The following is a 54,945-nucleotide window of genomic DNA, read 5'->3' as shown; positions in this document are numbered from 1 at the left end:
AGTACCAAAGATTTGCATCCAGATTATTGTTCATTATCTATCTAGGTGGCAAGTAATACTCTAATATCTACAGTTCCTTTTCTTTTCCTTTAAATAACAGCGATAGGATGGGCTTTCTTAGGATTTTAAGTTCACTATATAAACATTTTATGGAGTGTTCTCAAAAGAAAAAAAGAAACAACAACAACCACCACCGACAACAAAAAACCTGTACCTGCAAGCTGTACTGGCTGTCATTCATTCCTTACTTCACCTACGGGGAAGATATTATATGATTTGGCTGAGCAGAGCAGCTCACGGGTTAAAAATGGGATGTTACCAGCTATTTGCCTTTTACTTTTCACATGAAAAGAGAATGATTAGGAGATAACTGTGCTCAAGACCTGAGCTGTGGAGCTGTGGCTTTCTTGTTTTTTTGTGTGTCCCTCTGGCATGCTGGAAAGGGCCCTGGTCTGGAATGTTGGCCCAATGTTCTTGGAAGATCAGAATTGCAGTTTAAAGAAAACTGAGGACATGTACATACAAATGTGGAACGTCTGAGGTGCTTTGGAAGTTTAAGAGCCAGCTAACTAAACTGTTGTGTCAACACTGCCTACAAAATTAACCTGTCCCTCTGACAAGTTTGTCTGCTCTCTGCTCCAATCATTTGGTTTATGTGCTGAAGAACAGAAGTTAATTTCCCTACTACTGCGTTTTCTTATGTTTTTGTGCATGTATTTGTATAAAATCAGTAAGTTCTTTTGCTCTTTATGATACTTTTGTCTGAGGTTCTATAGATTAATTGAATACCAAGTGAAATAGTATGTATTCACTTATTTATGGTTTACTAAATGTCTTGGGTTTTTTTTTTTTTTTTTTTTTTTGTTATTCTTACTGTTGGTTTTAGGTTTGGGTTTTGTTTTATTTTGTTTTCAAAGAGTAATGTTCCTTGTTCGTAGGATTCTCTCCTTTATCTTACAGGCGCTCTCTTTATTCCTGGATTTGGTTAACTTAATTGTGACTTCCTCTCCTCCCTCAGCTATGGGGAGAATGTATGCTTCTTAGTGCTGGAGTCTCTTACAATTCATTGCATAGCTACATAAATGCAGCATTATAATTGACTTGCATAAAGGGAGCCAGTTCCCACATTAGATAAACTCAGTTTTCAAGTATTTTGCATCTTCTGGTAGAAGAGGAACAATTTACATTGTATTTTAATATTTCAATAAATTAAAATTGTGAGAAGACTATTCAAGAGTAATAAAAACAACTACATATATAGCCAGGTTCTCAATTCTTTTTGTAATTTGAAAAAAAAAAGAAAAAAGAAAAAAAAAGAATATTATTCTACAGATAAAGCTATTTCATTTTACCTCTGCTGAGAAAAATATTTATTTGAATATTAATTGTTCACCAGGAAATGTTACACTGATTTGATTTTTATGCCAAGTATGCCTTGAACTTCTGTTAGGGACTGAAAAAATTTCCCTGTCCTTTTTATATGAGAAAGTCTCCTCTTCATGGTACATGCAACCTGAGAAAACAAAAGGAAAGACTTCTACAGGCTTAATGTGTTTGGGCTTATATTCATAATGCCAAAAGCAGTCTACTTAAAATCTGCCCTGGAAGCAAGATGAGAAATCTGAAAGTTTAATTTCTGCTTCCTTATTTTTATGTTACTTGGATGATTACTGAAACAAGGCTTTTTAAGAGTCCTTCTCTTTGTAGTCACAGCTCAGAGAATTTAGAGACTTGGGACTGAACTGAAAATATGTGGGGCATTCCCAGCACTGCTAGTAATAGGTAACCAATGGAATAGGCCTTTGCTTTGTTTTCTACAGTCTGCTTAAATATCTTGACTGAGGGAGGAAAGGGGAATTTTAGAAGGAAAAAAGAAAAAAAAAGGCCTTCTTCAGATAAGTCCTCAGTCTGGTCGAGTACTATCCAATCATTCTTCCCCACCCCTCCACCATCATCACGTCAGTTAATAATTCAGTACCTTATTATGTTGCACATTTGGTCAGCCACACAATGAATTTGCTCTATAATATGTGGAAGAAAAAAGCAAACTGAAAGGAATAAATAAATAAATAAATAAAAGATGATACAGATAGAAAGATAAGAATTTACATCTAATATGTACCTGCTAAAATAACTGTACAAAGTAGAGGACTAGAATGCGCTGTGCTGGGGGCTTCCTGTTCCAGGCCTCTCACCTACCGGCATCAGCCTTTGCGGTGCAATGGTTCCTCCTTCCCGAGCTCTGCTCTAAATGAAATTGAAGAAAGGGAGTGAAGGGGAAAAAAGAACAAAAAAAAAAAAAAAAAGTTGTTTTCCTCCTGAAACTTTACTACAAATCCCTCGTTCCCAGAGGGTTCCAGCAGACAGGAACTGTAGCATGCATTAATTTCCCTTTTGGCAAAGCCAGCTCAAAATAATAACAAGAAAGAACCTTCAACATTCAAGTACGAACTGAACCTTTCGTGCTGCTGCCTTGCTTGTTCTCTGCTAGGCCACGCTTACCAGGTTATCGGAGGCCCCATTAGCCACGAAAAGGTTTGCAAAGTTTTTCATGCATATAGATACTTTACTTCAAAATGTAGGGAGAGCAGAGGGGCCACATAGGTCTAACTTTATCCCTTCATCTTCCTATTACTTGTCCAACACCTTGTAAAGAGGTACTGCTCCTTGATCTGAAAGGCACGTTATTATGTACTGAGAACTGGTGTGGCAACTGTTGCCAGCCCTTCATTAACGCTGGTGTTTAGCCGAACGACTTGACCTGAAGTGGCTGGAGCCTCCCGGGGAAAGTTTTCAATCCTTTTGTTGTGTGTTTTTGCAGAGTTCCCCACCGGAGCAAAACCCCTTCTCTCACATTTGCTGGCTGGTGCCCGGGGGCGATGAGGCTGAAAGTTTAGAGAGCTCTGTGCATAACTTCACATCACAACAGCAAGTGCGTGTTCCCTTGTCCCCCCCGCTTTCCCCCCCGCCTTCTCCCTCCCCTTTTTTCTTTTTCTGCTCCTAAAACGCCTCCTTTAAGACTGCAGCTGGGCAGGACTCCAAAGGTGCAGCAGCAGCAACAAGCCGGAGTTCAAAGTTAGCAGTAAATTGCACAACTTCCAGCTCATCGCTACGCTCGGTGACTATTAACAAGCTGGAAGGCGCTCAGGGAAAAATATAGGGGAGAAGGGAACACCCTCGAATTGTTTGGGGATCGCTGATGTTATGCTTCTGCCGCTGGGATCATGGCTCCCTTTGGAAGGAATTTATTAAAAACTCGGCATAAAAACAGGTAAAAAAGCTTGCATGCACGGAGGAAAAGGGAGGGGGATACGGGATGGAGCTCTTTTGCTTTTTTGTTTTTTAGTTCTGTGGGACGGATGTGTTGCTCCGGTCCCACGCAGCGCCGGGAGCTGTGACTTCGGGGCTCACCTGCGGCCGGGAGCCCGGCCGGAGGCAGCAGGGTGGCGAGCGCGGGGGAAGGGGCGCTCCGTCCCACTCCCCCATCGGTCTCTCTCCTCTCGGGTCTGGCACGTTTGAGTCCCGAAAAGCATTTTCAGCAAAGGGAACGTAAGTTTTTCTGACTTTGAACCCACGCCAGCACGAACATTTGAAGTTCCCCCGTGATAACAAGGTGAGGCTGGGCCGGGTCTGAGAAGCGACGCTGGCGACCCCCAGTGAGGGTCCTGAGAGCGGCGGGAGGTCGGGGAGACCTGGAGCCTTTCGCCTGTGCCGGAAAAAAACTCTCTGAGTTTCTTGCGGGAGAGCCGAGCCGAGCCGCGTTGCGCCGGGCCCTCCGCATCGCCTTTCCCCAGGCGGGGGGAGAGCCGCTGAGGATCAGCCCCGTCCCTTCACCCATGTTCTAGCTCTAACTCTGGAAGGCAGGAGAGCTTGATCTTCCAGCGTTGGCAAGGGGGGAGCTTTTTAGCTAACCTTTAAACTGGGCCGGACTTGAACAACTTTCTTTTTTCCATTTTTTTTTTTTCTCCTTTAGAAAAATGTGCCAGGTGACAGTTGTGGTCCTTGGGTTGGCTCCTGCGGAGTTTTTTTTTTTTATTTATTTTTTAATTTTTTTTTTTTTTTTGCAAGGGACTTTGCCCCTCTGTGCATGCTTCCACATGCCACACACGCAAACTATTGAAAGAAAAAAAAAAAAAAAAGAAATAGCCCCGTGCGGAATTATGTAATCATTTTAAGTGTAAGGATGCCACTGAAGTTTTTAAGAGTAACTTTGCTTGGAGTGAACATGCTACTTTGAACCCCGTGGAATTTAGAGTGGCTAAACCCATCCTAGCTAAGGTTGAACAGGAACAACAGCGAAATTGTTTTTCACTTTGGCTCAGTGAGAAACTCAAAAATCATTTTTAATCTCTTCCTGGTTTGACTGGTGTTCTCCACTAAAATTTGGCTCTTGTTTAGGGGTCGGCAAGGGAAAATCTTTTCCCGAGGGAATGTGATCTGGCCTTAAAAAGTGGCATCAGAATGCATTGTTTTTTATTCCAAGGGCAGGTTTTGGCTTTTAGATTTCCCATTTGATAAACTGAAAGTTATTCTCATAGTGGGGTTGTGTGAAAATATTCAAGTATTGTATGTAGTATAAATCAGAAAGACTGTAAACAGCTGAGGTTTCAAAAGTAAGACACTGTTTTGGAGTTATTGATATCATGTGTTACTTCTTATCTTATTTTGCTGGGAGTTCAGGAGCAGAAATACTTTTTATACGACTATTCAATGTTCATATATTTCAGAAAGATCTACTTGAACTTCTACATGAAATTGCTTTTACATAGAGCTATAAATTTATTGCCATTTAAGTAGAAGTTTTTCCAGTGACATCTATTACCTGAATAACTGTGTTAAATCACAAAGCACAGTTTCCCACTGTTAAACAATGAATCTGTTTCTCTTTTGGACTTGTGAAATATCTTTAGACTATTTGCATCAATCTCACTGCGTTTGCTGATGTGATATGATGTGATATTCTATTCCTCAGGAAAAGAAACTCATAATCCGAAATTTTTTAAGAGCCAACAAAAATTCAAATACCAAAGGAACCATTACAGTACAGAATATCTAGCATTTTCTTCTCATTTCCCATTTTCCTTTGCCCCCCCCCCCCCCCCAAAAAAAAAAAAAAAAAAAAAAAAGGCGATAAAAGAAATGAATGCCTTTATGAGCAAACAGTTGCTGTGGCAATAAGAATGAGCTGAAACTTTGAAAATCTTGTGGCCGCAGAAGAGGCAGTGGTGGGAAGTTAAGAGGGAAATAAATCAAGAAAAAAAGTAAAATACATAATTCTGAAACTTGCTATTGTCTTTTCAAATATTCAAATTTTGATGTATTTAATGCTAACTTCTGATACTGACTTTTGAGAATTAAACTTTATTTATCCAACTAGTAAATGGATCTTGTAGTATGATTATTGAAATAATTCTGAAGAAATACTGAAATAATTCTTTTTTTCATTTGATAGCCTCTTTACCAACTCATTTGAAACCATGAAAAAGAAGTCAATTGATCTTAAAATCAAGCAGTAGCTGGGACTCAGAATTTGTGGCCCATGACCTTGCCTTAGTTTGCCTACCTGTAAAGGGGGATTGAAAAGAGATAGGCATATATATGCATATTTAATGCACTGCTTTGACTAATAGGTCTGGTGCTTGTCAATGTCTTCAAAAAAGCTGTTGCAAGAGAAAAGTTACCAAGGGGGAATACAAGAATAGCAAACTCTATCCTCTCTCCCCTCCTTCCACTTTGAATTTTCTCTAAAAGTATGTAATGAACATTAATTACATGCAAATATAGCACCTGGAGATAAACAAATGAGAAGCAAATTCTGTTTGCAGTAGGAGGAGATAAAGCTAAGTTAAATGGCTTAGTGAAGGCAGCAAAGGTAGTTGGAACAAGAGCCAGAAGGAAAATGAAGGAGTTGCAGTCATTTGCTCAGATAACAAGATGACACCTCTGTAATTAGTGCTTGTCTTGCAGCGTTGCCTAGAGGTTCCAGTACAGGTTCAGAACTCTGTTTTGCAGTAGACTCTTCACATCCAGGTCATAAAATGTCAGTCTCTAATTCAAAGAGTTTAAAAAAAGGTTTACTCTAATTTTATCTGTGTGTATGAGGAATTTCATCAGGAAGCAAGGGGATGTTGGCTGTGATGCCATAAGTCTTTAAAGAAAGAAACTGATATTAAATTTCAGGAAGACAAAACCTGTATTGAACTGCTTCTAGCATTTGGAAGATCTGTGGGCGTTACTCTCTTGTGCTGAAATCTACCTCAGTAAAGAGACAACAGAAGGCCTTGGTTACCATTCAGCCCTTATTTGATTTGATTTCAGAGGAGCAGCCACTAGGAATGTAACCCTAGCATACTTTTCTTGGCCAGAGGGTGATATCTTGATATCTTTTCCAAGACTTGCAAGGAGTTTTTATACTGTTCTTCAATCTCCGATGACATCAAGAATAATTATAGTCCCTAGAGCGTGTATGTACTTGTTGACATTGTCCCCTGGAGAACAATACACCCAAAAGGTAGCAAGGCCATGCCCCACCCATCTATGAATTCCAACTCTGTTCAGTAGGGAGAGACCATATCCTCTAAGACAATAAAGAAAAAGGGGCAGTTTCCTGAAGGACTAAACTTCAGCAACATGAATAAACTCAAGAAGATAATTTTTTATGCAGATATCTTAAAGACACTATGCTTCGGAAGTGTGTGATGTGATGAAATGCTTAGCCAAAAACTGAGGTACATAAAGTATTAGTTCTTTGCAGATAAGGTCTGGTATTGAACTAACACATTAGACTGCACAGAGACAAAACAGCTCTCTATCCAAATATGAGCAATGAATACAAAGTGTACTGTGTTTATGTACCAGTGTTTCACATTGTATGCAGTTTCCTGGTTGCTAAGTAGAAGATGAATCTGTGCCCCACGGATTTTCTTAGGATTAGGATTTCTTTATCCTCAGGTGCTAGATTTGGTCAGTCTTACATTCATCAGTCATATAAATATTTCAAACTTTATCCGTCTTCTCAAGGATATCTGGATCTATCATTGTCTTACCTGCCCTATGATCTCATAACAATAACTGACCCCATTGCTATTTTTCTTTTATTATACCACTTCATTGAGTTTTTCACATAGATCTTACTCAAACTTGCTGAAGCCCTACTCCATGCAAGCTGTTGACCAGGGTAGTAGACATCCAAAAGGGAGAGCACACAGAGAGTCTTTCTTCTTTGTATGGATGTCCTAGATGATGCAGGGCTATTCTGTTAGGCACAGGTGGCTTGAGAAACACTTCTGCCAGCATAATTCAGGCTGATCCTGAGTTTACCACAACTATTAATATGCTCTGTTGACATACAATGCATCTGAACCCACAGTACTGTTTGATGATGAAACAATTGTATTATAAATCTATTATTACTTAAATGTATTTATTGCTTTTGTGGTTCCTTCCTGATTTTTTTTTTTCACCTTTTGCCATCAAGGTCTCGTTTCCACAGCCGTTAGCATAGTGTTTCTGTTTAGTAGGCAATCATTTACTTTGTCTACTTTTTTTGTTTTCCTCTCTTTAACCATCTAATCTGTGATTCAGATGTAGAAAGAATGACCATATGTATCCATTCATTCATATAGATATAGATAGAATTCCTCCTGTCCTGAAAGTCAGAGGCCCCTCCCCAGCGAGAGTAACATTCAATTGTTCCCTGAGGATTTCTATTGCAATGTAAGACAATGAATTAGATTAGAGACTTCATCTATGGGGTACTGACCTACCATTACCATGTTCCCTCCCTTCCTCCCTCCCTCCAGTAATTTTGCATCATACCTAGTTAGTGCGGTATTATTCTGAACCTTTCTATTGCTTTACACTTCAGTACTCTGCTGTACATTTGTCTAAGACTTGATGAAGAAAAACTGGTTTTGGTCAGCATTTTGGCTTGGACAGAACATGATATTGGAGATCAACTACTTATCTGAATGAACTGTTTGTGACCCACACTGTAAGTCTTACTGTACCATGTGAGGTGTCTAATACTTAACTTCTTGGATGAGCATTTCTCCAGAAAAGTCCACGTGAAGCTATAAATGTGCTTTTTGATCCAAAACTACTGGACATTTGGTATGTATGTTTGAGTGAGGGGGAAGGGAAAGGGGGACAGTAGGATGAGCATATAAAGGCTTATTTAGAATCAATTGCGTTATCCGTTTTAAATTTTAAGCTTGAAAAGATGGTGCTTGCTTGGTAGTGATGGAAAATAAGCTTCTCCTTGTTTTTACTTTTACTTAAGAAAGAAATGTATTAGTGAGCCATCAAACAAATTATTTTTTTAGCCAGAGTTCATATATTATAATTACTTTTTTACCTCTGGCTTGTCAGCTTTGTCTCAGGGGTCAAAATGATTGCATACATTTTCTAGTGATATTCATACATATTTTTGTTCACTTTCAGGAAAAGCTTTTTGTCTAGCAAAAGACTAATCTTATTTCTGAAGAGTTAATTATCTACTATTCCAGGAGGGCAGACAGCAATTTCATACCAGTGGAGTAAATAAAATGACTAATAGAAGTATGTAATACTACACCATCTAAGGAAAGAGCTTTATATAGGTTAAGTTGGAGCTAATTTGAAACACTAATACTATGTGCAGTCTGAGAAAGCACACACATACAATGTATGGGCTGAGAAGGCACACTTCAGACAAAGAAACATGTTTTTAGTAATACAGAAGAAAATCTTTCTAGGCAGTGGTAATTTCATATTTTACTAATGAAAAATGAGTATTTGCCATGCAAGAAAAAGACTAATTTGATAAATGTGGTGATTTCAGTAGAGAAATATGTTTCTAGAGATGGGAAATTACTTTTTAATATTCTTATATCTATTAAAAGTCAGTGATAGTCACGTAATAGAATATTATAATTTGTAAGTTTTAATATAACAAATGATGTACAAATGTGAGTTAGTTCCTCCAATTTCTGTATTTAATACATAGGTAAAAAATAATGGTAATAAAAATATGGTGCAAGATACATATTTTACTTAAGACCACACACACATCAAACGAAATATTAGAATGAACTTTGGACATGTTGGTACCCATTTGTGTACATAGATGACTGAGCTATCAGCACTTATACTATTTCTCTTACATGTTATGTTACTCTACAGACTGACTTTCTGTCTTCTTCCCCAGTGTTATCGTGCTAGCAGTTCCACAAGTATCACATAGAGCACAACAAAGTAAAATGGGTTCAGGATGATGAACAGAAGGAAAGAATGACCAACAAAATGAAATTAAAAGGAAAAATATTTGGCTAAGTTTATTTGTTAAACAAATATCAGAATCATCCTCCTCAGATAATAAACAACTGCAGTTCATTGTAATTCTCGGGTAGGTAAGATGGCATTTTACAGGCAATTATCATGCTGAATTCTCTGAAAGTTTCTGTCAGATCAATTTGTGTCTGATCTACTTTGCATCATCTATTTCATGCCTATGTCTCATTAACAAAAATTACATAGAATTGGGTGTAGGATAGTTGGCATACAAATGATGGTGATGGCTTTTTACCTCCAGGACTGTACATTTTCCATGGAACTCCCAAATTCTTGCAATAAGAAATGAGAAATTTTCATACATGATTTCTCATGCATGTATGTTACACATACATATAAAAGCCAAAAACTAGTTTTTAATTGAGAATGTTGCAGATTTTGGAGACTCTTACTATAAATACAATTCGTTTTTAAAAGTACTGAGCACTTTTCTGGATCTCACCTCAAGGAATTACCAAAATTACTCACTGGTCACCTTTTCCTGTCTTGGCCTATCCAGAAATGCACTTAAGGAGCACGTGTTGTAATAGCTATAATGATACAAGCTTGTTTATGACCTCAGACAACTGATAAGCATACCTAGTTTTCCTCAGCTGTAATTTAGGACCTAATGCTTGCGTGCCTCAGGAGAATATGTAGGACATGACTAGACAGTGAAAAATTCTGTGGAAATGCAGGGTATTAAAGCAAGGCAGTGGGAGAGGTATGAATAAAATCTGGGAGTTCCTTATTTCTAATCCTTGTACAGTCCACTAGACCTGTCTGTCACACAAAGAAATAAGAATGCATAGTGGATTAGTTAGATTTCATTTCACGTTTCATGACTCACTTAGGAATTTTTAAGGGTCTAAAATTTTTCATAATATTAATATGTCCTGTGGGGAGTGATGTGGTTTTGTGGGGTGAAGAAAAAGCAAATAACCTTTGAAACCAAAACTAAGAATGGAAGGTCTTCAGTAGTAATGATAACAAAGTTGTCATGTAATCATTCTTTTATAGCTACAAAACTTAAAGCTTGATCGCATGAAGAGAGAAAGAAAAGATACTGCAACTGAAAGAAATTTTTCCACAGAAAGTTTGGCAGATCTCTCAAATGCCTATTATATAAAGATATGTTTCTATTTCACTAAGTTTTTCACTCATTTTTCTGCCTGAGCATGTTTACATCTGTCAGATTGAACCATCTCATTTTTTGTGTATTAGTGTTAGAAGTAAGAAGCCAGGCTATCGATCCATGTTGTAAACCTGCAGGTGATGTAAATCTCATTTTCCTAGTATTTTTTTTTTCTTCACTTTTTTATTCTACTTTTGTTAGCTGCTTAGAAGTGATAGGAGGAAGATAATAATTATTATATTGTACAGATTATACAGAGGTATTTGCTATAAAGGAAATGCATAAATACCAGCTTTCTTTTTTGAAGGTAGATTGTGTCAGTTTGGTTAATCTGTTTTCTTTATTCTCCACTTAATATAGGGAATTTTGAGTTAGGAATTTCCTATTATACTGGAAAAAAATCATCTCTCCAGACAAGATATTTATTTTGCTCTCATTTTAATAATACAAAAGTAATAAGGCTTAGATTAAAAATGGAAATGCATAACATTCAGGGGCTAAATCAGGTTTATAAAAGTGTAATAATAATATATTGCAAAAATTTTGTTTTGGTCAGATATGTTTACCTTAATTTAACTTGTAAGGATGCATGACATCAATGGAATCATGTGGTTGAGTGAAGACTACTAATTTTTAAGGCAATCTGTTCTTTTGTCTTGACCCTGCAATTTACTCTGTGTTCAAAGACTTCTTCGTTCATGTTACCTTGTTTTCCCCAACCTTTTCCAAATTCAAAATAACATTAAGTCTCATTGAAGTTGGTTTCCATTGTTAAAACACTTTATATGACAAAAAACTTAAGAGAAAAAGTCAGGGCACTGTTTTGATAGCATATATTGTGCCTAATTTGCCATAGGAAGGTATCAAATTCAGATTCAGATTACTGAGCAAAGTCTGACTTAGTGAAATTTATAAATGAAGAATCATATCATGGTCCATCCAATGGATAGTCAGGAGTTTGCCACATTGAAAAATAAGCTGTGCCTGAGAGAATATGGATCAGTTCAGAATACAGGAATTAAAAAAAAAAAAACTGTGCTGTATCTAGCTGGATTGGGTTAGTCTGTTAGTGTCAGTGAAATTTTCAGCTGCTCTTGTTTTTGTTGGCTTTATAATCAGCAAATTGGTTTGCTAAAATGTTTTTTCACTTGGACATTACCTGTTGACAGACTTCTTCTGTACTGACTGCTAAAGCACTAAGTGTACTTGTTCAACTTGATTATTGTCTGTATCTCTCAGGGCCACTTTGCTGTCAGTATCCTGTTTTAACATATCCAGTCTCCTAACAAAAAATTTAGATTTGCTATGGACTTTCTTGCACTTGCCTAGAGTTTTAGTGCTTTAAGGTCTTGGTAGATAACTAAACACATTTGTTTACTCACAAAGGCCATTGCATGTATCAGACAAAGATGTAGTTATTTTTGGAAGTGCAAGCGTGTCACTGCATGCATGTGGATGGTCACAGTACTGGTTACTGACACTCAGACTGTCCATTAGATTCAAGTGCACAGTAAAGCAAAAAGGTGAATTTCAACTTAGTCAACTTTAGCCATTGAACATTTACGCATCTATTAATCTCAGCACTCTTTGTAGTTAATGTATATTTTAGATGTATACACTTCCAGAGGGCAATTCATTCAGACATCTATTTTAGTACAGGATTAATCACCCCTGTGGAGGTGCCTATCTTATGCTGCTGATTAAAGAGGAAGGTCAGAAAATTGTCTTTGACTACACATCTACATTTTACATAGCTAAAGTGAGACGAGCTGAGCTCCACCTCAATCACTTTCAAAGGAAAAGACTTCATGAAGCATGCGCAGACCTTATAGCACATCTATTTAATTGTCTTTTGTACCTTTCATTTTAGTAATTAAAAAGGGAATAGTAAATAGAGAGATGAATTACAGATGGGTAATGTATGATTAAGGGATAACCATCCTAATAGCATGGATGCTATTCCTTACTCCTGCCACAAAATTTCGATGTGATTCTGGGCAAGTCACGTTAACCGCAGCTTACAGAAGTGGTTACTCACTGCATGTTCCTCATTTTATAATTCCATACCCTGTAATATGTTTTGCACAAGAGCTGAGCAGAGGAAGCTTAGGGATATCATGCTTTGGACATCTCTATAGATATCAGTTCAGTTAACTGGACTGGGAGCTAAAATGAATGAATAGTTTGGCTTAACTCTTTTTGAGTTTTGGACCCTTCTGTCCCTAGGAGAGAATGAGAAGATAAATTAAGTAATGTGTCAGTTTATGAAACAGTTGAATATCTAGTGATAGAAGGCATAGTAAAAAATTAATTTCATTAATTAATTACTTTTAAATTAAAATAAAATTAATTAAATTTTAATTAAATTAAAATTAAAGCCATCTTTTGCAAATGGTAGTATCATACATAGGACAGAAGACATAGAATAGACAGATACTGAACAATAGTAAGTAATAAGGGTTAGATTTATGACAGATGCTTTGATACTTAGATCTCATTGTAATCACCTAAGACTAGCATTAAATCTTCTGATATTCATTAAATTATTATTATTAAAACCCACACTAGTAACATTTTGATTGACAGAATTTTCCAGTCACTTGTGCTATCATTATGTCTCACACCAGAGTGGAAAATTCTGGTTATAAAACTCCCTCACACTCTTCCACAATTAAGAAAAAAACAGCCTTTCATCTTTCTGAGCTATGAATTCATATTCAGCAGTACTGTCCAGAGCACACAAGGTGCAGTCAGGTTCCCTAATGACCTGAACACACCTCTGAGATACCCGCTCTGGTGGCCTCAATATGTATTTGTGAGGGAAATTCTGACAATTTTTTTTCTAAACTGAATTTTTCTTTTCTAAATTCTCTCAGTGTTTCCTTTTGACACCATTCCATTTTGTCTCAGTTTGCACAAATTACTTACATAACTCAAATACAAAGAATTGTGTTGAAGGGAGAAGGGGATCAGGCTCTTGATTGTCATTCTAATTAATACTACAATGTGTTATGCGGTGGACATCTAACAGTACTAACAGTAAATACTTAAGTCCTGCCCTTTTCTTTATGCTTCTGCCTATTTTATGTAAGTTTTTCCTGACCTTGCAGTTTCAACAAATCCTGTTAGGAGTTAAACTCTTCCATGGCACTTTTTGTGGAAGTCTAGGTGTCCAAGAGGCGATTATGAATTTCAGAAGCAGGGAAAGCATGTGAAAGTGTCTGCAAAGCCTCAGTGCTTTCTATGACTGGAAAGCTGGAGTACTGTCATGCATTCAGTGAGATGGGGGCCAACATAAGTAAGAGAAGGCACCTTGCTGTGGGTATGCTGAATTGAATTTGTCTTGGTTGAACGAAGTAGCATGGAAAACTTCAATAGCGCTTCCAAAAGTTTGAGTATATATTGAGCATATTTCTTTTCATGAAAGTGTTTGTGCATGACAGGCCCATATTTAGTATATAAATGCATATATGGTAGTTCGTGCTCTGTGTATCGTGTAATTCATATCTATAGCTAAAAAAATAGACTGTCATACACCTTATTACTGGATTAACTTGTATCAACTGCATCTAAAGATCAATAAAATATATTGTCTATCCCATCATTATAAATAATATCTACAGAAAGACATTTCTGCAGATTGCATAAATGTGCATCAACATATTACAAATCTTGGTGCCTACAAGAGTTCTTTTAAAGTCAGAAGTGACAAATAGAATGTGAGCATGCCATGTAAGAGTTCTATTCATGTATATTTCTCTAAACAAACATCACAGAGTTGTTTTCATGGCAGAAGGAAGTATGCCTTCAGTTATTTATCACTGTTTTATCCATTCAGGTTCTGCCATGTACAGTCAGAATTAAACTTGTCCTTTTCAATCTATAAAGTCATCTACATTGCTCATGTGTTGAAAACATCCCAAGCTGCAAAGATGTTTGGATATGTGAAATAAAGAAACATTAGGTTAATTTGAATGTTGACTCAGTTTGACTTTCCATGAGTTGAAGACAACATATACTTTGCGGTGTCTTTTTGGTGTCATCGACTTCTTGGGATAATGAGTATTCTGCCACAGAAACATCTTGCAAAACTAGCCCCATAATGTCTTGGATCTGCCATAGTCTTTGGCCACAGACACTTCTGTGTGTGATATCCCTTCAGCTGCATGAACTTTTTGAATGTTTTTTTTTATTAAAGTGTTTGGTCACTTTCAGGTGGGTTATCTCAGACAATTTAACAAGGCCCTTATCTTTATGACCCAATTCATCTGATGTGAGTGAAGTGTTTAGAGTGAAGTGGACCCATCTGGATACCAGAGAATATTTATGTGAGGATTCATAAATGAGTTTTTCTTAAATTTAACTAAGGACAAGAAAAATTGAACTTACGACAAAAGTTTTTAAAGCAGTTCAGGAAAAAATAAAAAAATTCTTGTACTCACCATTTCGGTTTCCTGATGTTTTGGAAGAAACTTCAGGCTTACATCATGACCAGTCAAATATTTTAGGATTTACATGTCTTTTTTTATCTGAATCATGGGACATTCTTCCACTGGAGCCAACTTCCTTTATCTTTTCACTGCTAAAATGTTTTGTGTGCTATCAGACACCACTCTTTGGTATTCTTCACCTACTCTTTATTCTTCACATTAGAGGAGACAATTTCCTCTTGATCTTTATGATCTAGCATTGACCTTGCTTCCAGACAGCAGTTCCTCCCTTTTTGCCTTTCCCTTCTCTTGCTCAACGGTCTAGAACTAGTTTTGCAAGCCCCTTTGCCATCTTTAGCATATCCATCACTAGGGCACCTACTAAGGTTAACAATTTATTTGATCAGTAGCCTCTTCAGAGAGGATGAAGAGCTTTTTCAGAGGCCCTATCAGCCCTTCCCAGGGGCTACATATTGAAGCATTCATTGATAGGTAATTTTAGGAAATTACTTGAAAGCATAAGCTGCAAAATCTCCCAGATTGTAAATGGGAATTAAATGCTACAGTTTTATTTTCAAAAATCCAAGTCCACTCTTCTTGTTAGTATAATTATGTATTTAGTACTGAATTTAGCCCTTTTAATATTGAGTCCACTTTGTCAGCTCATCTTTTTACCTTTCATCCATTCAAACACTGTAAGTAATGGAACACATTTTGTAATCAAACTAACTTTCAAAAAGCTCAAGAAATTAATTTGGGAAAAAGAAACAACAACAAAAACTGATTGTAAATGAGTTTCTGGTAGAATCCCTTTTGTGGCAACATTTTCAGTACACTTTAATGAAATCAAGCCAAATGGAGAAAATCATACAGTATAATTTGAAAATGGTTTAAAGTCTGTAAAATATACTGCAATTAATACAAAAGAAAATTGAAACCCATTCTTACTCCTGGCAAACTGTAAATATATGCATATATATACAATAAATAGATAGTTGGATTAAGTTATATTACGATGGCTGCTCCAGAATTAATTCTTTCTATATTATTATGTTGTCCCACAATGTCAGAGGCAGATGGTGGTGGTATGACCGCAGAGGTTGAATCTTCCCACCAATATTCCATTACATTTTGTTGCTGTGCAACAGATGGCAGCAGAGGGGCAAAATGGACAAAAGGATGCGCACCGTCCTTTGGGGTAGGAAACTTCTGGATTTGGGATAGAAAACTTTTGTTTTTCCTGGAACCCTAACAAACTATCAATTCTGACCACTGCATCACAACTCTGACAAAACTGAAGGCTCAAGCTTACAGTCAGGCCAGAAAAGAAGACAAGCTTTCTCTAGAAGCATGAGAATGTCAGGAGCCATATCAGTTTGAAGACCACAGAGCACATCACTAATCTCGACTAGACTGTCCTACCACACCCTCTCTATTGATGTTTTCTGACTTCCATCTGTTGGAGTCAATAAAAAATGGACTGAGTGGGTAACATTATCCAACTGCCATAATGGCTGTTGCCTCCACTGGTGCAGATTTTTGCAAGTGAAGCATGCAGGCTTTTGTACACTGCTGGTGAAAACGGTAGTGCTAATGTTGAAAAATAGTGTTTTCTAGCTGAGAATTTGCTCTACCAAACACTGTTATTGTGTTCTTTGCATCTCTTGTAGTTTCCATGGAAATAAACAGGAAGCATTGCTTTCAGAGTAAGCTATGTGTATATATGTGTATATATACATAAATTGTTTTGAAAGATTTTTAGATGTGCAAAGTTAAGAAAGCAAATAGAAAATATCAGATTTCTGGCTGCTGATATGATTGGACTTTGGGTTTTTCTGGGTAAAAATATATATATGGGTACTATAATTTTATAATACACAGTAGTTTAGATTTTAAATAACCAAACATGATGTTTGATAAGATGGTTGAGCAGGTCCATAGGCTTGCTGTGGCAGAAGAGGCATTCCTAAAGCCCACATACCATGCTACTTGACATACTCAGCAATCTTTGCATTGACACCCATTATCACCTGACACCATATGACTTAACTCAAGGATCAATGCTCAAATGTATGTATGTATATATACATATATATATATATGCATATACATTTCACAGGTAGTCATCAGATTACCTACCACTTCATGAAATTCTAAGTTTTGCAGTTGCTAACCTAAAAAATTGAACTTTGCAGTAAAATAGTATTTAGGATCATCACTTGTCTCAAATAGTTGTAAGCATTTTTGTATACTTTAAGGATGGGCTTAAGGTGTTAAAAAAATCAATAAATAAAATAATACTGATTCGTATGATGTTTCTTTTCAAAAGCATGAACATAATGTCCATGCTCTGAAATTCACCATAGGCTGCTATGGAGCAGCCACAGCAGTAATTAAAGTCATTATCTTTAAAGAAAAGACTGTAAGGAACAGAAACATTTCTTTGCTGAGACTCTGTTCATCTTGAGGACTTGGTGAAAATAAACCAAGTCCATCTGGACTTTGTTTTCTTTCACTGTGAATGAGGTTAGCATATGTTCCCACGTGCTGCCACTGAGAGTGGAATTATTTGAGCCGTACTCTATGTTTAAGGGTTCATAAGATGGTAACCATTATAGTCTCCTTTAGCCCAGGGAGTATCAGAAAGGCGGCGTGAAATCTTATCATTTACTTGTCTGCATCTTGTTCCTTTATTCAACTTACTTTATTATCACTGGTGTGTGTATAGTGCACTTTGTTCTTGTTCTGGCATTCCAAGCCCTGCCTCAGAATGCTTTGTGTATTTTTTCACTGAGAAAGATGTCAACAAACCCCAGGGGGGGATATAGTATACGTTAGCTTTTCAATGAGAGCTGAACACAATTTCATACAACAACAATAACAAAACTAGTGCCTACAGCTCCTGGAATTCCCCTCGTTTCTTTTAATGTCAAAAGCTTGTAAACAGCCAAGGTGATTCTAAAAGACGGTTTAAAAAAATTCTAGTGGGAGAATTCAGATAATCTAAATTTCTACTGTAATAGCAGCTCTTAACTTTGTCGTCTTGAAGCTTTTGTTTTAAATTAACTATACATATTTCTTGTTCTTCTGTAAAGTGACGAAATTTTAGACACATTCTGCACATTTTTAATAGGAACCTCTTAAAGATCCTACCGTTTAACTGGTGCTTCAGTATACACAAACATGTAAATTTGATATATACAGAGAGTCATTTTGGCAATATAGCGAAATTTTCATGGTAGCTAAAAAAAACCCTAGCATCTGCACTTATCAAGTAGTAAGAGCAACCCACTGCTCAAAATCAAAATACAACATTTACTGTATTGGTGTTCCTAAAGTTTGCATGTTGTTTACTAACATTGAGGAATTTGAAAATGTCTGACTTCCTGTTCCCCCCATCATGGTGTAACAAATGGTTTCCAATGGATATGTCAGTGTTTGTTTTGGCTATGGAGCTCCTTGTGGATCTGCCATTCCTGTATGACACCTGTTTCCTCAGTGGCATTGCAATAGACACATCAAAGCATGTTTTCTCAGTAAAGCAAATTGTTAATACTTTTGTTGTTCATCTTGGAAAATATTTTGGTATACAACTAGCTCTGTTCTCTTCTCAAGCCTCCACTGTGTCAGGCCATCACAAATACGGACCCAATACGATAAGCACATTACCTGCTGTGACAATTTGTGTACAAGTAAAGTTACTCACTGAAATTCCAAACATTTTTTGAATAATATCCACTTACCAGTCTTATGACTTTGAATATACAATGCAGAAAGGATGATTTGTCTGACAGGAAGGAAATTTAAAGCATAGTTTATAGGAATGTGTACCCTCGGGGAGATAAATGCTTTCTGAAATAAGACTGAAGAAAAAGACAGCAGCAGATGAAGTCTTCATCTGAATGGAGACTGCAGCCATTGCACTTGACTCTAGCTTAAGTTATTGCAAAGTAAACAGGGTAAGGGGTGGTGCTAATAAGTAAAAGGAAGTATACAGAGCTTTTGGTTAACTCTGATGAAAATATGCCCTTGGAATTTGCAAAGCAGATTTTGCAAAGTATTATCTGTCAGAGTTACTGGTGTTACTGTGTCATTATTAAACCTTTTTTTTCTCCCAAAATATCATCTGCCATAATTTTTGCAAGGTGGATTTTCAGTCCTTGTTGGTTCTTTTTGTGGGATGCTTTTATCTCTTTTATATAAGTTTTAGGCAGTATGAGTTGATGTGTTTTTTTTCTCTGTAATTTTTCGCAAATATTGGTCCCCATTTATGTTCCTTTGTCCCAAGCAGTGCAGTTATTAGAAGGAAGAACAGTTTCTCTTGAGATTTTTGCCAAAGTTTGAGGCTTAAATTCAGCAAGAATTCTCTTGTGAATGACTTACTTACAGTGAGACAATTAAGTTGAAGAACTTTATATTTTAAACTATCATAATTTTTTTTTGTTATGTAACTATAGCAGAACAGTACTATCTCATACAAATTCAGTTACTTAACTGAAAATTGTCATACAGCACTAATACAGTGTAAAATGTTTGGATGAGCAGAAATTTCTACCGTAAATCATTGATGAATTATAATGTGTGTAATTTTGTACAAAAGCAAAATGAGGTGATAACATTCCTCTGAAGAAGGGAGTAAGGAAATAGTTATAGTTTTAATTGCAAAAATGATAATTTTGATAGAACAAAATTCTCAGCAGCTGTTGATAATTATAGTGTTTCATAAAGGCTTCCTGATTCTGGAAATCTTACTGAGTTAAAAATTTACACATTTAAAAAGGAATTGCAAAATGCACGTGAACTGGTAGTGAAAGAAGCATGTGGTACAAAGCTGGTTTGAATAGCCTCTATTTAAATCATTTTCTTGTTTAAAATATCTGAAATATTATGATTAGAGCATCCAAGCTATCATGTATATGCATATGTTTGAAAAAAGTCACATGAATATCTAGAAACCTAATTTCCTCATTTGTTTTTAATAAATGCCTTTGTGCATTTCTGTAAAGGAGTAAGCTATATCATAAGACAGCATTAATAGATATAGAAACAGATGGTAAAGAGAAATTTAAATTATCTATTTTCAAATAATTACTTTGCTTTCACAAGTTCTGTCGTGTTCTTTTTGAGCATTCCTGTAGTATTAGGATTACACTAACTACCTATAATGAGTTTTTCTAACTGTTATTATCATTGTTAAAGAGCTCCTTGCCAATATACCTTTTAACTAGATACTGCCATTGCATTAGTGTCATGCAAAAGAGAAGAAGGAGCAAGATTCTGGCGCCTCATACTAGAAATTTTTATCCCCTACATGAAACGGATATAACTGTGCAACATTAAATTAATATTTCTGAATTTTTATTTATTTATTTATTTATTTAGGAATCGATGAAGGGGAATGGCAGTGTTGTTAGTAAATAGGCTGTCTTGAATCCCTAAGGCTTTGGAGTAATTCCAGCTTCCCTGCGTGGTGAGAGGAGATACTTCCTCATTGCTGCCCTTAGGAAAATCAGAAGCATGTAACAAGCTACTTAGATGAGAGGTATACTGAGTGTAGGGAGGGTTTGGCCTTTATTTCTTTCTGATTAACTCTTCAGTAGGTGATAGAAAGCTGAGCAAAAAGGTGGACTAAATTTGGATGGTCTGCATAAAATTTGTGTGAACTTTCAGTATTTGTTTCCCATTGCTTTCATTTGTTTCCCAAAGGTTGAAAGTCTGACTTCAGTTTCCACATGGTCTGTGGAACCTATTCTCAATTGACTCAGTGTTTAAAGTCACTTTGTTAAAAATCCTTATTGATCAAATTAAGTTAGATATGCAATACATGGCACCAATATGTCCATTTGTCACAAATCTCATCGGTAAATATAAACATAGCCTAAATAGATATACATATATTCAGAATTATTGTCCATTGCTTCATATATGTTTTCTACGTATACATTAATCTATTGAGATTTTGATAAAGAATAAGAAGAGCAATTTCATTGTCACTTCTAAACATCATGTAGAGGCTGATAAACTACTTAGTTCTTATATACCTGCACGCACAAGTGTTATGAAAAGCTCTGAGATGACAAGTATAGTGTGTGTCCCGTGCAGGTTGTTTGTATCAGAGTTGTGTTTATAATACTGGCCTCTTCTTACTTCCAACAAGTAAATATAATTAAAAGCTATCATACTGTTTTGTAGTTATGGCTTAGATCTGAGGCACAGAGATAAAAATCTTTATTAGCAAGTGCCCAAATAAGGGATGTACTTTCTGCCTCCTTACACTCTGAGGAAGCACTTAAGGGTGCCAAGGAAAGAGAAGACCATAGCACACTTGTCAGAATCCAGATGGGCAAATTTGTCACCTCAGCAGCATGCTCAAAGGCCCTTTGAAACACCAGGTTATTAAATGCTCTTGTGGCCACTGTCTCTTGTTTTCTCAGGATACACCAATTGTGTCACGTCCTTTTCAAAAGAGAGCAACTGTCTTGGTGACTGAGCCTGCTTGGCCAAAAGATCCACATTGCCCAAAGCGGCAGGCAATAGATAAGACACAGAAGGTCTTTGACAAAGAGCTAAAGCACACAGATAGAGAGGGGGAAGGGAGAGCCTGCTGAGAGAGGTGGCAGGATAGCCCTGCCTGGGCCTGTCTAACACTGGCACTTCCTGCTTCTTAGAGAGCTCCACAGATCTTTCTGGACTCCAGAAAAGCATTGAGGCGGCAGGACTGCAAGGACTGGTCTTTAAGTACCTGGTAGACAGCAAGAGAGTTGTTTCTTAAGATTATTATTTGTATTCTGTTACATTGTTGCTTTTGATTTGCCCATTGAAAAAGTGAATTGTTCTAGGTGGCATCATGACTAAATGCAGAGTTTTGTTTCACAGAAGTGTCTAAATCATGACTCTTTAGAGGTCATGACGGATGCATACCTACCAGAGAGCACAGGCCATCTGAGGACGCTGTTAGAGCAGCCAGTCAATGATAAACTATCATCTGATTTGCTGCAGGTTAGACTGCATATGCAGGTGCACTGTTTAGGTGATTTATACTGTTTGTATGAGACTGTTCATAACCTACAGTTCTGTTGGTTTGTTTGTTGTTTGTTTTTGCATTGCAAATTATAGCTGGGTTGTGTTGTTTAGCTTTCTGGGTGTAATGTATGTTGAAATGCATTCATAGAAGCATAGCATGAAAAAGGAAAAAAACAGACACATCATGGCATCTGATTAACAGTACTCAAACTCACACATGATAGGTAAAAGCTCTTTTATAGCTGAAAATTAAGATTATAAAATATGATTGCACTAATAAATAGCTGAAAAAATAAAACTGGGCTATTTCACACAACTTTCCAGAATGTAATCTTTGATAGTAAATTTATAAATTATTACCAATTTTATGCATTTTTCAGCCAAAAATTAATATATTGTTTTGTGTATAACTTATGTTCACTGGCAGATTTTGTATTGTATTGTAAGTGAATTCAGTGACTGAGAGGATCCACCTACTACCATTTTTGATCGTGACCGTAATCAAATTTTACTAAGAAAAAAAATTTGTCTAGGAAACTTGTCATATTGGTTTAAAATTATTGAAGCATTAAGCAGTAGTGCTAGTAAGGGGATCACAGAAATGTATTGGCTTTGAAATTTCTAGCCATTACCTAATACTTTTAAGTTACTCAGTTAGTTTAGTTCCTTGGGACAAGTAGATAAAAAATAGAAATATTCTGAAAGGAATTCCATTTTATTTTGATGTGAAAGTATGCAAAAAATTTATTGTAGTGAAGGAAGAGAATAATTTTATCTGTGGGTTAATTTTTCTCAATGAAAAAAAAACCCAAGCTATTTAAATGTCAATTGTATTTTAGAAACAATGTATTAAGCTTTTATCAATGTAATGCATAACCAATCTAGACCCAATATAAAATTTATTGAAATTAGTAAGGACAAATGAGTATGTAGGCATAAGGATGTAATTCTAAAAAGAGTAAGTTTGATTGTCTTGACTGCTTGTAAAGCTATATATTCCATATATTAGGGTGCTAACATTTCCAAGAAAGGAATGGATTACATTTTTATTATGTGTGGTTCTTTTATGTCAGTCATCTCTTCAGTGAATATAAAAAGTGCTGAAGTTATTTAATATTTTGACTCTGTGCAACATAAGTATGTGTTTTTGTTTTGTCTGTACACTGCTGGAATGTATTACTTTTCTTCCCCTAGGCCTGAATATTAAATTAATGAAGTGTATATCTGACATGCAACAGTCAAAAAGCAGGAGGCATAAAACTAAAAATGAAAGCAAACAAAATATAATCGAAATTTACTTTTCACCATTCTAAAGTTTAAATTCTCACCTGTTTCTGTGCAATAAGTGACTCTGCTGGGGGAAAAAAAAAAAAAAGATCTGCATATTGCCACTATCATCAAGGCCTTAAAATTATGGATTATAGATAGTTAGACAGTACATTTCAATGGCCACTTCAAAGATACAGATTTCAAATGCTTTAAAGTCTGTACAGCAACAGCAGTAAATGTTTTTGTTTTTTTTTTAATGAATGAGTTGCCCAGATGGTTTTGAAGAAGCTCTTACTGGAACTGTTATTCAAGAAAGCCAAGAAAGCCAAACATTTTAACTAGATAAACAGCTGCTGATGAGTAATTAAAAAATGACAGTTCCTTTGCTTCCTTTACAAAACTGCAGGATGCAAAGGTTAAGGAATCAGTAAATATGATAAGCTTTCCTCTTTTTTTAAATGACACTCTAAAAGCAGATCTCATTGCTGAATATTGTTATTTTTAATATTAAATTTCAGGGGAAAAAAAAAAGAATCATTTTACATTTCTGTTACATTTCTCTTGAACAATGAACCATAATGTGATTGGATTACTTTCACATGTATTTAGCTGCCTGAAAATGAGATATTTAGTTGAAGGTGATCATATGGATCTCTTGTAGTTAACAAAACAGAGAAAGTTTCATTTGAAGTTTCATACCAAAGATCATAGATGGTTTAGATTGTGGAGGTCTTCTCTTCTTTCATGACAAGGAGGAGCTTTGGTAGCAAATTTATACTAACTTAAGCTCTGGATTTCTAAGTGAGATGAAATGTACTTGATATATGCAGAATCTGCCCTCTATTTTCTATAAAGAAAGCATACTTAATAAAAGATGATTCCTAGTACTAGCATCTTCTTGCATCCGAAAACAACTCCTTCATAATTGCTATGCTGTGACAGACAAGCTGAAGTTTCATTTTGGGGAGTGGGAGGGCATAAATTGGGTTGTGTTGATTAAAGAATTACAGAATTAATTTTACTTAAAAGGACCATGGTGTGCCACATCTGTTTACTACTTTATAGTGGAAGATAATAAAGAACACCTTTGATTTTTTTAAAATATATTAGAATTCCATAGTACTGTAAGAGTATAAATGACATATTAGTTCATTTTGGATTAAAAAGCATAATTAAAAATATAGTAATGCTGCTGAATAAAAATGAGGATAATATACATTGTGACAAACATGGAAAAAATAATGACAAATTTGCACTTTACAGACCTATTTTGATCCTATAATTAAAACAGTGTTCAGATTTTTTTCTTCTTTTCTGCAAAAGGTGAGAGTATAATTACAAATATATGTTATACGCATTGTATGCACATGTATGGAAGTATATATATGTGTGTATAAGCTACTTGAGTCCTCTGTGCACCAGTATGTGGATAAATTTTCCATTCTTGTGGTGCTACTATTAGTTAGACTTCAGTATTTTAAATATGTAAATATGTATACTTTTCTATGAACAATTAAAGAAAAATCCTTCCAAAGAAAGCTCAGCATAGAGTCTGGCTGGACAAGTGTGCTGTAACTGAAAAAATATTGTGGATGGGGGGAGGAGGATGAGCAGCTAGAAAATTAGAAAATTTTCTACGTATTTTATATCTGTATTTGGGTAAAGTTTGCAAAGATCTTGTAGAAATTGCTTTCCAATAAATGTATCTTTCCATCAGAAGCATGCTGAACCCCTGCTGAAGTCAGCAACAAGTCCATATCAAAAATGTGTATAACATAAGTATTTATCAGTACACAAATGCAGTGAGGTTATCTGTGGGTTTTTAAGTTTTTTCTGAACATTTACTTATATCACAGAGAGAAAATGTCTTCATATACAAACTTTAAATGAACCAGAAGGAAAAGAGAAAGTAAACTTCTTTGTAACTCAGATAATCTCTTACACACTGAAAAAAAAAAACAAGAGAGAGACAATATATCAATCAGTGAAAAAGAAGAATGAGAAAAAATAGGAAGAATTTCCATGTGTGAACAGATTGTGTCAAGACTCTCAGAAGAACGGTAAAAGACCAATATGACATTCATACCCTAAAATGTATTTATTGATTATGAAAAGCAACAGGGAAAACATGTTCTGAACTTACTGCTTCAATGTTTCAGTCTAATATTTCTGAAATTTTTAACACCCATTGCATTTTTTAATTTTTCTGTCAGTACTTTTTCAAGCTGAAATTCAGTGACTGGTAGTACAGTTTTATTTTTATGTCAGTTACTTGTATGGTAGTAGGAAACATTGTTTGAGACACTATTTTTGACAATTCGTTTTGCCATTTTCTGTGTCTGCCATAAATTCTTCCATGTTTTCTTAAATAGTCTAGGAAAAATGCATTTTTCTTCTGAATACTAGTTTTAAAAAATAATTGCAATAAAATCCTGAAGTAAGAGGGAATTATTGAAATGAGAAAATGAAGTTATCATTCTAACAAAACACAGATTTTACAGAAGAATATTCTAAGACTTGAAGCAACACAGTTTGATAGAGTTGTCCTGTATCATGATACTAATAAAATTGCTCTGGTAGGTTTTTTCAGTATTCATTTCCAGTCTCCTGTCTCTGGAGGGTTATTGCCTTCTGGTCAGAGTGGCACCTATAGCTGAGTCAATCACAGTTCAATTTAATGGACTGTAGTTTTTCTCCTCTGTTGTATAATACTTAAGAAAAATGAAATAAGCTATATTGCTTTAATAATTATAGGTTGTAACCTATTAACACAATTAACCTAAGTAAAACTCCATTCCTAGTAAATCTCAAAAAAGAAAAATCAACTAGAAATGTCCTATAAATGAGTAGTTCTAGATAGGAAAGAAAAAAAAAAAAAAGGTGTGGTATTGAATCCTTAGAATACCATGGATATTGTCATTATCATTTTCAGGGTTCCTTGTCAGACTTGATTAAACCGGAAGCGATACCAGAAAATCCAAAAAAATGTGGATTACCTCAGAGAACTTGTTATTTTTATCATTTTAGGCAAGAGGCCTAATCACCAATTCCAAGCAAGTGTGTGGAGGCTAGAGGATAGGAAAATTCTGGACATCACATCCTCCGCTCCTTTTAGCCGTATTTTCTCCATTTACCATGGCCCCTGATGGTATAGAACTGAGAAGGAGACAAATTTAAAAGTTAGCTCTAAAACAGGCACATCCAACCCATGACTATTGGCTGCATGAAGCCTTGGACATCTAGTAACATGGCTCCAGATTTTAAGCTTCTAACTTGGAGTGATATTTTGAATGAGTCAGTTTGCATAACTCAAGTACAGACTACGTGGGCAACAGTAAAACATGTGGAGGGAAGGGCACAGTGCAGGACTAACTCCTCCTCTTGTGCCCACCACACATACTTGAATTGAAACTCATGTGTATTATAATTATATTATATTTATAATTATATTTTATTATATTATATTATAATTATATTATTATATCCCATAAAATCCTTCTTTCCAAATTGGAAATACATGAATGTGATGGGTGGACTATTCAGTGGATGATGAACTGCTCGTAAAATCGTAGCCAAGGAGTAGTGGTCAATGGCACGCTGTGTGGGTGGAGATCAGTGACAAGTGGTGTCCCTCAGGAGTCAGGACTGGAACTGATATTAATATCTTCATCAGTGACATTAACAGTGGGATCAAGTGCATCCTCAGCAAGTTTGCAAATAACACCAAGGTATGGAGTGCAGTCAACATGCCTGAGCAATAGATCTTTTTTACCGTCAGATTCTTTTAAAATAGTGTTCTATTATCTTTTTCTCATTTTCAACCCTGTTTTGCTGTGTAGTTAGAAGCAAAATTCTTCACTTTAGAAGTCTGGATGATAATAAGAGATTACAGAATATTTATGTGATTAGAACAGATATGCAGATCTGAAAGTTATGTTAGCTTAGGATAGCTTGGAAATTGTCTTGCTTATTATTAATGAACACATGTTAAGTCCACAAAAAACAGATGTCACATTTCTGTGGGAATTAACAGCTGGACAAGTAGTAACGTTAGAGCAGTAGTAGAAATTGCTGTGTTTTTCTGTTACTAATTCCAAACGTATTTTTTAATGTAATTTAAACAAGTATATTGTATGGTACAAGAATATGGGATTTTTTCAGTGTATTGGTTATATCAGAATACTGGTGGTGTTCATAAAGTCTCTGCCATTTAAATATAATTTAAATTTGGTCTCTTTTTTTCTTTTTTTTTTTCCCTAGATCTCCCAGCAAAGACATGGCTTCAAATGAACGAGAGATTGTGGTGTGGGTTTGCCAAGAAGAGAAGATTGTATGTGGCCTGACAAAGCGCACAACATGCGCAGAAGTGATTCAGGCTCTGCTTGAGGAACATCAAGCAACATTTGGGGAGAAAAAAGTCCTCTTTGGAAAACCTAGTGATTACTGTATTGTAGAAAAATGGAGAGGCTCCGAGCGAGTCCTTCCTCCTTTGACAAAGATTCTGAGACTTTGGAAAGCTTGGGGAGAAGAGCAGCCCAATTTGCACTTCGTGTTGGTAAAATCCGATGCTTTCCTTTCATTTCCATTGTGGAAAACAGCTGAAGCTAAGGTAGTACAAAATATAGAAAAGCAGTGGGAACTCAGCCCAGCAAATTACATGAAGATGTTGCCAATTGACAAGCAAAAGAAAATTGTTAGGAAGACATTCCGGAAACTTGCCAAACTTAAACAGGACAGTGTTCAGCAAGACAGAGATAATATGGAGACACTGATTCATTTAATCATATCTCAAGATCATACCATTCATCAGCAAGTCCTTAGAATGAAGGAACTTGATATGGAAATCGAAAAATGTGAAGCAAAATTCCACTTAGACCGTGTTGCCAACGATGGAGAAAATTATGTGCAGGACTCATATTTAATGATCAATCCAAGTGAGGCTGAGCAGCAAGGGAGTAGGGCAGATGATCAAAAAGAGATGCATGATTATTTCAGCAAAAGTGAGGGAATTTTACAGGTTGAAGAGAGACTAAAACATCACAAACAATTAATAGAGAAGCTGTGTGCTGAAATAGAAAAAGAGGTACATGGTATATGCTCAGAAAAAGATGAAGATGTTGTTCATACAGAAGGAGCGACTAATGCTCAGCTGGAAAACTCAGATTTGGACAATGTAAAGTATGAGCTGGAAAAAAGTATGAAAGATGGTCTCAGAATCAATTCATACCTGAGCTGCATTCAGAAAGAACTTACCTACAGGGACTCGCTGCTTCAAAAGAAGGAAAAAGAATATGAACTTCTTACAGAAGAATTTAATTTACTACATGTTAAAGACAACATTGAAGTGAGGCTTCCATCAAACGAGGAGCCGCCTAAGGGCAGTGGCATCTCCAGTAACAGCACTGCAGTTCCTGATTTTGTTCATAGAGTGACTAATTTGGACATAAACGACACTGACTCTGACACTGGAATTAGCTCTACACACAGTCAGGACTCCGAAATAACTTCTGGGGACATGGTACTGTTATCAACATAGTTGAAAGCAGTCATGAATTTCTGAGAAGTGGTTTTTTGGAGGACATTTATAAGAATAGACGAGACTTGTCTTGGAAGTTCATCCCTTCAATATGTTAAAAATGTAGCACAGCTCTAGAAAAGTAAACAGTGTCTATGTGCTTAAAAGTGCACTTGTTTTTAAAAGCACAGGTAGACTGGATTAGCTGTGAATGCATTCATAGCTAATACATGCAAGGCTGTAGGCTTTGCTAAATCCAGACAGACTGTTTAGTCTTTGTAATATTGATACTCAGAGAACAGGGGCATTCTGACTTGTTTGGACCAAAAGCTTGTAGATTTGACAACTGTTAATCTTTGAGTTCACCTCTACATCTCTCTTAAATTTTTTGAAAAGTGAGCTAGACATTATATGGAGAGCTTGATTTTCCTTGGCATGAAGCTGCTGTAAAGGAATATATAATCAAGCATATAGACTCTTAAAAATTAATATTTATGATGCTATAAAACAAAAAAGCAATTTTGTTTGTGTAATTTATAACCCAGTTTTGAGTTATTAGGAAGATAATTTCAGAAACACTTAAGTCCCACTTTAGAAATGACCATACTCACATGGATTGTTAATTTCCATTTTCTTTCAGCAGCATCCAACTGCTGGTAAAATTCTTGAAACTCCCACTCTTCTGCTCTTACTCTGCAGTTGCCGTGGTGATGCTATGTGGACACAATTTCTGCCAGCGGGCATGTCAGAACTGCCTGCCTCCTGCTTCTGTGAGCTGATAAATCCCAAACTCACACCTAGCCCCAGGGGCATTTTCAGGAAGGCTCTCTCCTGCTTATCTCAACAGTAGGATCTAGTGACTTGGGTCTCCTTAGATCATGACTGTGAAATCAAACATAACATGAGAGACAGGCAGGAACCAGACATTTTTTACTATCTGTTCCCAATGGCCAGGTACTTAAGCTTATCAGACAGCAGACAGATATTTGGAGCAGGGATACAGACATGTATTTGCTATGTCCTTAATAGAAGGACTTTAGGATAGAGCTAAAGCTGGTCCATTCTATATATCTAATTAAATATTGGGTAACAAAGGGAACAAAAAAGAATAGGAAACGAGATTTTTATAACTATGTGGTTAAGTCAAATGATTTCACTTAGGATGTAGTCATTAATCTCAAATCCTTCTCCGATGAATGCTGCAAGTTCAAAATTAGGTATAGAAGTCTTAGTTACTGAACAAGGTTTCTAACTCTGAGCTAGAAACTGCTGACAGAAAGAACACTGAATAATTTCTGGGTTGCACACTGAGGGTTGCTATGTTTGTATTTTGTAGATCAATTTGTTTAATGCTTTTGAAAATATAATGTAATTCTGATTAAGTGAATTGAATGGAGAAATAGTTACTAAATGAAGTTGAACTCCGAAAGAGTTCAAAGATAGCCTGCAAAAAAGAAGGCTGACAAAGTGAGTGAAACGGCAATACCTAGATAGCATAAAGGTAGAATATATCCAGATGCACTGCTTTCTTTTCCTGTATTTTCTCCTCTTAAATGTTTGCCAGACAACTGTACTCTGGAATGACAGAATTGTGGGGACTGCTGATTAGCACATATTACATTCAGGAAGAGAGAGAGAAAAAAAAAACACTTTTTCTAAAAAGCTAATTTTTTTATACCTTTCTCTCTTTCTCTCTTTCTTTTATTCTTTTTCTTTCTTTCTTTTTTTTTTTTTTGTTTTTTTTTTTTAAGATTTTTGAGTCCTAGATATTATAGAATTTCTATTCCAAGAATATGTGGTAGTTACCTTAATATATTATTTTGTCTTATGTTTTTATCATATAATGTTATTTGAATACTTCAATAATAATATGTCATATTTAGGCTCATCAGCTCTTGATGAAAACTCAAGTATGCATCAGATATCTTTGTAATAATTTATTAACGCAACTCAGAATCTTTTGAACTCTGTGATATCACTCTGACAAGTAGAAAATACAGAGCTTTGACTGCTGAGAGTAGGCTAATGTATTCTCTGAGTTCATGTGAATGTAGCTAATAGTTATTTCTACTGAGTCTTTTTTATAAATACTTAGGGGGTAAAAGTTCAAGCAAAAGAATATACATAACTATGCAGGCCAGTACAATACCTGTATGGGAAGTAATTTCCACTTACACTCTACCAGATTTATTTTACTCATAGGAATTTGTACTGATTTTCACATGTCATCTTCATCCACAGTATGTGCCTGATTATATATCCCCTGCAACTTGTAGATCTTGAGTATTACTGTGTTCTAAGAAGAAAATAGGAAAAAAATAGGTTGAGAGAAAGAATATTTCTTAATAAAATAAATTAACACAATTCACGGTGTTTTGAATCTTATACTTTGATATCTCATAAAAATCTTGTTTATTTGTGAAATTAGATAGATGTGCAAGATGATGAAGTGTGCATGCTTTACTCTTTATCTGCTTCTACACTTTTCACACACTTAATTGACCTGTTTTTAGCATGCCAAAGTAAAATTTGTAATCCTTTATCTTCACTGATTTGCATCAACTGTCCACAATTTTTTTTATTCCCCAAAGAAGGTTCAAAAAAAAACATTCAGGTTCGTTTCCTGCCATTCTCTCAAGCCAGTTCCCTTTCTATCTACCCAGAGAGAGAAAATGTGTAATGTCAAAGTGAAATGAATGGAAATTCATTTTGCTACACTCATATGTACTGAAAGGTTTTGAAATAAATAGTTATTTCTTCAGAGTGAAAGAAATACAGAAGTAAATAGCTGTCAGACTCAGCCTGATTGTTTTACGATTTAGATAGGTTTGTTCCCAATATGTATCTAGGCAAAGTGACTATCATCTGAGTTAACAGCACTGAAGAGAATGGACTTTGCTAATACAAAGCTCCTACATACCTAAATAGTACCACGTATATCTTTGTAAGAAATACCTCTATAACAATTTCCATGTAATACAGTGAATGCTCAAACTTCATGTTTCTGCATTACTTAGTATGTACTTTTACAAGTTTGATGAAAGCAGATGAGTCAGTTTAATTACCTGCTTCAGTCCCTTGATGATGACTCTTTAATTTACAATACAAATACAAAACATAATTATCATTTTATTGTACATACATTTACAGTATTTTCCATCCATTTATATACATGAGCATTACAGCGTTATGAGAAAATTGTTCTGGTGCGTTTTGTTTGTTGGTTATTTTTTGTTGTTTTTTTGTTTGTTTGTTTGTTTGTTTGTTTTGTTTTCCCTGGGAAAATTGAGTAATCCCCCAAGTACTTGTTTCATTTCAAACTAATCGATTATATCTTTACCTTCAAATTGTGCATTCAAGGATTCTTTCCCTGGCTATATTATGCTCCATGCATACACACAAATTGCTGACAGAGGACATTCTATTATATGATAATGACAGATTGAAGCTCTCATGTCTGTGAATTTCAACTTGCAGCTTTAAACTGATAAGATTAATAGGCTTTTCATTTCCTTACATGCCCAGAATCATCATTTGTTATTTTTGCATATTTCCAACTGCATGAAGACATAAACAGATATAATATAACTAATCATTATTGCAAAATCATATCATTCTGGTTGCCTAATTGTGTTCATTGCTTTGGACAGACAAAAATCTAGATTCATGAACCTAATTCAGCAAAATATTCATATATGTAGCTTAAAGCAAATCGTAACTTGAATTACTTTATGTGTGATTGATCTTTATTATATTTTCTTTAATAATATATGAGTATTCCTTGCTTGATAAATATTTTCATTAATAGTGCAAGTGCAACGTACATAAGAAAGGACTTCTAAACCTCCCTTAGATCATCTCTTCTGGTTTTGCAAGTTTAATAAGCTTGAACATAAATTACTCTTTTCTACTAACAGTTGTGTGCTCATCATGATTATGTGCATAATATTTTCTTTTCCTAGAACTGAGGTGTTTATCCTTCAGGGTATTTTTTCTACAGCATTTAAAAAAACAAGTCAATTACTCGACATTTTATAAATTCTGAAAATAAATTGCTGATCACTGTCTTTCTCATGTCTCTATCTGACAATATAAACACTTCAGAACTAATACGACTACATTTAAAGTGCCCATAATGTAATTTTTTTAAAATACATTAAATGTTTGTTTCCTGAAGTGTGTTTAAATGAGTATAGTTCATTTTTTAAGATTTTATTTCCTTTGTGATATGGTTTTATAAAATGTAATAGTCTCACTCTAAAGTTTATTTTTTATTTGTTTTGCTTTTTTTTTTAATTTTAAAATGAAACTCGGACTATTTTGCACTATATCAAATTCTCATAGTTCTTTCTTAAGCAAAAGCTTTTGACTGAAATGATTATCTTACAGAGAGAGTTTTGCTGGTATACAAAATGCACAGAGCAAGAGGGTTTTTTTTTCTAACTCTGAACAGACTCTAATATTTCATTTACATGGCTTACATCAAACATAGATTTTCCAAGTGATGCTTGCTGGTTGATTTTTTTTTTTTTTTAATCAGGTTTATGGATGCTTTGTGTGTCCAATAGATCAGGACCAGTTGGACAAGTCACTTATTTCAATGGGAACTGTTCATAATGTTTTACAAGCTTTACTGTTTAAATCAGAAAATATTTCCAAATAAGAACCTATTGTTAAGTTTGGGCAGTATTTCACTTTTTCTGAATTATGAATAAAGTACTTACATTTTGTGCTACATTTGTTTTTCAGAAAAAAAAAAACTAACACACTGAAAATTCAAAACTTCAAATCTAATTAGATTTCATATCAGTTTTCTGTCTTATTCATCTGGAATTTGAGGGTTTTTGCATCAATGATTCATCCAAAAACCAAATGATCATAGCGTTTTCAAAAATATTTTCAGTAAGAATGCCAGAAACACTTGTCTGTGCTATCTTTCTCAGCTGAATCCTCTGTAAGGATGTGAGATGTAGTCTTTCTGCATATGCGATGATTGTATGCAGATTTTACTTGATTAGGCTGTTGAATGATATTTTAATTCACCTCAATATTTGAAAACTTCATATCTGATGTTCAATCCACTCACTGGCAAAACATTTTTCAGGAAATGATCTTTTTATGGAGGGGAGAGGGTCAATCTTGTTAGGATCCAGTTAAAGAGAAGATAAAAAGCTTATCTGATACAAAAGTTCAATGTTAGTGAACTTTGATCAGTTTGATCAAAGTAGTGAGGTTGAATGGATTATATGATATTATCTGGAAAAAGCCACACAGTTACTTTCCATGATACAGAATTTATGCTGTTCCATGATTCAAAGCACTAGAATAGTATACAGGAGTATCTGAGTCCTGAGAATAGTATATGTCAATATGTTCATTACACATTATAGGAGGAAAGAATTATTCACGTGAGGAAATGGCTGTTAATTCCCTTTCACCTGTATTCAGAGTTTTTGCTAGGCATTGATTTCGATTTTATTTAGAGAGCTTTTGTCATGCATTACCTAGAAGTAGTGCAGAATCCTTTTCTATTAGACTATAGCGACAGAAAAATACACAGTTTTCACAGTAATTTTAATTCCTTTGCAGGTTGTCACTGACTGTGAACATAAAGCCTGTTTTATCATTTTCCTCGTTTCTGATTTGACTCATCTCCATACGTTACATAATGGACTACCAGTTTTATCTGTTTGCAACACTATGCAATTTCTGTTATGTTCATGTATGCATTTTTCTGAGTTATTCAGTTGATTAGATCAGATGTTCTTTAGGATTTTTTTCCAATTAAAAATATCTTCAAGTTTGCTGATGACACCAGGCTAAGTGGTGCAGTTGATACAAAAGGAGGTAGGGATGCTATCCAAAGAAACCTGAACAGGCTTGAAAAGGGGACCTGAAAGAATCTGATAAGGTTCAACGAGGCCTAGTGCAACGTGCTGCACTTGGGTCGGCGCAATCCCAGCTATGTATACAGACTGGAAGGAGACCTCATTGAAAGCAGCCCTGCAGAGAAGTAATTGGGGATTCTGGTGGATGAAATGTTTGCTGTGAACCAGCAGTGTGTGCTTGCAGCCCGGTAGATCTACTGTTTTCTGTGCTGCATCCAAAGAAGGATGGCCAGCAGAGAGAGGGAAGTGATTATTCCCTTCCACTCTGTCCTTGTAAGGTCACATCTCAAGTACTGTGTCCAGTCCTGGGGCCCCCAGAACAAGAAAGGCATAGAGCTGTTGGAGTAGGTCCAGAGGAAGGCCAAAAAGAATATCTGAGGGCTGTAATATCTCACCTGTTGAGAAAGGTGGAGGGATTTTGGCATGTTTAGCTTGGAAAGTAAAGGCTTCAGGGAGACCACATTTCAGCCTCCCAGTATTTAAAGGAAGCTTATAAACAGGAAGAAGACTGAATTTAGCATGATCTGATAGTGATGAGACAAGAGGGAATGTTTTTAAACTAAAAGATTTAGATTAGATATTAGGAGAAAATTCTTTTCTCAGAGGATGATGAGGCACTGGAACAGGTTGCCCAGAGAAGCTGTGGTTACCTTATCCATGGAGGTGTTCAAGGCCAGATTGAATTAGCGGTTGGCAACACTGCATAAGGCTAAGGAGTTGGAACTAGATAATCTCTAAGGTCCCTTCCAATCTAAGGCATTCTATGACTCTTTGATTCTATGATGATTCTTTGATTCTGTGATTCTATGATATTACCTTTCTATTTTATGTTTATTCCTGTTTTGCATTGGATATGCTGTATTTCATATTCTAAATTCTGAGCACATGCATATGTATTAAACTGAAGATTAAGTAGCTACACTGCTGTTGCTTCAGATTTTATTTTGCCCAAATATTCATAAAATAGATATTCACATTTTCTTGAAGAAGGTTTCTGATTAAATCCCAGCTCACCAAGTCTATTAGTCTAATAATTTGCACACATTAAATTGCCTTTTATTTCATTCTACTTTATGAAAAAGTTTAAATGGATCAGAAGATTCTTTTAGATAACATAGGAATGATTTGATTGAAGTAGTTCCTATATTATTTATAGCTACACTGAGTTCTGAAAGCAAAATTATAAACTGACACTTCCTTTTCTGGTCTTTTCATGTCAAAAAGGGACAGGTGAATCACAAACCAAAGGGTTTACTGCATAGTCACACATTTCTAGAATAGTCAGCAATGTGTGGATTAGCTAATGTTCACTAAACTGTTCTAGTATGTTTAAATATGCGAGCTTGAAATAGTTGTGAAACTGTTACTGCTGATAACCACAAAAAAGCAGAACCTTCCTTGTAACATTTACCATGTTGAGGACTGTATATTTTTGTCATCTGGATTATTATTTTGCTAGGCAAACAGTTGAGTCCTGTACATTTAGATACTCTTACTCTTTGGGAAGGATTGTGTTAACAAGCAAGTATTCACTTGTTTTTCATTTGTTACTAAAATTTGGAGGTTAAAAATAAATTTTAGTTCAAGTTTTTAAGAAAAACTGTACAATTCTTTTCTATGAAGATTAGGCACTTCCATATAATTGCGGGTTTCAGCATTCTTTTCTAAAAAAAATCTTCATATATTTAGTTTTGATATCTAAAATTACAGACTAAGAGTGTTTGTAGTTATGTCAATATTTGAGCTATGCAACACAGGCATTCAGAAAAAGACCAAGTCCTGTACTTCTGTAACTATTTCATTGCTGTACAATTCCATGAGCTTCAGAAAAGAGAGATTACTTATATATGACTATGGCGTGGAAGCAAAGTAATTGCATGGCATCTGCTGAAAATTAAGTGTACTTCTACAGCTGTATCTCGGCAGGAGAATGCATTATGAACTGTAATACGTGATAGCTAACTTCTTGAATTTTGTGATTACATGGGACTCTCTGCTTTCAGGAGTGAGAACAAGAATAAAATTCTTGATGTAACCTTGTAGAACACTGCCTGAAAAATTTTCTGCTGTTTTTCATCAAACATAAGTAGCTATTTCAAAACCATCAAATTTTTATGATCATTAAGCTGATGTTATGGTGAGGGGCTCTTGTTAAAGTCTTTCAATTGTTACTTTAATGCTGTAGTTTAAAATCACAGATTGGCCTCCAAAAAAGCTCTTTGCACCTGAATTTATGGGACAATAGAACTGCAGATCGATATGCAAAAAATGTGTCTGTCAAAAGAGTATCCTGATATCCAGCATTTTAGAAACTGCTTTGATTTCATTTATGGACTCCCTGTTGAGGTATATTCTCAAAGAATTATATATATATATATATATGTATATATTTATATATACATATATATGAGGATTTTCCTCTGAAATATTTTGTGCTCTTTCCTATAGTAAATGGATGGTGTAACAGTTCAAAACTGATGCTTGAAAGAAATTCTGTGGAATAAAGCATGGAAAGAATATTTTAACCTCTTCTAAAAATGGGTCCCTTATTTTTCTGCACAAAATCACAAACTTTTGTCTTGATTCCCTGCTAATTCTTTATTTTGTTATCATTCTCTGCATTACCTTTATAATATAGGTTTTATACATTAGTTCATTAACTAATATGTTGCTGTTATCTTACAGTTTGTTTGTATTTCTACTTTGCTTATTAATATCTGATTTTCCATCTTTTTAGGCCATGACTCTCCCCAAGTAGCATTTTGACTTGTAATTAGTGCAAACAGCTTTAGACTTCTCTGATTGTTGGCATGGTTAGTACAATACTGAGACAGAATTTTTATCAAAACTTTAAAAAATGTATTACTGACAAATGTTCATCCGGACTTGCAGACATGGGATCAGGAAAGCCAAGGTGCAGGCAGAACTGAACTTGGTGAGGGATGTGAAATACCATATGAAGACATTTTACAGCCACGCTGGCCAGAAAAGACAGGCCAAAGTGAGCGTACCTCCTTTAGTAAATGTTAAAGGAGAACTGGCTTCAGTGGATGAAGAGAAGGCTGAAATACTGAATGAGTTCTTTGCCTTGGTCTTCACTGGCAGCCAGGATTCTAATGTTTCTCACATCCCTGAGCCCTGCATCCCTAAACTTCTAGGTGGGGAATGGGGAAGTAAATCCACCTCCACTGTAAGGGCAGAGCAAGTCTGAGACTGCCTTATGAGACTGAGTGCGTACAGGTCTATGGGATTAGGTGGCATGCATCCCAGGGTTCTGAAGGAGCTGGCTGACAAAGTTGCTGAGCCACTTTCCATCATATTTGAAAAGTTGTGGCTGTCAGGTGAGATCCCGGATAACTGGAGGGTCACACTGATCCCATTTGTAAGAAAGGGAACAAGGAGGACCCAGCAAGCTACAGGCCGGTGATTCTCAACTCTGTGCATGGGAAGATCATGGAACAGACCCTCCTGGATGACATGCCTGATCACATGAGGAATGAGCGTGTGATCCGAGACAGTCAGCACGGCTTCACCAGGGAAAGATCACTCCTAACCAATCTGGTGGCCTTCTGTGATGGAGTGACTGCATTAGTGAACAAAGAGAAGGCAACCGATGTAATTTACCTGATCTTGAGCAAGGTCTTTGATGTGGTCCCCCACCACATCCTTATCTCCAAATTGAAGGGATGTGGATTTGATGGTTAACCACCCGATGGATAAGAAATTGGTTGAAAGGCCAAAGAGGGTGGTGATTAATGGTTCTATGTCCAGGTGAAGGCTGGTAATGAGCAGCGTCCCCCAGGGTTTGTCTTGGGACTGGTGCTCTTTAACATCTTTATCAGTGACATCAGTGGTGAAACTGAGTGCACCCTCAGCAAGTTTGCTGATGACACAAAGCTGAGTGGTGCAGTTGACATGGTCGAAGGAAGGGATGCCATTCAGAGGGACCTCAATAGACTTGAAAGGTGGGCCCAGGTGAACCTAATGAGGTTCAACACAACAAAGTGCATGGTTTTGCACTAAGGCCAGAGGAATCCCAGGCATCCATACAAACTGGAAGGAGCAGACCTTGAGAGTAGCCCTGCAGAGAAGGACCTGAGTTTTCTAGTGGATGAAAAACTTAACATGAGCCAGCAGTGTGCTCTTGCAGTTTGGAAAGCAAATGGTATCCTGGGCTCCATCAGAAGAGGGGTGGCCAGCAGGGACAGGGAGGTGATTGTCCCTCTCTATTCTGCCCCATCTGGAGTACTGTGTTCAGGTCTGGAACCCCCAATACAAGAAAGACAGAGAGGTGTTGGAGAGGGTCCAGAGGAGGGCTGGACCCTCCTCTGATGGTCAAAGGACTGGAGCGCTTCCTCCACGGAAGTGGAGGAGATTCCCACCCACCGGGGGGGTGGAGATTCATGATGCTTGAGGTCCCTTCCAACCTGGGCCATTCTGTGATGCTGTGAAATGCACAGTTTTACCAACTACAGAATAGAATGGTACTCTGAATGTAAAATCACTGACTAATAAAGACCATTGGGAAACTCAGTCTGTAGGATTTCTTTTGGGGCAAGGTTGCTTTTTTTTTTTTTTTTTTTTTTCCTTAAGACAACAAAGTATGGAAATACACTGGGAATGGGCTTGTTACGAATCATGCATTTGTATGTGTCTTCCTCCCATTTCAAGCTTTCCTGCTACAGCACTGGTATTTCTGGCATTCAATGTGCTGAGACTCTCCTATTCCGCAATCCCTTATGCCTGATGCTGTCAAGTCAGGCTTAGATATGATCAGCTGCATATAGAAGTGGAGGTCCCAGTGTGAGTTATGCAGAAGCTAGTAGTTTATGCTTGGCAGATGTTTGGCTCACAAAGCAGGTAATTGTGAATCTCACAATTGAACTGTGCTGCCACAGCTTTTCTCCCAGCACATAGTCTTATAGATGTAGGAAACACCATCATCACACAATTGACTGTTATATCCCATGACGTGTCATATAATTTCAGCCTTACTTTTTCTGTGGTCTGAACCAGCTTTTGTGAAATCTGAGAGAGAGATGAATTTGTGTGGTTAAGCATGAAACAAGATAAAAGTAAAGCAAAAGTTGAAGTGGAGCCAACCATAACAAAAAACCCTTAAAACATACTTATAAAAAGCCAACAGAGCAAAGGCATACACATAGATATACAGTATTTTCTTCCTTGTGGGTGTGACAAACTCTCAGACCATACTCACCCATATCATATGGCAGCCCCAGAGTTGTTTCTATTTGAAAATGAAAATTAGAAACAACTGTTCTGCAGTGACACTAATCATCCATTGTCAAGAACAAGGAAATTTATCATCTCTAGGATTCCTTAAATTGAGACAGGATGTACTTATGCTCTAGTAAACCGCAAATTATTGACAGTATTCACTTACATAGGAGAGGAAGATGATATGTTCTACTACAAGAATTATTGGTAAGCTTTTATGGCCTGTGTTAGGCAAAGATCAAGCCAGATGATCCTTATGTCTTAAAAGCTGTCTTTAAAATTTACAGCTTCTCAGAAACAAAACCTTGTCGAAGAAATGATGAAAGGAAAGAGGAGACCTGAAAAACTGCCTTAAAATATTTTCTTGTAATTAAAGCACTACTGTTTCCAGAACAGGCAAATCTTCTTGTTCTGGACTTGATTATAGCCATCACCATGCCTGCCACCTCAAAAATAAATAAACATTCAACATACAAAAATAAAACCAGAACTAATCCACAAACTGGGAATTCTTAATGCTCTCCCACCCCACAATATAAGGTATTGCCTACACCTCTGATGTCAGGACATGTAGAAATTCACTTGCTAGCATGACTGTCTAAACAGATGCAAAATCATCCTCTTACAAGTGAGAAACTATGCTCAGAATGACTGATCCATTCAAAGTTGTGAATTCCATCAGAGTCAATGAATAAAAAGAATTAGGCTTGGATCTATTAAGCTAGTATAGTTTGACTTTTCTTCCTATCTAGATTCTGTCATCTAGTCTCTACATCTTTGCACAAAGTAAATCTTCCGTATTTTCTTCTGTTAAAATTCTAACACTACCACATGACTACAAGTGAAAGCACTGTGTGAGACATCTTATAAAAAGTGAGAAGATGGGGAAAATGAATGAATGCAAAGAGAAAATAAATTGAAATACATATTTTAAAAAAAGGAAGTAAATTTCTATTTTCTTCAACTGTGCAAAAGAAGGGAAATGCCATAGCTGAAAGGTATTAATTCTATATTCTGCTTCTTCTGCATAGTTTTTAGCTGGATGCCATATCCTTTTTAAGGATAAATTGCAAATTTCCAAATTACTTCAACTTTAATTCTTAATTTTCTATTCACTATTTTTGTCTAGGTTTGAGACAGTTTTGCTGCATGTGTTTGTATGAATTCAAGTTCTAAAAATCAGTCTTGGTTTTACTTTATTAGACTTGGAATCTGTACTGACATAGTCTATTTAAACCATTTGAAGTTACACTGAAGTGTCTTTAACTTGCTGCTATCAAACAACACCTGCAAAGATTACTTGTGCTTTTTTTTTTTTACAGATTTACTATAAACCATCAAGCACACCAACAGGAGGATTGTATTTATGTTAGATTTACACTTCCAATAAAGTAACTTATTAAATTCTAACAAGGTGTTTGCAAGACTGAGGAATAAGAGGTGCGTTACAGGTCCTTTGAACAAATGTGGAAAGCATGAGAACATAATCATAGAATCATAGAATCATAGAATCATAGAATCATAGAATCATAGAATCATAGAATCATAGAATCATAGAATCAATGGCCTGGGTTGAAAAGGAGCACAATGATCATCCAGTTTCAACCCCCCTGCTATGTGCAGGGTCGCCAACCACCAGACCAGGCTGCCCAGAGCCACATGCAGCTTGGCCTTGAATGCCTCCAGGAATGGGGATCTACAACCTCCTTGGGCAACCTGTTCCAGTGTGTCACCACCCTCTGTGTGAAAAACTTCCCCCTGATATCTAATGCTATATCTAATGCTGATATCTAATGTCATAGATCTTTTTATTGACATATATACTGTTAAATCACAAGCTATTGATATGGTCTCCTGTGCTTGCACAAAAAAGAAAGTAAACAAATAGCAACAAAAAACAGCTACCACAGGAGGAAAAAAAAAAAACAAAAAAAGATGAAGGATCTCATTTAGAGAGTGAACAAAGTAGAAATGCTTCAGTGCATTCTTCAGATTTAGTTTCAGCATAGGCATCAGTTAATAAAATTCAGATGATCCTATATGAGAAGTCATCTAATTGCCAACTCCATCTATTGTAATGGGAATTGGATAATTTACTGTACAACAGAGTTGACAAACTGTTGGTGCAAATGTGCTTTCCTGATAGCAGCCTCTGGAAAGTAATTTTTCAAATTTTATTAAATAAAGTTATTTGACAACCTCCTAGTTCCCTGCAGAACTGTGTTGATCTCTGAATATACATACCTATGCTGAGCAGCAAATTACATGTAAAAGAATAAGAACATCTGAAAATTAAGCTCAATTTATCTTTAAAGGAATAGCTATTTCACACAGAATTGCATGACTTGTTTCTCCAGTAAGTTAAGCACATCTTTCCTTGCCTAACTTGGCAAATGATACAATGTTCTTGGGAACAGACAAGTAGAGAACAAAACAACTGGAATTGTTGCTTTCATGGTCTCTCAAAGCTTGATGTACTCCGAAATCCAACTGTACTGTAAGGCCTGCAAGAGTCTTAAGGCATTAAAAATTAGGAAGAATTGCTCAAGGAAAAGTGAAAATAGCAATCTGACTTCACATAATTGGCAAGGAATTTGGTACACATAGTTCTCAAATAGGTAGGACTGAATTTTCAGCAAAGATTATGCTGCATCCTAATACAATTTCAGAGCTGATGCATCAAGTACAGTGATGATGAATGAGCTATAATGTTACAAGCATCAAGAAGCAATTTTTTCTTATTCTTTGTGGAAGCATCATTTGTTTTGTAGCATACAGCATAATGTTGTCCCAGTTTAGGATTCTAGTAGTCTAAAACAAGTGATTTATGAAATTGTTGTGTCATTGTCGGGACAATGTTATGGATCTCCTTCTACAAACTGAAAACTCTCGTAAGTTTTTCCTCCTTTTTAATTTTTCTTTTAATAGTGAGTTCCCTGTATTTGCATAGGTTTTTTAAATAAATGTCAAAAATTTACATGTGACTTAGAAGTGTAAAATTTTGCAGGAACATTGACACTGAAGTCATTCATAGCCAGCTATTGATGCCAGGCAAAAGAATTTAGGAGCATAAGTTATATTATAAATAGATCACTAGGAGGAAGTGCTAGGGAGAAAACAGATCCAGGAATAACTATTCAGAACTGGTTATGGCAACACAAACTTCTAATAAAAGGGTTTTACCCGAGGGAAAGAAGTAAAACCAGTAAGATACTGGCAAAAACTCACTTATAGTTTAATATACACCTGGCTTCTTCAGTTGCTACTCCCTTTAAATAGGCTCATTGCATAGAAAGAAATTGTCTAATAACTACTTCACTTATTACTGACGTTTCTTCTATCCTGTGTTGTCAGAATATGATGTAATTAAGGATTCAGTGATATCAGAATGGTCACAGTCAAGCGACAAAGGAGAAAAATAATCTTATTTTTCATATTAGCCTAATTATTGATTTGTCAGTGCATTATGTTTTTTTAATCCAGCATCTGTAGATAGACATTTTGTTGTTGCAGCCATGCCTGAGTGACACCAACAAGTGACTGCTTATGTTAGCATATCTATTGCAATTCATATAATTTCACCTACATCTCGAGTGTCAAGATCCTTTTTTGACTATACTCTCCAATTAAGATACCTGAGGATTTACAAGGATGTAACTGTTACTTTCAGAAGCCAGAGTTCACAGGGACTACTGGTGGAGTGTGTAAATATTTACAAAATCTGGATCATATCTGGAAACATGCATCAGCAGAGCAGGCTCCTGTTGGACACTCTGGCTGGGAGCAGATTTTTAACAGTGAAGAAGAAATAGTGAAGAATGGAGAATGCATCAGTGATGAAATTCTGCCCATCCCCTCCTGCTAACAAGAAAGTGTGGGTGTGGAAGGTAGAATTAATATGATGCACATGGATTTATTTCTCTAAAAATGTTCTCCCTCAGCTCACAAGAGGCTGGGAGACAGTGACAGAGGCTTCCGTGGAAAGCAAATTTTACAGCCTCTGCTTCATAGGAAAAAGAGACACCCTCACACAGTTTTTTTCTAGACATCAAGCTGGCCTTTCCCCGTGTGTGGAGTCCAGAATCTGCACTGTGGCTAACCAGGAAAACTATGCACAGAGTATCAGTTATATACAGAGTAAAATGACTATCATTGTTTCCTCAATTCCAAAGCTGTTATCGCTCAAAATTTTTCAACATTCACAAACAGTCATTTTCCAAAAATAATAGCTGGCTTTTTTGCCACGTGTGCTGCAGTCATGCAACAAGCTCTTTATTATATTTGTGAAACTACTTAGTTTCTAGCTGCAAAGGATGTGCAGTGTGTATGAGTTACAAATTGCATGTAGGTTTCACTTTGAATTTTCTGCCTTAAGATACCTCATCTAGGGCATACTCAAGAGTTTCCTGCTGTGGTAACGAATGTCATAGAGTCTCCCATAGCTATTGTATATAATAGGGTCTCATGGCTTTTGTTATCACTGTAGGATCACATCTTAAAATGGTTTCAAAGCAAAAGCAAGACAAAAAGCTACTGGTATTACTGTCATTGCCACTTGTGACTGTGACTTGGCTCTACTGAGTGGTGACTCAAGGGAATGTGCTTTGAAACCATTCCTTCTCATATGCCATCTGAACTGAAAAGCCACATTGTTTGAGCATCTGCTAGAAGAGCTGAATTCTTTTTTTCGTTATGTACTGGGGAAGCTATTTGACCCACTGGAGTGTGGGGACAAATTCATGAACAAATTTTTGAATGTGCAAAAATGCTGTTTAGGTGTATGCTAGGGAGGATGGATGAGAAGAAAATGAAAATTAAAATGTCTACATTTCAAGACAACATTCAGCAGCAATTTTACTATATCTGACCATTTTGGTAGAAGCTTTCATGAAAGGTCTCATAAAGATTTTCATCTTCAGGTCTTACAGCATCTTCTGAAATTTGTTAATATTGCTATTTTCAAGGTAAAGCAAGGCAGAAGTAGAGAATGGAGTTTGCCAGTATCACTTAGCCTGCCATTCAGTGGCAAAGTAATGAAATTGCTGCAAAACAAACAAACTGGACATGAGGAAGTATTACTTTTCAGAAAGGGTGGTCAGGCACTGGAATGGACTGCCCAGGGAGGTGGTGGAATCACCGACCCTGGAGGTGTTCAAGGAAAGACTGGATGTTGTGTTGAGGGACATGGTTTAGTAGGAGCTATTGGGAATAGGTGAACGGTTGGACTGGGTGATCTTTTAGGTCTTTTCCAACCTTAGTGATTCTATGATTTTATGATTCTAAACAACAACAATAAACAAACAAACAAAAAAAGCCCTATATTTTTAAGCAGAAATCTCATTCTAAATGATAATGTATAGCATTTATATGGAAAAACATGATAAACACAGTGTTGATTTTTCCTTCTGTCTGTGTGCAGGTACAGTGTATGGAAATAAATTTCTAAATTCTAAAGAGGCATTTTCATTTTTATAATGGAAATAGTTCTTCAGTCATTAATAGTTTGGTTATTTAAATAGCAACTTAATTTCTCATATTTGTGCCAGTAACACAAAAGGTATTTCTGCATAGAGATTACAGAATCATTTTTTTCTTATCCAAGAAAACTGTTATCTAAGAAAACTACTTAAAAATATATTATTTAACTTCAACATCAAGCATTCAAATGTCAGGATCAGTTTCTTGTCATAAAATGCATTAAATTCATTTGAATTCAGGCATTATAACATGCAGGCACCACAACCACATTAACATATACTGTTTTTCAGCAAGATCGTCCTTTGTTCAGTGCAAGTAAAGTACTTATCACATAATGGGCCATGGTTTCAGATATTATTCTCTCCTTGTTCCTGTTATGATGTTCTCCTCTATGCACTGCACACTATTCAGGCAAAACTTAATAAATCCTGGATTCCACTGTTGTAAGCACCCATGGAATTTACAAATGATTTATGAAGACTCACACTTTTTTTGTTGTAAGCCACTCTGTGAAGAGGAAAAGAGAAGCTGAAGCACAAAAAGCTTATGGTCAAGCATATCAATTAATATTACATGTTTAACGAGATTACATGTTTAACAAGAGTTCTTTAGAACTTGACTCATAGCGTTGACCCTGTCTCAATGACAAGTTCAAAATTCTGACTTCCATTGATTTTATTTGCATTTCATTGATTTCTTAGGATCCCCATAAATTAGTCCTTCAGTTCTCAGTGGAAGAAGAGGTCCTGCTGAAGTGGAAGAAAAGCAATGCAGATACAGCCTTGTACACAGCATATAATGCATAAGACAAGGATCACCCCTGGAGGCATTCAAGAAATATTAATTATCGCACTGATTTTTGTCATAGTTTAATGAGAAAATATTGGTTGTAGGTGGATAGTTGGACTAGGTGATCTTGGAGGTCTTTTCCAGCCTTGGTAGTTCTCTGATTTTATGATTCTATAGCTAGGGATAAAGTACGATTATACTGTTTGCCATGTAGAGAATAAGTCTATCAGTCTTCCTATGGAATCTCCTGTTTAAAAAGAAATGAATTCAAAATCATTAGTTGCCCTTGAAAAGTTCAACTCATTGTCATGTCAATATCCAAGATTAGAAGATCTTTTTGCCAATTCTACCTAGTCCTTTTGTTTATTTTGAGCTTTCCAAAGTTTTTCAAGTAAATAAAAATAAAAAAAATAAAATAAAAATCCAATGAAAGTAAAAACTCAATGCAATCTCACCAAATAAAGTAGAAACAGAAATAAAAAGGCCACATTTCCTTTGTACATCACATTGCTGGTGGCAGGTCTTGGTCTGCTATCAATCACAAATGACATATCCCATAATGGTCCTTAGGGATTTTCTCTTTCCATTGTCTTAGGTGCACATCTGTCCACTCTCTGATCTTTACGGTGACCTGTGCTCCTAGTTTCTTGCTGTCATTCTCCTTCATTTGTCTCCTGCTTTTCTCTAGAGTCTTTCAGTGAGCTTCCTCTGTCTCCATGATCTCCTCCCCAAGAGGAAGAGCAATCTCCTGTCTTCCTTACAATCTGACCCTCTCACTCTGAGAGAGAGCAAAATATGCAAGTTGGAAGCAAATAAATCAGACATACACTTTTCACAATAGGAGCTTCTAGGTAGTGGCAGTATTATAATCTCAAATTTGGTTTCTCTTGAGATCTCCTCTTTAATTTTCAAATAGAATCATAGAATCAATAACCAAGGTTGGAAAAGAACTCTAAGATGACCCAGCCCAAGTCCATCTCTTAGCAATTTGTCCTACTGAACCATGTCCCCCTGTACAGCGTCTAGAAGTTTCTTCTCTAGACTAAATAATCCCAGCTCCCTCAGCCACTCCTTATAAGACTTATGCTCCAGACCCCTCACTAGCTTCATTGTCCTCTGAACATGTTCCAGGGCCTCAGTGTCCTGCAGTGAGGGGCCCAAAACTGAACACAGTACTTGAAGCGTGGCCTCACCATGGCTGAGGACAGAGGGATGACCTTTTCTCTGCTCCTGCTGGCAACAGTATCTCTGATACAAGCCAGGATGCCATTGGCATTCTTGGCCGCTAATATTTAATTGTTATTGTGGTGTTTGTGGTGGCAGTGGTCTCTCTTTAATACATAGCTGTTGTTCCTCGCTAGGAAAAAAAAATAGCAGTAGAAATTGCATAGTCACAGGGAGGCAATTGCTTAGATCTGACTCTAAATCTGATATTCCACATGTGAATTAATGCTCACTGAATCAGAGAAGTCAGATAAGAAATTTTTTTAAAGAAGAAATGGAGAAAAGTTCTCTTGAAGTTCTCTTGTGGTTTCATATTGGCGTATGTATGGGTCATTGAAATTGGAATATTTATATTCCTTGTTTAAGACAATAGAATAAAATAAAGGATTTAAGACCATGTAAACTAATGTGGTCAAAGGAAAGATTAGCAAATTTTATCCTCTGCATGGACTTGTGGTAGAGGAAAATGAGCAATTTTGCTTGTGGCTTTTGTAGCTATTTGCCTACAGGAGGAATGAACAATGAAGTTACAGTGTTTAAGGCTCTGTTATGAGCTGCAAAGAAGATGACACTGCAATAGCACAGGGTGTTGCAGTATTGTATCCTGTTCTTTGTTGCTTCTCTAACCTACCACCCATTTCTCAGCTCATTGTCATTCTCACTCATAGTTTCTTGTCTCAGCCATATTGTTCTGTCCATACAGTTTTATTTCCAGTTTCTCAGGTTTGCCCTTTTCTAACATACACCTCTAGATTCTCCCTCTTAAATTCTCCTTGTTATTGCAGATTTCTACTGCTGCTGCCAGGCCAAGCTACCTCTTCCAGACATTTCCATTCTCAGTCACATTCCTTGGTTTCCCATAGTCTTCTTGCCTAGTCAGTCTTTGCTATTGAAAAGAACTGAATATGAAAATGTTTGGAGTTTTCCAGAAGAGTTCAGCCTGAGGCAGCTACAAAGCAGATGGAATTCCAGCCTAAATAGTTAAAGTCGGGCAAAGTTTAATGCAACATAAAAGAAAGTCTTTAATAACAAGCAATGGTACTAGCCAAATCTTTATAAATCCTAATCTGGTTCCCTTTGAAGTCAATGGTAAAAGTCCCAGTGGGAGCATTAATGCTAAAACTTTGTAATATAGTAAGCAAGCAAGCACAAGTTAAAAATGCTTTCGTGGATTGGACAGCAATTACAAATGAGAATATCTCTCCTATTACAATGAACATGAATATACACTACACATTTACTATTTTGACTTCCATTTTAAAAATGTACACAATTAAATCTGTGAAATACCTCTTTGAAATTTCTCTGACTAATGTGGTCACATGCTGGACTTCCAATGTCATGGAAAATTGAGAAAATCGATAAAGTAATTGTTTATGCATTTAATGCTCAAAATGACTTTCCACTCACTTGAAAAAGCAATGTTCTTTGTTGTGGCTGTAATGGGTAGCAGCGTTTCAGTTTCTAAGCATTTTACATATATGTTCAAAGTAGTACAAAGAAGAGGAACATAGCCTTTTTCCTTTTTTTTTTTCATTTGTTTTTCTGATGACCACAAAGGACTCTTTCATGTATGGAGTAAGATAGTTTTTAAATTCTCATACAGGGTAAGTTACAGTCTAGTAGCCTTTGGTTAAAGCTAGTATGCAAAAATAACAAATATCAGGAAAAAAAGATGAAGGCGGAAAAAAAAAAAAAAAAAAAAAAAAAAGAGCCCAGACACTGGCAACATACTGTAAGATTGTGGCACAGGCTGTTCAAAGTTCACAAAACCAAAGGCAGATTTTTGTGGGTCTTGTGGATTACGTAGATGGAATCTCTTTTTCAAGATTGCACTGTGAAGTCATTGAAGTCCTCCAACCTTCTGCATGGATCTTATTTCCCAAACTGTAACTTTGGGCATAAACATGGACAATAACACTCAAAATTTCTTCCTTTTCAGCATAATAATGAGATCTCTATTTGTGCTATCTATGAATTTTGGATATACTTGCCTAGAAAATCATCCTGTAAGTCATATCCCTCCTGGCTATTTTGTTACTTTCCAATGTTAAAACAATGTATATATCAAAAAAGCACAAAACAAAACAAAAAAAAAGCCCACCACCATCATTTTGTTTCTATCATATTTATCTTGTTTAACTCCTTTTGATGCATGTAAGTTAATATGCTATAATTTATATCATTATGAAAAGTAAATTATGTGACCACAGAAGTAACAAAAATAGTCTTTAATAATGTTTTTCATGTTAAGAAATTCCATTTCTTTGATGCCCTTTGGGAATAATAAATTGTTTTTATTTTTTATTCCAAATTCCATAATGACTCTTCTGAATATCATAATTTTTAAAATAAGTCATTTTCTTTACTAATCTCCCCTTACCTCCTCCAGGAAAAAATTGAAGTTTGAATATCTTATTTGTGATCTGACTTTTGTACTGGAAAACTCAATAGCAATGTTAGTCTCATTCATATTGGTGTAATTACTATCAGAATAGAGTTCAAAGCTTCTGCTGCTTATTGTAGTGCTTTAGTTTCTCATTAGTCAGAACACAATTCTCTCCAGAACTCTCCCTGTAAAAATATTTGGAAACAAATAGAATTGTTTCGAGGTTAATCTGACCTATCTGTATTAGGTAAATTAAAAATTTATTTTCTATTCCATTTTCTTAATCATCAGGATTGTTGAATTTCCACGTACTATAAACTGACCAGCTGATTCCTAATGCTTTCATGCTTTTTTTTTTTTAGGACACACAAATTTCATTGTTGCTCTTTAAAAGGACTGCTCTCTTTTTACACAGAACTTCTGTTTAAAGGACTGAGCTGTTTTTCATTGACAGTACCTTTATAGTTGGTCTTTTGTTCCATTCAGAATATTTTCCTAGCTCCTGTCATAAGTTATCTGGTCCAAAGTTACACAATGTGCAGGGTTGTAATATTCTTCTGTGGAAATGCCCTATTGAAATTCAAAAGTGCTCACTTTGAAAATTACTTCAAACAGTGCAACCACTGGTTGAGACAACTGTGCTTTTTCTGGGACAATTTTAGAGTTGTCATTTGCTTCTATGATATAATTAAATAGAATAGTTCAAATAACCTAGAGCCAAGCCTGCTCACTGCTATAAACTGATCCTTGGGTGATTACTTCTCTCCTCTCTCCACCCAAATTTTTTTTCCCAGGCATCGCAATCTTCTCATATTGCCAGTATTCTGCATCTATCTTCTCCTATACAGGAAGAGGCCTGCAACTCTTATGCTTTTACGCTGTAGACCTAGTGCTGCCTTCAGACTCAGTGATTCATAATGGAAACATGCTGCTCTTGTCTAAAGTATACCATGAAGTGGAAACACTAGTATTTCTTTTATCTTTTAGGGAAAGCCTTGCTAAGTAACAAATAAAGATGAATAATTGGTTTTGATTGCTCTTATATGTGTAAAATCCTTAACTACATCATATTTTGACAACATAGCACAGAGGAAACACAAGTAACATAAAAACATAGTAAAAAACACATAGGAATCTCATATTTCAGTTTACAAGACATTTACTGCAGTGTCATTAAGCAAAGAGTATATTATCTGTCATAGATATTCAAGAGAATCTTCCCTTCAGCCTTCTAGGCATGAGCATTAATAGAGGACTTCTGTTACAGTGACTGATGCCAAGCAGGGTTCTGAAATTCATTCCTCTAGAAACAAAAGGAGGCCTGGTGTGACAAGTACGGGCAGATGAAAAAAATAATTTTAAGAATTTAAAAGGCAGAAACTAATGCTACATACATTTTCTTGTAAATGACTATATACAGTAAAATGTTAGATATGAAAAACAGAGTATTTATTGCTTGTGAGTGCAGGTAACTTGAAAGAATTTTACAGCTCACAGTAAAGTCCTACAAATGAGACTTCTGAGGTAGCAGTAAAAGATAATTTTTTTCAAATTTATGGCCCATATCCTGAAAGGCATTTAGAGACCTAAATGATAGAAATTATATCCTGAAATACTGCTCTGGATCTCAGGCTAACTACCACATGTTTAGATATCCAGTTAACTTCACTTTTAGTACGTGTTCCAGTATCTCTGAGAGTCAAGTCCTATAAGATTATAAGTTCTATAAGATATTAAGTTCTTTACAGAGAGAGTGGTGATGTGCTGGAACCGGCTGCCGGGTTGGGGATGCACTGTCCTAGAGGTGTTCAAGGCCAGATTGGATGGGGCCCTGGGCAGCCTGGTCTAGTATTAAATGGGGAGGTTGGTGGCCCTGCATATGGCAGGGGGGTTGGAGATTCATGATCCTTGAGGTCCCTTCCAACCCTGGCCATTCTGTGATTCTGTGATTCTGTGAAGATCAGAAAAGAGATCTCCTAATTTCCAAGTAGTTTTCTAATTGATCTACAGAAAATAAAGTATAAGCGGACCAATGAGATGAGAAGAGCTATGAAAAGCAGCCTGTGATCCTGTCCTTTGGAAGCTACTAATTTTAGAATAGTACAACACAAACACAAAGTGTTGATCACATTAATTGTCACCATTTTAATATGGGCTTGAATATATTCCCTATTATCAATGACTTCTTGTAGGGAAAAAAAGCACACAAAACCAAAATTTATAAAAAAAAAATTGTTTGCATCAGTTGTGCAAGATGTAAAACAATTTAAATTTAATCTTGTAAATTGGGAAGCCATTTAATAATATCACTCTGAAGGTAGACCATGTAGAGAGGGATACATTTATCCCTCTAGAATCAAGAATAAAAAGGAATGGAGATTAAAAAAAGTATATATATCAAAAGTAGAAATATTTTATGTTGATGAGGCACAAAAGAAGGCAGGGAAAAAAGAAGTCTAACATTCTTCAGTTAGAAAAGGTGAAGTTTAGAGTTATGTTCTCTCCTCAAAGACTGTGTCATTTTCTTCCTGCAGATCCTTTGTACTATTTTCTGCTGTAGTCTCTAATTGTTTGTTTGTTTATTTTTAAATGTTCTGAAAGCCAGCCACTGGGCTGTCAGATTAAAAAAAAAAAAGAAGAAAAGAACAACAACATTCAGATCCTGTCATTTAATTGTGAAAAAACTGTTGGTAGTGAAATTCTGCTCGTTTAAATCTATTTATTTATTGCATGTAAAAACATATAATATTTCACTAGTTCTGCATTTTACATGTTTCTGCTACAGTGCAATGCCCGAAGTTGAAAGGAAGAGGAATATGAAAATACTGTGGATTTACATTTACTAACAGAAAAGAGTGGGCAGCAAAATAAGAAGAGAAAGCTGAATTAGAAAGAAATCAATAACAAGATGAGAATGGAATCCTATATGAAATGAATTCTGGCAGAGTTATTTAAAATAAAATAAAACTGGAAATGAGATCATGCATTTAAATTGTTCAATAACTACCTCACTGACCAAAACTGTCCACAGTTTAACAGTTATTATTCTTAATATACATCTTAGAATTACCCTCACAGTTCATTATTTCTAACTTGACAGCAGTATTAGACGCCAATAATTAATTTGCTTGTGTCTGGTAAGTCTTATTTGAGATTCATATAAATTTTGTGATTCCCTAAAGTTGGCAGAATCAACTTAAATGTAGTGCTGCATGATTTTTTGTTCAGTTTAGAGTTGCCATTGTCATAAATTTATGTTCTGATTGTAGTAACTGAATTAAAAAAAAAAATCTGTTTTTGGAATTGCATTTTCATCTATGTTATGTGGAAGAATTCCTGGAAAGTCTGTAGATTTTATTTAGACCACTCTGGCAGTGTTTCGCCCTTCCTGTGACATACTTGTATAAGAGTGAGAAGCAGCACATGCAGTTTCCTAATTCTGCATAGCAAGATACTGATTGCCTGTACAAATATAGAGGTAAATGTCTAAGATGTCATCTTCTGGAAAAGATAGTATAAATAAAGCATATATTTTACTTTAGTACTTTTTATTATATTAAGAGGAGCTGGTGTACATGGGTCACTTTCACATCAGAGTGCTTGAGGTACTCTCTGACTCTACTCACATGAGCTGTGAGTTGAGGGGTCTCAGGAAAGGAGGCCAGAGCCAGAGGGCCGTAAGGGGGTGCCCAGCCAGCCCTGAACTCTGCAGCCTTTGCAGATGCAACTTGTTGAAGACTAACACTGCCAAGAAATCCTGAGGATATCTGTCAAAAAAGACTTTCACAAGAACTATGTCCAACCTTAATGACGCTCTGAAAAGTTTTGATCAGATCTCATCTGAGATACCAGAGAAAGAAGTTTCCTTTGATTAACAATGGCTGGATTTTACGTAATTTAAAGCAGGAAACGCCATGCTTTATTTCAATGTAGATGTAAACAGAACAGTAATTTGTTATCTGCAACTCATGACAAACTTTTTTTTCAGCAGTATTCTAATCCAAAGCCTTACATACAAAACTTCAAACACATAACAGCAGTAAAGGGAATACTACTGTTAGGATAATATTACACCAAAGTAAATGATAAAACAAAAAGCAGAAAAGAACTCTGCCCTGTTTTCCAATTATTTTCACCTCTACAACATGAATGTTTAAAAATTATGCACAGTGGACTAGCTTGTATTTAGTAATTTCATTTTGTGAAGTACTTTAAAATGTTTTCTTATTGCAAACTACAGTTTCTCTGTGTACCCAAATTCATGGGTAAGGTTTTCCAGACCAGGAAGCTCTAACACAATGCAGTGTGGCTGCATTTTACCAAATATTATGATTTTCTCTCCAAGTTCAAGATTCAATGCAACATGAAGTAGAATTAGTAGGTGTGTAAGCAAAATGAGTTTTTTCATTACCAAAGTAATCTGAAGTGATTTTCAATGGGAAAATTTAATTAAAATTATTTTCAATAGTGATGTACTGTGTCAAAAAATATCTCCAAATGAAATAAATAACCAGGATAAATGGTAAAGAAAATTTACTATATTCACAGCACATTATTGTCGCAAGGTCCATTTAATATTGGGTCAATTATAATATTTATTTTTAATAGTTTATACTGAAATGCACCCTTTGAAGTACACTGAGAAACGGCAATGAGAATTTGACAAGAGAGTAAAGGATGAAAACTCATGAGAACAAGACTTGTCAAAGACTGATGAGATGGAGTTTGAATCAATACGATCATGGATGCTGAGGAGAAATTGTCTAGAGTCACCAAACAAGAAAACATATGTGTAACACTGTAACATAATTCTCAGGTGAACAGCCATAGGAAGGGTGAACTATCATTTTTTACATTCAGTAAACAAAATGAACAAGACAGTTTTAATTATGCACTGTTTTGATTGTTGAACACCCCCACCTACACACACACAGACAAAACAAACAAACAAACAACAAAAAAAACCCCATAGAAGTATTTTGCTTATCTCCCTCTTCACAAACAAATAAACACATATTATATATTATAACCTAAATGGGATTTAGATTGAAAGATACAGAACACACAGTATTTGGAGAATAAGCACAGAAAAAAAGTGCTTAGCATTAGCAAACAGATTTGAGTTTGGTTTCCTGTTGCAAACTATTTTCATGGCAAAATGGCCACACAGATTTGGAGAAGCAGCCATGCATAAACTTAAAATACCTTGGGTATGTCTCACTCATTAGCTCTTGCTAATTCCCTCATACTATCACAGA

At 35.9% G+C, this 54,945-nt stretch overlaps 1 protein-coding gene across 3 annotated transcripts; it reads left to right on the top strand.

Moving 5' to 3' along the window:
* Nucleotides 1-3,006: 3,006 nt before the first annotated feature.
* Nucleotides 3,007-36,988, top strand: RASSF9 (Ras association domain family member 9). 3 transcript variants are annotated; one of them, XM_048934646.1, is made up of 2 exons: nucleotides 3,007-3,271; nucleotides 27,427-36,986. In XM_048934646.1, the coding sequence occupies exons 1-2, from the start codon at nucleotides 3,225-3,227 to the stop codon at nucleotides 28,700-28,702; spliced, it is 1,323 nt and encodes a 440-aa protein (XP_048790603.1). In that variant the 5' UTR covers nucleotides 3,007-3,224; the 3' UTR covers nucleotides 28,703-36,986. The 3 variants fall into 3 exon arrangements, with proteins under 3 accessions (XP_048790603.1, XP_048790604.1, XP_048790605.1); XM_048934647.1 differs by lacking the exon at nucleotides 3,007-3,271 and adding an exon at nucleotides 3,303-3,613 and having other exon boundaries at nucleotides 27,427-36,988; XM_048934648.1 differs by lacking the exon at nucleotides 3,007-3,271 and adding an exon at nucleotides 7,851-8,112 and having other exon boundaries at nucleotides 27,427-36,988.
* Nucleotides 36,989-54,945: the final 17,957 nt, after the last annotated feature.

Source organism: Lagopus muta, chromosome 1 (assembly GCF_023343835.1).
Source record: "Lagopus muta isolate bLagMut1 chromosome 1, bLagMut1 primary, whole genome shotgun sequence".
NCBI lineage: Eukaryota > Metazoa > Chordata > Aves > Galliformes > Phasianidae > Lagopus > Lagopus muta.
This window is presented reverse-complemented; position numbering and strand designations above follow the sequence as displayed.

What these genes read in the sequence shown, in the direction of transcription:
- RASSF9 (XM_048934646.1), top strand. Translation starts at nt 3,225, where the DNA reads ATGGCTCCCTTTGGAAGGAATTTATTAAAAACTCGGCATAAAAACAG. An exon ending in AAAACTCGGCATAAAAACAG is followed by an intron (nt 3,272 to 27,426) that starts GTAAAAAAGCTT and finishes TTTTTTCCCTAG; the next exon opens with ATCTCCCAGCAAAGACATGG.